The sequence below is a fragment of the Oryza brachyantha genome, chromosome 7, assembly GCF_000231095.2.
Source record: "Oryza brachyantha chromosome 7, ObraRS2, whole genome shotgun sequence".
In the NCBI taxonomy this organism is placed as follows: Eukaryota; Viridiplantae; Streptophyta; class Magnoliopsida; order Poales; family Poaceae; genus Oryza; species Oryza brachyantha.
The window spans coordinates 6,500,880-6,572,968 of NC_023169.2; the positions used below are offsets into that span (position 1 = coordinate 6,500,880).

Below are 72,089 nucleotides of genomic sequence, written 5' to 3' on the forward strand. Positions count from 1 at the left end.
GATGGCAATGAAGCTGCAACAGGAGGTGATGGTGCCGGTGTGGGCAATTTGATTTCTACACTCATAAGGGGTGCAATACATGGAGAGATCATAGGTACTGAGAACGAAGAACAAAATGAAAGTGCTAAGAAATTCTATAAATTATTAACAGAAGCACAAAAGAAATTATATCTAGGTGGAAAGGAGGCTAGTAAGGTATCTTTCATAGTGAGGCTCTTCCAGATTAAGTCCATGTTTGGTATTAGTAACAATGCATTAGAGGCCATTATGCATTTGTTCTCATTGGTTCTCCCTGAAGGCGACTGTGTGCAAGACACATTGGACAAAGTGCAAAAGGTAGTTCGTGATCTTGGTCTAGACTATGAAAAGATACATGCATGTATCAATGATTGTGTTTTATTTTGAAAGAAATACGCTTCCCTGGATTCGTGCCCAACATGTGGTGAGTCGAGATGGAAAATGGATGATTCTAGTGAAAATGATGTAGGTAGTGATACTGCAACCAAGAAGCGTTTTCCACGGAAAATCCTAAGGTATTTCCTAGTTACACCTCGACTGCAAAGGTTATACATGAGAGAGACCACATCTGAATTTATGTGTTGCCATAAGGACGGCCTGGTCCAAGATGGTAAATTGCGACACCCTACCGACTCCAACGCATGGAAGCACATGGATAAAGAGTTTCCAGGGTTTGCATTGGATCCTCGCCATGTTAGGATGGGTCTTGCCTCTGATGGCTTCAATCCATTTGGGATGTTGAACATCACATACACTACATGGCCTGTGATCCTAATCCCTTATAATTTGCCACCTTGGTTATGTTTGAAACAACTATTTTGGATGATGTCAATGTTGATACCAGGGCCAAAGTCACCAGGAAATAACATCGATGTATATTTGCAGCCCCTAATTGATGAGTTAAAATATCTTTGGGAAAATGGTGTTCAGACATGGGATGCAAAGGTAAAGAGGAATTTCACTCTGCGTGCAATTCTACTTTGGACAATTTATGACTTCCCAGCATATGGCATGCTATCAGGTTGGAGCACAAAAGGAAAGTTTGCTTGTCCATACTGTAACGAGGATACTGAATATTTATGGTTTAAATTTGGGTCAAAGCATTGCTACATGGGTCATCGATGATTTTTGCTTATGGACCACAGGTGGCACTGCAACAAGGTTACCTTCAACAACAAAGTGGAAACCAGGGGCACTTCGGTGCCACTAACTGGTGAACAGGTGTTCAAGCAGTATGAAAGCTTTGAGCAAGTGTCATTTGGGAACACAACAAGAAAAAGGAAGCAGCGTGAAGAAGAAAGTAGATGGTACAACTGGAGGAAGAGGAGCATTTTTTTTTGAATTGTCGTACTAGGAAAAGTTGCTTGTAAGGCATAATTTGGATGTGATGCACATTGAAAAAAATATTTGTGAGAGCATATTAGGAACTTTGCTTAACACTACAGGTAAATCAAAGGATAGCGAGAAGGCCAAGCTTGACATGGAACATTTGGGCATGAGGAAGGATCAACATCCTTTGGTGAAGAATGGCAAGTACACTTTGCCATCAGCATTATACTCTTTAGATGACGATGACAAGACATATTTATGTAGTTTTCTAGAAGAAGTCAAGATGCCTGATGGGTACGCCTCCAATATCAAGTGATGTGTGGACGTGAAGGTGAGCAAGCTTTCTGGACTCAAAACTCATGACTATCATGTTATATTCCAAAAACTATTTCCCATAACAGTACGTAGCATATTGCTAGAAGATGTTGTGATCCCATTGATTGAGCTTAGTAGGTTCTTTAGTGCAATATGTTCAAAAGAGTTGAGTAATGATGAGTTAGAGAAATTGAGCATTTCAATTAGAGAAACTCTTTGTCGTCTTGAGATGACCTTCCCACCATCTTTTGTTGACATCATGGTGCATTTGCTGGTTCATCTTGCTGAAGAGGCTAAACTAGGAGGACCTGTGTGCTATAGATGGATGTATCCAATAGAGAGATATCTACGTACACTTAAAGGATATGTCTGGAATAAAGCCCACCCTGAAGGTTCAATAGCTGAGGGGTATATATCAGAGGAATGCATGACATTCTGTGCTCGCTTCTTGGATGACATTAATCCCAAGCTTAATCGTGCAGAGCGCCATGAAAGTGCCACGGTGAATGAACCACCTTCTGGTCTAAGCATATTTGGGAACATTGATTATACTAAGAAAGGATTCACAATCGAACCAATTTCTAGGCTAGAAATGCAGCGAATCAGACACTATATAATAACAAACACTAACGAGGCCATCCCATGGGTCAAGTAAGCTGCAATTTAAATTTGCTTATCTTTTCAATGTGCTTTGACTCTATATTTTTAATTTACTACAACCATGCTTGACCTTTACTGTAGTGAGCATATGGATGAAGTCAAAAGAATTAGTCCACGGAATGTCGAGAAACGTCACAACGACCAGTTTGTAGGGTGGTTCGAACATACGGTGAGTTGCAAACTATATTTCTCCTTGAATTGCATATCGTTCACATGTATTTTTTTACGAGTATAATTTTCTGGCATTTTGAATTTTTTGCTTGATGATCAACAAACTCTATGCTAAAGGAAGCACAAGTGATGTCATATATGCACTTTCTCAAGGTCCAAACCATCGGGCACGTGTTTTCAATAGATGTATAATCAATGGATTTCTATTTCCAACATCACAGATAGAGAAGAATCTTAATACACAAAACAGTGGTGTTGTTGTGAAAGGTGATCATACTACTGGCAACATCGAATGGTATGGCGTTATTAAAAAAAATTATGCACTTTATTTTGCTATACAAAAGGAGGTCGTCTTATTTCATTGTGACTGGTATGACATACCTGCTGCCAGTAGGAGTAGAAGTAGAGGCTACAAAAAGGATCAATATGGAATTATTGATGTCAATACAACTCATTTGCGATATTTAAATAATCCTTATATTTTGGGGACACAAGCTGAACCAGTGTGTTATGTGAAAAGCCCAAACAAACCCAACTGGTGCACTGTGCTCAAAATAAATCCTAGAAATTTGTTTGCCATGCCCGAATCAGGAGATATAGAAATTGATGTTGACTCACTAGACGTGGGACTGGAAGACATGATCAATTCACAAAGACAGGATGAGTTGGTAAGTTGGACAAGGTCTGACATGGAAGGTGTTACTAGTGATGCTTCTGTCATTGAAAAGGCACTTGCAGATTTTGTACCTGAGCCTAATGATATTGGCTTAGCATGTGAAGAAGACGATGAGAATGACATCTACATTGATGATGGCTATGTAGCACCTGTGAATTCTACTAGTGAAGACGAAGTTTTTTTGTATAAATTTTGCAACTGTTTAATGAGTCGATGAATTTCACTTATGTTCCCGTTTTCAATTGTTTTTTGACTTTGAGTTGGACTTATCAGTTTCTTATCTGGAAGAAATGCCAAATATTGAGAGGGTCATTTTCTGGTTTTGCTTCAGAACATTAACAAAAATATATATTCTTGTACACGATCATTTCACATGGTCTCAAGTTCTGGGAGTTGGGCTGCCAAAAATTTGTTAAATGACCCTTTTATAAAACTAACAGTACAGTCAATTAGTTTGAAAGATGGAACATAATTAGTTCGATCCATTATTAAAATCATCAAGATATTTAACTGTGGTATTAGAATTATAGGATGAGCCAATGTTTATTGTTGTACGTTTAGAATAAACTGCACCAAAAACTAATTCCGAAATAGACAACAACTAGCACTGATCTCTTTTTATATTAAAAAATATGAATGTAACATCCCAGCCCAAGCCTTAATAGGATTTGATAGATACTCATACCAACAAGTTGCAACTTCTTTTCCGGAAGCTTATCTCGAGAGAACTTCAAGGTTAAGTGTGCTTGGCCTGGAGTAATCTTGGGATGGGTGACCGACCGGGAAGTCATTTCTCGGGTGCGCATGAGTGAGGACAAAGTGCGCAGAAAAGACATGTGTGTTGGTTGTGTGAGGGAAAGGGAAGTCTTGGGGAACGTTCCTGGTTGTTTGCCCAAGTGTGGGTATGTTGGACCGACGGGGACGTCGGGTCCTTTGAGGGTGGGTGTATGTAACATCCCAGCCCAAGCCTTAATAGGATTTGATAGATACTCATACCAACAAGTTGCAACTTCTTTTCCGGAAGCTTATCTCGAGAGAACTTCAAGGTTAAGTGTGCTTGGCCTGGAGTAATCTTGGGATGGGTGACCGACCGGGAAGTCATTTCTCGGGTGCGCATGAGTGAGGACAAAGTGCGCAGAAAAGACATGTGTGTTGGTTGTGTGAGGGAAAGGGAAGTCTTGATATCCTAGAGCACAGGCCTGACCTAGGGGGGTTCCTAGGGTTGGGGCGTGATAATGAAAGTCAATACTAATAACTAGTGAAGCTAGCCTAGTGTTAAATGCTTTGTAAATTCAATTTATTAAACATGGAGGCAACAAATTTTGAAAATTATTTTACAAATAAACTTATGAAATTTGCTATGCCCAAGTATATAATATATGTTTTACCATGCCAATGCCACCTTTAATTTTAATTTTACTAGCCATGGTAAAAGTGAAACTAAAGTTGGAATAGACATGATATTTACTAGGCATGGTAAATTTGAAATTATTTTCACGGCAATAAACCAGGCTAACATAAGCACCTGCCTAGGGCTGTATGTGAAAGGCCCACAAAACAATTCGTTCAACAAAATTGATTTATTGCGATGACAATACTAGCTGCAACGCAAATTATCCTTAAGACAACGCAATCAAATTTGTGGCAATACAATCTTCAATCTTGCAATTACTTAGGTTTTCGTTGCAATATGGAGAAAACTATTGCAACACAAGGCATGGTTATGACAACAGAATCAAATTGGTGGCAATATTAACAAGTAATCGCAACAATTCTATATTTGGTGGAAATAACATGTGCATATCGCAATGAAAATCAGGTTATCACGACAGAAAAATATCATGGCGATGTTCTCAACTACTTGCAACCATTTTAAAAATACTTGCGATAACACCTACCTCTTGCAACAATATTACAAAACCATGGCAATAAGACCTACCTATTGCAATGAGCTCCGTGGTAACAGGGTCAAAATCTAGTAGTGCAATGTCATCTAATAATCCAAAAAAAAGCTCCTCTTACTGAGCTTATTAGATTATAATAATCTATCCTCCATATTATAATAAGCTATATAAATAATCTACTTGTTTCTTTCACCTTACTAATAATAAGCTAGATTATGGGTCTGCCTATACAGAATATGACAGAAAATATGTATCAAAATCTGTCAAATTCTGATACCACATGATCGCCATCTAACAGTTAAGATTAAATGGTTCTAAAATAATAAAACAAATAAATAGTGGGCTAACAGATCCAAAAAGGCCCATATATATTAAACTAACAGATCCGAAAAAGCCCAAATCGAGGCCCATAAAAATTCAACACACTGAACACAAAAAGCCCATACGTAACACCACTCTGTGTCAAACAATAGTACATATGAAGAAATCATAAAAACCCAAGAAGTAGGCCCAAAAAAATAAAGAATATGGCCCAAAAAAGCACAGACCAAGCTTGGATTACAAGGAACGTTGATTAAAAAGCAAAGAGAAGTCACGTGATGGAAGATGCCAGATAAAACAGGGAGATAGAGAAAAAGAGGAGCAATTTTGAGAGAAAAGGAAGGGCAATTTTGAGATGCAATGAGTGGGTGATGATAGCAAGAAGAGGCAAAATATTGGAGAAAAAGAAACCAATAGCTAGATTCAATTGAATGTAGAATCAACAGGATAAGAAGAATTTCAACCCAACTCAAAATCTTTCGATTCAGTAAAGAGAACAATTGAAGATTCTAGCAAAACTCCAGGTACAAAATACTCTAAAAAATATGTACGTTCATCCTCTTTTGTCCTAACTTTGATTCCCCGTTGATCTTTCTGCAACAATTCTGCAAAAGAAAACACGTAGAGAAGTAAATAAACAATTCACATTCTGAATCTTGTGCTTGTATGTCATGTTTTATAGCTGCTTCCCCTTTTACCTAACTTGGTGTCAATTTTTAACTATGTTGTCAAACACAATTAGGAACAGGTTGTCAGCAAATCACAAAGACTATACAAAAATATAAATATTACATTATCAAAGGGAAATATCTATAGTGATGTCTCAGTATTTGGAGAATCAACAGGACGAGAAGAAAGTCAATCCAACTCAAAATCTTCAGATTTAGAAAAGAGAACAATGAAAGATTCCAGCAAAACTCCAGGTGCAAAATACGTACCTGCATTCTCTTTTGCACTAACTTTGATTCCCAATTGATCTAAGTTTCTACAACAATTATGCAAAAGAAAACATGTACAGAAGTAAATAAACAATGTAGATTTGAACCTTGTGTTTGTATGTCGTGTTTTATAGATGCTTCCTCTTTGACCTAGCTTTATTATCAGAATGACATAATTTGTCATGATTTGTAATTTTCGTATGCCTTATAAAACTCTAGATCAAAGAATAATACAAGAAATTTATAAAACTCCATATCAGACATACATATTTGACAACATTATGCTTTAATCATAAGGTTCTATGACCGTTAATATTTAACAACTATGTGCTCTCAAAGTGCTTCTCAGTCATAAGCCATTGATAGGTAAAATCCGAGATTTGAACAAGTAATATTAAAACACATCATATCTCTAAAGAAATAAGATCAGAGCTTTAAATGTGTCATTAAAATTCATTATAGAAAAGTATTAGATGAGAGATTTAAAGCTATAAACAATTATAGATGAGTTAAAGTAGTTACAGTCAAGAATTATTGCATTTTCATAAATTTTATAATTGTATTTTTTCAATGGAATTTATGTACGTACATAAAAAAATATCACACCTTTGCAGTTATTCTGAGCTGATTTTTAATCATCTAATTTTTCAGTCAACCTACTATTAAAGTTCAGCCCAAATGACCTGCAGAACTACAATGTGCTCTAGTTCAAATCATGAATAAAGTCATCATTTGGTTAAAAAACATTTAAATAAAAAATATTCGAAGAGAAATATTAAATCAATATCAAAGACAATAAAAAATTTCTCTCCTACAAAGTTGCTTGATACAAGCCATCAGTGATTAATATTGTACGATTTCATTAAGCAAAGAAAACAACATTATAATTCCGAAGATCATCACCAGAGAATTTTTATTATTTGTTTTTATTCAAAAAATAAATAAATTTTCTCTGCTAATGATCCCCGGAACTGCAATGTACTTTTATAGAAATCTTGAATGTATCTTTATTTGGCCATCAGAAATTTAAACAATGAACATATGTTAATCGACAAGATAAACACATTATAGCTTCAAACACAATTAACCCAAAGTTTGATTATCTGTTTATGTATCAAAAAATTAAATTTCTTAGTAGATGATTTACAGAGTATCATGTATTTTACTACAAAATCTTGAGTTTCTTTTCATTTGGCAAATATCAACATAATAAAAACAAAATATTTAAATAAAATTTATTATAAAATTTAATAGGATTCAAAGTTATAAACAATTATATATAACTTAAAGTAGTTACAATTGAAAATTACTACATTTACATAAAAAATTCCAATATGACAATATGTAAAGTAATTATGTTATATCTATTTATAAACTACTTGTAACTATTTTACAAGTTCATTTATATTGAATTATCAGGGGTGTTTACACAGCAAGATTTGCTGGAATCATCAACAGTGATTTTCATATAAGAAATTCAATTATTAATTCAAGTTCAGGTAAGTTTCAAATCCAATTATCATAATTGTGATTATATTACATTTATTACTAGCAATATAATTGGGGAGCACAAATATGTAGAAATGATATAAATATATGAAAGATTAAATGTTTTGAAAATTGTACCTTTTTTGTCTTCGAGATATTTATTAGTTGATGTTTATCTTTAGTTATCAACAATACTGGCAATTTGAAGATAAAAAGAGACGTCAATAATATATATTTCTACGATACGTGAATTCACTAGATATAACAAATCATTTCTACCAAAAACCATATAGAATAGCCATCAATATAAATTAAAATATTTGTTTAAAAGAATACAAAACACATGAAACCTCTGCAAGAATCGGGCAAGAAGATTAATAGTTTTAAAATGTTGAAAACTTTTAATTTTCTCACCGGAAGACCTGCAGAACAGTTATGTGTTTAATATTATTAAATCTTTCATCCTCATGATGTAGCTAAATTATAAACCTAGAAAGGCAAAAACAATTCTAAATTTAACCATCAAGTTTTATATTCAAAAGATTTCAACAAGCATAGAAAAACAAATCACAACTCTTGACATCTTTGAGCTGAATTTTAATCATCTATTTTTCAGTCAAACAATTATTAAGGTTAAGCCCAGATGACCTACAGAACTACAATGTGCTTTAGCTCAAATCGTGAATAAAGCATTTTTAAAAAAATGGAGAGAATTATTAAATCAATATTAAAGAACTATAGATGAGTTAAAATAGTTATAGTTGAGAACTATTGCATTCACATAAATTTAATAGTATTTTTTTGAATGAAAAAATGTACATACATTAAAGCTTTGGAAGTCTCAAGCAAGATGATTTGTTTATTTTAACAAAAAGCACATTAAACACATCAACTAGTTAAAAAGTCACAACATATTGAAATATACATTTATATAACAACAAACACATCAAAAATTTATAAAATCTAAACTATAGAAGATTAATTGGATTGATTATTCCAAACTTTTAAATATCTTACTTGAAAACATGCACAACAATTGTGTTTTGAAAATAGAAAATGTTCATTTTCATCATATAGAAAAGTTATATATATAAATTCTAGTTCTATACTTCAGATTATTAATAGTTACAGTGGAGAATTATAGTAATTACGTAATTCAGAAAGTTGTAATTTTTTCAAAAATATAATGTAATTATGTAAATTCGTTGAATTACATAAAAACTAAAAATAAAGTCACATCACTAAAATTGGATATTGTATAACAAAAAATTAAAAAAAACAAGATAAATGGGACATTGATGAAAAGGTATGATTTTGTATATCTTAAATAACAATTGACATTAATGAATATTACATAAATGAAATTATTGTAATTTCAAAAAAAATTATGTAATTTCATATTATAAGATAAATATCTTACATGTTATAAAGTAGAAACAATCTGATTCAAGCAATGAAGGCTAAGAAAACCAATAAATCAATGCCAAGTTATATTATAGTTGTCAAGTAGAACCAGTCTGATTGAACATTGATAAATAACCACAAATTTTAGATAAGATAATTAAATAACAAGTACTAAGGTACTATATATATACAACAACAATAATTATTAAATTTTACCTCTAATTGATTGAAATTTTACCTTTTCATTATATTGATTTTACCTGAATACTTAATAATCAACCAAAGTAGTAATTCGATATTGTTTACTAAATACATCATATATCTGAATAAAGTTCAGCAATAATTTATATTCTATGTTTTATACTAATGTGAAAGTTTTATTTAATTCAGGTCAGACAATTGTTAATCCTAGTTGTGCATACAGAAAACAAGATTTGCTACAACTACTAGATCAGGATAATATACCAGTAAGTATTGCAAAATTTCTATATTTTGAATTTGATTTAGTTCATCATTGTATAAAAAATTTATGATTACTAATTACCTTAACTGATTTTTTAAGGTCCATTTACATCATACACAAGTCTAATGGAACAAATTATATCTTCACAGGTATGAAGAAACATTATCAAAAAATTTTTTGTATTACACTGATTTTAAATATGCAAAGTTGTATTTTTGCATAATTCAATGCTTCATGATACTGATGATATACCACGCAAGGATACAGCAAAAATAAAAAACAACATTATTCAAGTAATTAATTTAAATCTTTAATGTAATTTTAGAATTAGTAATATATGTGTTCTTAATAAGTTAATAAATGCAGACCGAAGTAAATACATCAGAAAATTCAAACTATGTGTTCCAAGAACCTAAAAATGAATATATTACAAAGAAAATACATCAGAAACATATGCACTTGATTGCATCTTAAAAATAACAGATCTGAAACAATATTAAGTAAAATTTCTTAATTATAATGAAAAACAAGGGACAATATAACATCATCTAATCAAATCAAAGCATGCGGCCATGTTTCCTTTCCTAACCATGTAGCTTAACAAGTTACATCTCATGTTTCTCGTTTGCGCTATCTCCAGTTTGTGCAAAGAGTTTAATGCCACAACACTTCTGTTGTATGTGTAAGATCAAGGAGTGATCTACATGTTTTTGTGATGAACAAATTGGTGGTTTGCGAGTTAAATGTTTTTGTGAAATTTGACTGGGCGGTCAGACCGTACGTATATGGGCGGTCAAACCTTTCAGATAACTGCGGTCAGACCACAGGTATCTGGGCGGTCAGCCCCGAAAGTTTCAGCTTTCGGTTTTCTTTTTGGTTTCGGATTTGTTCTTCGTGAATTCGACTTCTAGATGGTTTCTATACATATGGGTACTGTTGTTTTGCTAATCATGAGTCAAGTTAGAGATAGCTTGGTCTCGGAATATGATTTCTTTGTTTGATTCATGTGTAGGTGACTTGATGCCTCGGGAGAGTATTGCCGGTGATGGATCGGGAGTCAACTTGGAGATAAGGTGACGTCCGCGGTCGAGATATTATGCAGGATACTTAGGCTAGAGTTCAATGCACGTGGTTGGTGAAGATTCCATGTGGCATACAATGGAGATATTGTGTGCGTATGGGATATGGAAGTTGAGTTCGGATAGAGTCCGAATTTGAAAAGATTTGTTATATTAAAGATAGAGATATGATTAGTTACGGATAAGGATTGGTTTCCCACGAGATTGGGAGTCCTAATTCATGCTAGATACGTGGGCCTTGCATACCCACGTTGAGGTTATAAATAGGTACCGAGGGGTATGCCCCCGGTGACCCTTTTTTGTGTTGTTTGAGAGAAAAAGTTAGGGTTTCGACTCTATTTCGATATTAGATCGAAAGTTTTGGTTAGGAGTGTTTTCTATGCATTTTGTAAATACTGGTTGATCAATAAAAGTCGAGAGATTCAATCTACATCTTGAAGCTTTGTTGATCGGTGTTTTTCCAGGATCCCAACGGTCTAACCGCAGGTAGGTTGGTGGTCCGACCGGCCACTCAACGTCACCGAGGTTATGCCAGCGGGGTCATAACGGCGGTCTGACCGGTAGTACATTCGCAGTGCGACCGGATGCTTCGGTAAGGCTTTTGTGAAGGTAATCTTTTGTTTCCGCGAAAAAACTTGGTTTTTTGATCTACCTACCATTCAACCCCTCTGGTAGTTCTTTTACTCTATTTTGATCCTACAGTATGTAATCTATGCCTTGCACTGCAGGATATGGCATGCGATATTTTTCTGAAAATTGTCCAGAAATGCAAACGCAAATTTGTCACACAGCAGGTAAATTCAATCACATTGCCTAATATCCTGAGCTCTGTATGAACAACTATGATGCTATTTGGTTTCAAATATGTGCTATTTAACTCATGCGCTTAATTTAATTTAAAGCACATGGATCTAATTTATGCTAATATGCACCGGTCACACACCAACTTTCATGTTTCTTTGTTATCTAGGTGGGCGAGAACGACCATTTGTTTCTGAACTGTTATCCAGCCTTGCTATGACAATTGCTGATCTTGAGCCACACTAGATTCATACTTATTATGAATCAGTATGTTCAAACCAAATGAATAAATCATAGCTTTGATAAAAATTATTTGTTGCTAATAGCTATTTTGTGCTATCTATTTTTGCTGCTCAGGTTGGCCACATGATTTAAGCTGAATCTGATAACACTAAGAGAGATGAATACAATGAAAAACTAGTGCCTAACTAAATACCTACTAGCTTTTTTTCGCAAAACTAAGTATAGGACTCAACTATGAAACTACAATAACTGTTTCATGAAAAATAACCCAGACCAAAATTAATTAATATATTAGTAGGCTACCAAATAAACAAAACTATTAGTTAATATATTAATACCGAGCAGAACTAACAGATGAAGCACAACAATACTGAACAGAACTAACAGATGAAGCACAAGGTACGCAAGCCTGCCAAAATCATACGATAGCTATGAAGGGGGTATGATCTTCTCCAGCCGTTGGAGCTGATCCGTCTTGAACTAGTGGACGCCACGGCCAACGAAGTTCTAATCCAGTTGGTGCACCTTCTCAAATGCGTAAAACCAACCTACATTCTGACCAGAAGGTCAGAAACAGATCGCCTAAAACCCTAATAATAATTGTGGAAAAAAAAAATCAAACATGCACATCTATTATGCATTGTCATTTGTGGTCACCTCGCGGATGAAATCATCAACGAAAACGCCGGGAGGAAAGGAAGGGAGGCGAGAGGAAGAGTGAAAAGACAGAGATTAAAAATGTGACGGTGCTGAGAGAAGAGGCAAAAATGAGCTCGAGAAATTGAGAAGCAACCATGGAAATCGAGAAGCCACCGCCGCTCGGTAAAAACAAAAAAATATCTCCCTCCCAAGCGCGGTCTTCAAAAATTCAAAAGGCTGAAAAAAAGATGGGCCCATGATGTGACGGCTCACTACCTCTCTATACACTCGGTAGATTCAACATAGAGAAGCTCAAAAGCTGAAAACTGGTGGGGCCATGATTAGATGGCTCACTGCCTCTCTACCCTCTCTACCGCAGATTGAACAGAGAGAAGCTCAAAAGCTGAAAATTGGTGGGGCCCATCATTAGATGGCTGACTGCCTCAAAAAATAGAGAGAAGTGGTGGAGTAATTTTCGGTGACATTGGTAACACTAGCGAACAAAGAGAACATAGATCTCTCCATCCTATAGGTAACAGTGAAACTAACTATGCAAATGCAGATGTGAATTGAATAATTATATAAAATTTTAAGTGAAATGAAAATATCAAATTATTGAAAAAGTTAAATAAGTCAAATAAAATAAATATAAAAAGAAAAACTGAGGAAATACCATGCAAGAGATAAAGCTAGGCCTAGCATAATTGCAGTAGCTCTCCCTCCCATGTGTAGCAACATGCAAAATTCAAAACAATAATAAGACACCGGCCACGTTAGTAAATGGCACAATCCACAAAATCAAGCTACATCCTACAGGTTTCAAAACCCAAGCAAAAAAAAATTAGGCCCGTATAAAGTTTTGATGCACTAAAAAATATACAACCCAACCCGAAAAATAAGCCCAAAAGAAGCCCAAATAATAACCCACTATAGATAAGTAGATGGGCTAGGGAGTCCAAACAACTTTTAGCATAAATCTTCAAGCATATCCAAAGGTCATGAATTTGAAAGAAAACATCCTGAAAATTCTATCACATGACAGATAGCAATTCCGTTTTTAAAATTTAAAAGCTCTTTTGTTTTGTGCACTGGCGCGTATAAAGGAAAGCAAAAGGAAAAAAGGAAAAAATAAAGTAAAAAAATGATCGAGAAGGAGCCGGAAGCACCGGCCCACGGGCCTACAACTAAGCCCAAGTGGCGCACCACCCGAAAACTCTCCCCAAACCCCTCCTCCTCGCCGCCGTCTTCCCCGCCGGCCGCCGCTCGCCACCGCCCACCGCCATGCCTTCCCATTTCCAACTCCCATGGCTACCCAAGAACCCCAACTCCCCCACCACCACCACGACCACGAACCCGAGCCCTACAATCCCCAACCCCTTCCTCCCCATCCAGGCAGGCCTCACCTCCTTCCTCTCCTCCCTCCCGCTCCCGCGCGCGGCCGCCCCGCCGCCGTGGGCCCGCATCTCCTCCCCCGCCTCGGTGTCGGTGGCCTCGGCTCTCCCCGTCGCGGAGATCGAGGAGCGGCTCGCGGGGGTCCCCGTCTACGCGCTCGCTAACTCCTCGCAGGAGTTCGTGCTCGTGTCGTCCGCGCGCGAGGGAGGGGAAGGGGGGCGTCGTGCCCCGGCCACGGTGCCGCCGCCGGCGCTCGGGCTCCTGTGCTTCCGGAGGCAGGACGCCGACGCCCTCCTGGCGCAGATGGACGGGGACATGGCGGCCGGCTCCACCGTCGTGCCCGTCGCTCTAAACAAGGTTGGTTGCTTTAGGTTTTGCTCGATCGGATTCTAAAGACGCCAACTCAAAGCAGATCATTCTTCTACTTTAGGTTACGTCATTGAAAATAGTTTGATCAGTTTCCTGGTTCACATACAATTGATCCTGCCCACTCATATTGCCAAGGCTCGCAGACGGTGATTAGGCTTAGAAGAGTAATGGACAAAAAACCTAAAAATAAACATTTTAATTTTACTCCTTGAACTATTTCGTAGAAACACTAGTTCTGAAACTATTTCTTAGCTCTCTTTAGTGCCTGAACTACAGCCACTTAATTAACATTATATCTTTTTTGTTTCTCCATAGAAAATAAGTTTCAATTTACAATTTGGTAGAACCATAGATGGCAATGTGACCTGTATTAGAAAAGTTTTTCATCTGGATTTTTAAATCCTTCTTAGGTTCTTCCAATCTATTAGTTATTAAAAATTTTTAAAAAGAAAAGACAAACATAATTTGCATAAATGTCTTTCATAATAAGAGAAAAAATTACAACCTAAATATGATGTTCAGGAAATCAGCGAAATGTCATTAGAGAGTAAACTGAGCCATTCCCATTGGCTCAGGGAGGTGGATGATTTTGGCAAAAAATAGTTAGGGAGTAAAATATAATTTTTCCAAAAGAAAAAATCATGAGCAGCAAACTTTAGACAAGACAGCCGAAAGAGTGGTAAGAGATCTATTAGTATGTAAGGACTAAGGAGTAGTAAATGGTAGAGTAGCATTGTCAGTAGTGGCACATGATCAATTCGCCCTTGTTACTTACATATGATCTTTTTTCCCAGGTTATCCAACTTAAGTCTGATGGTGTGGCATTTAGATTTGTTCCTGATTCTTCTCAGGTGGCTAATGCAATGAAGGTAACAACCTTTTTCAAGTAGATCCCACATCATGTGATTTTTGACCTAACACCATATCTTTGTAGTTCTTTTCCCAATTGCGTGATTTCCTGCATTGTAAATTTGTAAAGTAATATTTTTTTGTGAATATTATAATTCTTAGCCTCTGCTTCACTTGTTTGTGAGTGGTGCTAAATAATAGGTTCTTTTAACGTTCGTAAATAGCAGATATGTTTAACTCAAAATCTTTCTTTGAGGCACAATATCAAAATACTACAAGAATTAATTTGGATTCCTGCTACTAACCAGGTCCCATAGCAAATACACAATGTCCGTTAGTTGGAGTTCAGTATTTTACACTTTAGTTAGGCCATCGATTGTTGTCCATAAGGACCATAACACAGTAAAAAACTATGGCCATCTGAAATACTTGGGTGATCTTTTTTTTCCTTGTTTTCAATCTGTAAAGATTGCATGGTTCATAAGTTTATCAATCAAAATGATATTCTACACTGCTTTCCTGGATTTTCAAATTTAGCTAGTTTTACAAGTACAGAAAGAAGCAAATTGCACTTATTTTCATAGTTTTGATGGAAAATATTGAGAGCAATACTGTCTCATAATTTCTGTAAGCTATTGAAATTATGTAATACCTGTATAAAAGAAAGGAAATCTTCTTGCTAATAACAACTGTTATGCTAGCAGGGAATCATATTATAGAATCAAAATATCTCTTGCAGTCAGTGCTAAATTGATCTTTTTTACCTCTCATTGGTGACACAATAAATAGACGCACCATTTGAAGACATATTAGTGCGTAATACATTATCATCACAGTCTTATTATGTCTCCTTATGTGACATAACTATATGTATCTTTGCAGTTACTGGAAGATGAAGGGCAGAATGTGAACGATGGATTCCCAGGGGTTCCTGTTTTTCAGGTTTGAAATTATTGTGACCTCTGCATTGTACAAGATGATGGAAGTAATATTAAGATAAGATGTACAGGCCATATGTTGTTATTATATTCCTTAAGTTTATTGAAGTGAAAGGTGTACCACATATAAATGTTTAAAGCATATTTTATTTACAAATTATACTTTAAGTGCTGATTGAAAATTTACGTTTCAGTTAAAAGATGTACCAATTGAAAACATGTAAAAGGTTTCAGTTCTTTTTGTAATGATGAGCACCATTAATGTCAATGTCACCATTGACACCTTACTACTCCATTTTACCACTTTATCGCACAACCTTGCTATATTTAACTGTTTCCCCCAATCTAACAAAAAAGGTCCATCCTTATATAGCATTGCATACTGGCTAGGTACTGTTCTCTTAGAATTTTGGCAATGAGGTAGAAGATTTGATGTTGACTAATTCTAGGTAGGCATTCCATTGTGGATTGGATGGCTCCATCAAAGACACCCATGGGATTTCTCCTTTTGTTCCAAGGTCCAATGCTTGTGCTTAGCAAGACAATGACTATGGAGGTATCGATGACCGGTTCTGCCACCACATCCTAGAGTAGTTGTAGATGAGCAAGCTCATGAGTTGGGCAATTGTCCAAGACAACAATTCAACTACCTCATCTATGGAATATACCATGAAGTGGAACTATGACCCATGGCATCATGGCCCAGGAACCAAACATGAAGATGCCTCCCCTCTTCTGAACCTTACCATAATCTCAACCCATTCCACCTCATATCAACCAAATGCTATTTAGGTTTGGGGACAGGTTAACTTGTCTTGGTCTTGTGTCCTGCCCCTTGTTAGTCGCAGTTGTGCTGTGGCCATTGTTTATATCCTGATGTCAATATATGTATCGTCCTTATATAGCATATCTTGTATTCTTCCTGTGTTGATCATGGCAATAACCTATCACACTGATGACTAATTATCTCATATTCTTCATATTTCAGTCAAGGAGCTTGGTGCTGATGAGTGATAACAAGAGATATCGTCCAGTTTTCTTCAGAAAGGTCAGGGATATTTTCTCAATGTTTCCCTTGTCAACATGGTTATTATTCTTTCTTGCTTTAAAGTTCTATGCATGTTTAGGAGGACTTGGATAACTCACTACATCGAGCCTCTCGTGACCAGCAAAAGCCTAACCCTGCTGTAAAGATGGGTGACATTCAGGTACATATTTCATATTTACTTCTGATTTACAGACTGAGTGACAATACTTTTGGATTTATTTGCTTTTTTTCCAGGTTTCTTCTTTGGAGAATATCATCAAGTCCATGAAGGTAAATATTAACTGCATTTCAGTAAAACTTTTTTCCTGGTTCAGAATATATACTATCTCCGTTTTATATTGTAAGACTTTCTAGTCTTGCATAAATTCATCCATTAATGAATATACATAATTTATATACGTGTCTAGATTCATTAGCATCCATATGAATCTTACAATGCTAAAAAGTCTTACATTGCGAAACAGAGGGAGTATATTGTCATGCTGACTACTGTGAACAAAACTCTTGCATATAATATATTAATAGTTAGCATTCTGTGCTGTATGAATGTGAACAGCATTTCATGAATTTAATGAATTATAATCTTACCAAATTAATATGCACTTGCAGGATAGCTCCTCTTCAAATTGGGATGATGCTGTTTTTATTCCACCAGGATTTGATTTAGCTACTAGTTCAAAGCAGTCAAATCGCAACAAGTAGATCTTTATTTATATAGCTGCTTAAGTGCTCTTGTTATGAAAAATGCTTACATGAACATATTGAAAGAAATAGAGTACATGTTCATACCGTGCTAACAACCTGATAATCCTCATATGCGTTTTTCACTCCTTATCTGAACTGTGCAAGGTCAATTAGCGAAACTGTAAGGAAAACTGTAGTTTGAAGTGCCCTCTAGTAAACCCATTCCTGCATCTTTGTCTTCTACGGATAAAAAATGATGCTGCATGATTTCAGGATTTTACAATATAGGGATATTGTATCCTGTAATTTGTACTTCTGCAAACTTTTTTTATCCCAGTTTGATCTAATGTAGAAATATTTTGGTAGTCAAATACTCGAATTTGCTTCTTGATTCTCCTTTCTCATTTCATTTTCTAGGACTTCTTTGCAAGATGATGTCTATGCCTTGATAAAAAAAATAGTAATTAAATCATGAATTATATTGTTCTCATTTAAAACAGTAAGCTATAGGATGAAAAATCCATCTGCAAGCAATATTATTATAATTATAGTAGCACATAACAATGGAACACAGCACACAAAGTATAACACAGATATTCCCACACATAAGAATCAACAGTCAACAGACTTAAACATCGCTCTTTACTGAAGAGCTGTAGTTATCTTGGTCATCGTAGTACTTCGACCAAAGCATGATCCCTCCATATTTCGCTGAGCCCTTGATCATTGGAAGAACATTTGACTTGAGATCATCAGTTGGGATGAAACCGCTCCCAGCCGCCTGTGGAGATGCAGGGAGGCCAAGAAAAATCTGCTTTGCTGGGACTGAAAGCCACTGCTTCCATGCATCACCAAGATTCGAAGTGCTTCCTGAACTGTACTGGCAGGGAGGGTTGTTGTAGAATTGCACCCAAACATAGTCAAAGAGGCCAGTGTTGAGGGCGCCACCAATCCAGGCATCAGGGAATGGGCACTGCGGTGCAGCAGTCAGGTATACTCTCCTTCCAAAGTTACTGTATCCTTTCAGGTACCTGGCAAGATCATCCCAGTGCTGGTTTGTGCCACCCTCAATGTCAAAGTCAATGCCGTCGAGGACCGCATCACCTAGAGGGCGAGAAGACGACTGGCCTCCCAAGAAGTTGTTCCACAGGTATGTCGCGACATTCTTGGCATCCTCCGACGAAGAAAGGTAGTAGCTTCCTGCCCCACCTCCAATGGAGAGCATGACCTTGACTCCACGACTCTGGCACGACTTGATGCCAGAGCTCTGGCTGGCACAACCGCCATTAGTTGGGTCACAATGGCCAGCCAGGTTGAGGACTGGTGGCTGGCCATTGCCAAAGGCCGCGAGGAAGGCAATGTTGACAAACTTGTAGTTGCCAGTGGCGCAGGTGTCTGCCAGCGTGCCCTCGCCGTTGTTCTGTCCCCAGTAGATCGCAATGCTACCCGCGTGTGAGCTGACGAAGTGTGAGGCTACTGCTGCGATGAGCAGCAGTTGCACCAGCGATGCTTTGGTTGCCATTTGTGTAGAGGCAATGTTGCTTCCAATTCTTCTGCCCGTCTGCTGATGGTACTTTGGTGGTTTGCTTTGCTGTTTGATGAGACTGGTTGCTAATATAAGGGACCGGGAGCATGAAACTGTTTGCTAGCTGTTACTTTCGTTGTTAGACAATGTTATGCATGTTCTGTTGAGCAGATGAACCTGCGTGTAGTTTCTGGCGATTGAGATTGGTGAACACATATGAATGTGTTCAGTTAGCAACATCGAATTAACAGCAACGGTGGTTCGTTATCTTTTTTTTCGTCGTACTTGAACGAGAAGAACTTGCAAGGCTTGGGATATTCTTGCAATGGGATATTAATTATTTGCACTTCTGCTGTAGCTCTTTATGATGCAGGTCGCATTGAGCTCACATACCGTACGGGCTGTCTCTTCTTTTTTTTATGTATATAACATGTCAATTCATGTAAGATTAGCAGAACATCCACGTTCTGTTAAACTCAACATCTAAGACGAAGATAGCAGGAAGCACAGATGAATTGATTAAAGGCCCTGTTTAGTTTGCAAAAAGCTTTTGCAAAAACATTAAATCAAGTTTTTGACACCCATTTAAAGTATTAAACGTACTCTAATTATAAAACAAATTTTAGATTATGTCTGTAAACCGCGTGAATCTTTTGAGTCTAATTAATCTCTCATTAGTACATGTTGGTGACTGTAGTACTTAAGGCTAATCACGTCCTAATTAGGCTTAAAAGATTCGTCTCATGATTTCTCGCATAACTGTGTAATTAGTTTTAATATTCATGTATATTTAATGTTTTATTTAGGTATCCAAAGATTCGATGCGATGTTTTTCAAACTAAACAGGACCAAAGTTGCTCTAGATTTCAGTGAAACGTCATGGGCAAGCAAGGGATTGCACGGAAATTGCCAGTGACCAGAAATTTACCCTGGTCAGGGTATACGGTATACGATTGGCAGTGGGTCACCCCTCTTTGGTACTCCCTCCAATATCCTTTCCTGTCCTACTACCTCTATCCTAAAATAAGATTATTCGGTTTTTATCCATTCTAAAATAAGATTATTTTTAGTTTTTAGATACCATGTTTTGATTTTTCGTCTTATTTAAAAAATTTGCAATTAATATTTTTGTTTTTACTAGATGATAAAAATATGAATAGTACTTTATGCTTGACTAATTTTTTAAGTTTTTGTATAAATTTTTCAAAAAAGACGAATGGTCAGAGCATTGGACTCAAAATCGAAAAATGATTTTATCATGAACCGAGGTAGTATTATGAAAATTAAACCTTCTCCCGTCGTTCGCCACAAAATTGTACCGTTGCTGAGCATACGCAGCTGCCTCATGTCTCCGGTCACGTTCGGCACCACGGCTAGTTAAGGGCAGGTACAGCCAACTCTAAATATATTTTAAAGAGATAAAAGAGAGGAGAGAATAGTACTCTAAATATATTTTAAAGAGATAAAAGAGAGGAGAGAATAGTAGTGGACTACTAATTTATAGCTACCTATCGCACGGACTTCAAGACATAATATGTGTATGACATGTAGGACCATGTATTAAGGTTTTGTAGGTAACTATTGTATGAATTGGCTATTAGATTGGCTATAGCTGATTTAGAGTTAGTAGTTAGCTATACTACTAAACTTGCTCTTAACTAAGTCCCCTCGTTTTCCGTGTGCATACTGTCCGAACTACTAAACGGTGTATTTTTTGCAAAAAATGTTTATAGGAAAGTTGTTTTAAAAATCATATTAATCTATTTCATATTTTTTTTATAATTAATAATTAATTAATCATATATTAATCTACTACTACATTTTTCGTGTCCATTTATAGAATGCGGACTTGGTCTTTTACATCGTCTGATTCCCAGCGCTTCCACTATGTCCAATTCTCTCGTGATGAGATGCACGAAAAATAATTTATAAATAAAAATTTTATATATGTATTCTTAGCTATTCAAAGATAAGGCTAAAAAATAAACTTTAGTAAAGAATCTTAAAATCAAGTTTAAACTAAGTTTAAAAAATTAAATTTTGACTTATCTTATAAGCGAAAAATGGGCCGATAACACCGTCGCATCTGAAGATCTCATGCTCATCGCGTTCGTTCGTGCTGTTGTCGTTGTCTCCTACTTCGATTCTGTCAAGGACTGATGATCGATCTAGCTAGCTAACTTGCTACTAGCATAGTTGCATATGGATCACACATCTCCTGATCCTGACATTAGGCGTGTGTATATGCGTAGTAGAGTAATACTGTGACGAGATGAGATCCATTAGCGTTTACAAAACTAAGGCCATTTTTAGTGGCTCGTTACATTTCACGGTTTTCAAGTGTGATACGTCAGCGTTCTAGTTTTGTTCTCTGAATAAAAGAACATATTTCAGTGATCTCTTTTAGTTTACAGTTTCATAGATTGAGAGTATGATCAAATATGTCATACAAATTGTTGTATGAGAGGAAAATAGGAGGTGGACCCAACACGGGATCCAGATGAAAGAAAAGTTTGACCTCAATGGATTTTCATTTGGCTTCCATTTGCTTGAAAACAACGTCATGAGCCTTTCACTAGGATAAAATATTTCTTTTCTTTTTTCTAATTAAATTCTTATCATGTCATAAAAAAAATCTGACGTGGCACCTAATTAATGCCAAATGAAAAGACCACTGAGAATGACCTAATTAAACTTTTTCTGCACATGTAAGAGTGTTTTTTTTCGAAGCATGGAAAGAGTATTTAGTGCAACGACGTTGTCTTAATTTAATTTACGGTGAGTATATGCTTTAATACTGATGAAGGCCTAAAGTAGTTTGTAATTGAGTATTACTATTTAGCGGTTGAATTTCTTTCATCTAGGACACATAGCTTTGGATGAATACTGATGGGGACTATGCCATGTCAGAAAGCAACCAAAAATATAATGAATTATGGATTATCTATTTAGTTGGACAATTATGTTAGTTTGGAGAATTTGCTCTCAATCTACGTTCTGTTAAACTGTAGAGACTTGTTTGGGTTAAAGTTTTTCTTGCAAGACATGTCATGAATATATTAACTTTAATATGATAATGAATGATTAATGTTTGCAACAATTTGGATTTAGTCATGTCTATGGTTGAATTTTGTGTTCATGTGTTTATGGAGTAAGTTGCTTTTATAAGAATAATTCATAATGTGTAATTAAAATTTTATATTCTCTTTTTAGAAAATCTCAAAATTCTGATGGTTGCATTTACTTTTCCATGTATCTGAAATAACCTCTAGGCTATATTATTTCCAAGGGTAACGATTTATAAAAACATATAGGAAATACCATTTCCTTTCCAGCAAAATTTACTACAGGGCATCGAAAGAACACGTAATTAGCCGGTGGACACCGTAAGATCAAGAATTTGCTATAGGCCACCACAAAAATGTGATAATTAGCTACTGGGCACTCCGGCCAATTTTTTATTATTTCCAGAGTCAAAAATTTTTAAAATGATAAGATTGCCCTCAGTGACCAACCAGTTATGTGCCCTCGTCACCGCTGGGTCGCCACTGTCACTGCCTGCTTACTCGCCCTGTAAGCTAGGGTTCGGGTGTGGTGCGGTGCCAATACCAACTGGGTCTGGTTCGACTGGATCCAGTCGACATAACGGGTTGACCACCAAGGACAATCTTATCATTTTTAGAATTTTTGACTCCAAAAATAATAAAAAATTGGCTAAAGTGCCCTATAGCTAATTACCATACTTTTATGGTGCCTGCAGCAAATTCATGAACTTGCGGTATCCACTGGCTAATTAAGCATTTTTTCGATGCCTTGTAACAAATTTTGCCTTTTAGAAGGGTCCTAGAACCATTGGTCATTACATAGCCAAAGGTTCTCACAATTTGATGGCAAAACAAACTTCGAGGTAAGAATAAAGCCGACGTTAAATTATATCGTCATGCAATGAATACCGAACATTCAACAAGGGTAGAATCATGCCTGGTCTATGATGAAGAAACCTGACCATATAACCTCCTCGGCTACATAGTTACTAAGGGTACCATCGGCAATATTGTGAATTATCGACAACATCAGACCAAGGGGAGGTGGCCGATGTTTATGGTCAACAATATATATGGGCGATAGTATAAACCCCCTTTGTAAAAGTTGAAATATCTTTGTAGTCAACTGCTATGTTCCGCTTCATTTTTATTGGTAGAACTTTAGATGATTGACACGTAAGAAACCACAAGTGTCGGGGTCAACTATGCAGTGTTACTTATTTAGAGTTCTAGTAAGATTGTATCTATTATTCTATTATATTATATGTAAATGTGCTAAATATTGAATTGTCGAACAAAACCACATCGATGAGAAGTTGCATGAGTCTATGTTGGAATCTCGGGTGGCGAGTTTCTCATTGCAAAAAGCACTGAATCGGGTCCCTTAACCCCGACGGCCATCTCTGATGGTCCAATAGCGGTCCACCACAACATGCTCACCTCTAATAGGACTAAATACGGGTTATCACAGGTGGTGCTAGTCAAGCTCAAAAAGGGCTAGGATGTGCCTTACCTCCGACGGACTTAGACTAGGGCCCATCAGAGGCCCACCACTGATGGTAGTGCATAAGGGGCCATCAGTTTGAACTATTTAATTATGATGGCTATGGATTTAAGAGTAGCCAGAGGTGAGTCAGGGCCACCTCTCATAGCCTTTTGTCTAAGACCATCAGAGATGTTGCTACTCTATATATACCTTGTAGTAAACGCTTTCCTTCCATCCCACCTAGTGCACTATCCGTAGTTGTGGTGATAGGGCTGGGGCGAGTTTTTGTCTAGAATTTGAGGTTGTATTTTATAAACAATAAATTGTTGCATTGGAATAAATTTCTTAAACCAATAATCAATACATTTGCTACGAATTGTAGATGGAGCATAGTTGGACGTACAAGATAACTCTTCTTAGCCACGAGTTTGGAGCGGAGTTGATGAATTTTTGAAGGCTACCGAGTATGACAAGGCGACTAAGAACAATCAGTGCATCTTATGTCTATGCCTGAACTATAGAAATGAGAATGAGTTTTCATAAAAAGAGCAGATTCATTCTCATTTGATTCGTAGAGGATTGATCAAAGATTACACATGTTGGAGCAAGCACAGTGAGTAGGGCCTAATCATGGACGAAGAAGAAGATGGAGATAACATGTTTGTTCGTTGTCTGACTAGAGGTGACACCATTGAAATCGAGCCTGATTTATATGAGATGCTCCATAACGCCGAGGAGCCTGAATATGACAAGAGGGATCATGAGAGGTTCTCAACTTTGTGGCAGACTCAGAAACACCCATTTATTTATGTAGGGTGCAAGTTGAAGCATACAAAGCTAACTGTTGTCCTGGATGTGATGAGCCTAAAGACAAGTAATGGTTGATTAGGTAAGACTTTTATTGAGCTTCTAATTTTTCTAAAGGACCTGCTCTCTATGAAAAATAAGTTGTCGAAGAGAGAAATCTATAAAGTGAAGCAAGTATTATGTCCCTTGGTGCAAGTAGTGCTTATTAATACATCAGTAAGTCAAATTTCCACACTATAATGCATAATATTCTATCATTTCCTGATATTTAGCTTAAGTTGATAAATTAGGTAGACAATCATGCATTAGTTGTAGAGAAACTGTGAATAAATTACTTGTAAATAAACTGTGAATGTGCATATAATGTATATTTGCCGGTTGGTTATGTTCTGCTGATATATATGTCATTGTAGGGAGATATAATTTTGATGTGCTAGGTTCTACTGTGCTCTAGTATTTTGGGGAGGGCATGACTAGTGATTCCTATAAGGCTACTCAGTACCCTGAATGGGGATATTTGTATATATGTGGTGAATGATTTACTTGTGAACAAACTAAGAATGTGATTGTGGGGTGATATAGATTTGATGTGCAGTGTTTTGGGATTTTGCAGAGCGAATAGCTAGGGATTTCTAAGGCTAGCCAATACATTGATGTTATTTATTTATTTTTGGAACAACGTGACACTGACAATTAAGCTCAAAGCTATGAGAGGTAAACCCTAATAGTGATGGCTTTTGATCCATGCCATCAGATTTGACGATCATAAGCACAAAACTATCAAAGGTAGCTTCTTGGTGCTAACCTTTTCAACGCGACCAAGTTATCTATGATGTCTTGCTAACTATAGACGTCCGTGGTATTGTCAACTATGATGGATTGGGAGTATACCGCTGACGTGTTTTGGATCTATGTCCGTAAGAGGTGATGATTACCTCCGACAAACTTTGGCTCGTTAGAGATAACTCCATGTGTAAGTGACCACCTAACTATGACGAGACGAATACCTAATAGAGACGGGGTTTTTGGCCCGTACAGGTAAGCTAGATTCTGTCCCGCGTTTCAATGGAACTCCCTGGTGGTATGGTGCTGAATTCTTTGGCTTTTCTAACACCCACAACCTTTTTTACAACACATTTTCATATAACACCAGGATAATTATGACTTTTCATAATATCATATGAAGCTAATACTTTTCATAAGTATTAGAACGGGTGAACCTAATACTTTCTTTGCTCTGCTATCTCAAAAGTTTAGCTTTGAGAGTTGGAAATGAAATAGGGTGGTGCTGCGTACAAATGGCTTAATAGCCTAGTGATTACAAAGGGCTTACGCTGAGTTCGTTCATGAGGTAGGGAAGTTAACTTATCCAGCACGAAAAACGTAGTAATAGATTAGTACATGATTAATTAATTATTAATTATTAAAAAATATAACATAGATTAATATGATTTTTTAAAACAACTTTTCTATAGAAAATTTTTGCAAAAGCTACACCTTTAACAGTTCGGGAAGCATGCACGCGGAAAACGAGGGGGTTAAGTTATCTTAGCCTCTCGCCGAACGTGGCCTTAGTAGCACTTAAGGTACTAGGTTCGACTCTTGTTGAAGCGAATATTCTGGAATTCTAACGGCTTCGTGCTTTCAGGGGTAGACCCCGTGCCCTACCAACCAGGCTTTAGAGGTGCTCATAGGGGTAGGGTTTACGTGCGTTCGTTCTTAGGGGAGAGTGTGTGTGCGTTTGTGAGCGTCTGTGTTATCTGCGTTCTAAAAAAAAGTCCTATTTCAGAAATTTTTTAGGCGTAGTGAAAAAAAAGTCCTATTACAGAAATTTGTTAGGCGTAGTGAAGATAGAATGGTAGATGAATCGAACAGTTTATTTGTTTCTATTTTCTAGAAGGTGGAATTAATTAACGTGTTTGAGCTAACCTGCCTTGAACTGACGAATCTAAGCCACTAGCTTCCAACATTTAATTTATCTCAGTTAGTTAGCTAATTAATCTCTTACGTACCCTCATGTACATAAACAAACATTGTCACTTGCCAGCCTGTCTGCAGCTACGAACTGCAGTTACCTGCAGCAAGTTTTCGAAGGTCGATAAAACAGACGTCTTAGTACACACACACAGGTCAACTTCGATCTGTCAAGCAACAAAAGCTAGCTGAGCAGCCAAGAGCAATAAGGATCCTAGCAGGAGCCAGGCTCTCGATCTACTTTTGCAAGGGTTAGTTCCATTCTTAATTTCAGTTCAACTCTTTGGTTGGCTGATCATGATCTCTCCTAGTTCTTTGCATTTCAATTTTAGTTCATTCTGCGCTGTTAGTTTGGAATCTGGATGAACATCTAATCAGACGCAACAAATTAATCTGTATACGTACGCCACTTGGTTCTTTGAATTCTGGGAGCTCGAAGAGAATTCGGTGTGGCATGTCTCCTTGAAGGAAAGCACGTCGGTCCTTTATTTTGTTCTGGAGTACTACTGTACTCGTCGTATCCTTCCAGATCTGGTCATCTGAACAAGATGAGACTATCGGATAGATCTGCGATAGCCGTTATATACTTGCGTTCACTCTTCAGTAACAGCTCAAGTTTCAGACGATTGTTGCAATATACCCATATATTTCAGCTCTTAAAGCCTTGACTTCTTCCTCTTTTATTTCTTTTCCTGGCCACCTCCAGCATCCCAAACTCCGCCACTGATTCTTCTTTTCGCGATTATCCGTCATTAAGTCCTTAATTATCAAAATTCCGATGTTTATAATATTTCTACTCATCTCCTATCCCACTCTAAACCTATTGTACGTACCAATTAATTATGTTCGGAATAGTCCCGCGTTAAAATTTTAGGAGGGAGTTGAACCAACTTAAAAGTGGGGAGAGACTCTTACCTCTCGAGCTAGGGGTGTCCTCCTGATTGGTCCGACGTCTCCTGGTTTGGAACTTGCACGGATAGAGTCGTTTCATTCGTGTAACTAAGGCCGCGTTCGACAGAAGCGCAAAAAACCTACTAATAGGTTAGTACATAATTAAAATAAATTAATATGGCATTTTAAAGCATCTTTTCTATAGAAATTTTTTTCATTCATCTAACTAAGACCACGTTCGGCAGAAGCGCAGAAAACCTACTAGTAGATTAGTACATGATAAAAAATAAATTAATATGGTATTTTAAAGCATCTTTTCTATAGAAATTTTTTTTCATTCGTCTAACTAAGGCTGTGTTCGGCAGAAGAGCAAAAAACCTACTAAATAGGTTAGTACATGATTAAAAATCAATTAATATGGTATTTTAAAGCATCTTTTCTATAGAAAATCTTTTCATTCGTCTAACTAATGCCGTGTTCGGTAGAAGCGCAGAAAATCTACTAATAGGTTACTACATGATTAAAAATAAATTAATATGATATTTTAAAGTATCTTTTCTATAGAAAATTTTTATAAAAATACATATGCTGAAAAATTTAGGTGATTCGCAAAAATGGGTCTCTCGTAGGGATGAAAACGGTTCAGAATCTTTCCGGATTCCGGACCAGTTTTCGGAAACGGAAATCGTTGGTCGGAATTTTTTTTGGAATTTATCGAAAACGGAAACGGATTCGGAATTTTTTCTCGGAGACAGAAACGGATACGGTAAGGGTAGTATCCGTCGGAAATCGGAATCGGTCGGAATATTTCCGAAATTTTTCTCAGAAACTTTCCGAAATTTCTTTTGGAATTTTTCTGCAGGCCTATATGACATAAATTCAGAATATCAACCAAAATGGCCCAGCCCACTTCAACAAGTTAGCCTTAAGTCCTTAATAAAAAACATATAAAATCACTTTACTTTGTATCAACTTGTATGACACATATTTTATTTTATAATATATTATGTGAATTTTTATAATAATCTACATGATTTGTATTTACTATAATAATTTGTAAATTATAGCTTTTATTTGGTATTTAGACAATCATTACAAGGTGACTTATGAACTTGGTAAAAAATATTGTGGCTAGTTGCTAATGTTTGAAATTTAATCTACTGTTTTAGAAAAAAATTGAAACCTCGGTTTAAAAGTTTTCCAATACGATAAATATCCGTTACCGTATCTGCTTCGATTCAAATTCGAGCCGTTTTCATATTTAATAATATTCGATTCCGTTTTTGTATCTAAGGTTTCTGATTTCGATTCGATTAAAAAAATATGAAAACAAAAGCGGTAAAGATGATTTCCGACCGTTTGCTGTCGTTTTTGATCCCTTTTGGCCCAGCCAGCCAACTTTCTCCCTCCCTACCTCTCACCGTGCACGCGCCGACGCCGGCCAACAGCAGCAACTGCTCTCCTCGCCACGCCCGCGTCCACGCGTCGCCGTCGCGCGACGGCATCACAACCGTTGCCGGATTCGATCCCACCGACGGCGTGTCGCCGTCGACCTTCGTTCGGCCGCCGACGTCGTTTCTTCCAAAATTCGTCGCCGTCGATGGCTCTTCTCCAAAATTGAGGTCGCAATCACCATCCTTATGCCACCCTTTCCCTCTTTCCCCTGTCCTCCCTGCGCCGCCGGAGCCCGCCGCACCCTGTTCGGCCGCCGAAGGCCGCACCCCGCACCGCCACTCTAGGCAGTATCGGTCCCAGCCGACCACGCCAACGGCTTTGCCCCTCCCTCCTGGTGCTCCCAAGCCGCCGCCCTCCGCTAGACCTCGCCGGAGCTGCCGTCTCCATGGCCGCCGCCGCCGGCCTCCTTCCCGATTATCCCGCCGCCGCCACCGCCACCGATTGGGAATGGAACCCCCTCGTCCTCCCGGTCCAGGAGCCGGCCTCCCTCACCGCTCCGTCACTTCCCCGGCCACCGGCGTCGTCCACCCATCGCCGGTCAGGAAGAACGAAGAGAAAAGAAAGAAGGTGAAGGAAAGGAAAAGAAAATAAAAAGAAAAGAAAAATGAGACAAACCCAAGGTTATTTTTCCTATATATCTCAGTAATGATTTCATACCATTTTCTTTTTACCAGAGCTGGTTGTGATATTATTAAGAAGGTATATATCAAGGCAGATATAGCACATATATATTGTGAAAGCATCTAATGATAGTTAACTTACGCCTTATCGTCATATGAATCATCATTGTTACAGGAAACTGTGGGGGAAACCAGAGAACATACATGGAGTTCACCACTGCGGCAATTGCCACGTTCCTCCCCAAGCTGAGCAGGCTGCTAATGGAAGAGTATAGCCTACAAAAGAGTGTGAAGGAGGAGATCACATTCCTCAAGGCTGAGCTCGAGAGTTTGCAAGTGGAGCTTGACATGATCTCAAAGGTGCCAATAGATCAACTTGACAAGCAAATCATGATTTGTGCTAGGGACTTTAGGGATCTCTCTTATGACATTGAGGACAATGTTGACAACTTCATGGTATGTGGCGGTGGCCTTGAGCCAACCAAGAAACACATCTTCACAAGGTTAATTGACACATATCATCAGTCATTGTACAAGCTAAAGACCCATTGCAAAATTGCCAATAATGATATCAAATATGTCAAAAAGCAAGTCAAGGAGGTTATGACAGAAAATGTTAGGCACAAGACTGGAGATGTTGCTTCTAAGCTTCCAGTGATCATCAACACTCCCATCTTGAAATTGTATGATAGGGTCACCAAGCCTGTTGGCATTGACAAGGCAAGTGGTGATCTAATGAAAATATTGTCCATGGAGGATGATGAGTTGTCCAAGAAGCTGAAGATGGCATCCATTGTTGGGTTTGGAGGATTGGGCAAGACAACTCTTGCGAAAGAAGTTTTTAACATTCTAAGAGTGCAGTTTGGCTTTGCCTGTTTCGTTTCGGTGGGTCGAAAACCTGATATCAAGAAGGTTCTCAAGACTATCCTTATTGAACTTGATAATGACAGAAACATGTATGATCTAGCAGGATTAAGTGAAAGGAATCTTACTGATGAGCTCCGAGAATTTCTTGGCAATATGAGGTATGTATGTAGATGCTGCAAAATTAACTTTTTTGAATTATGTGCATATGCTGATGAGTGTTCTATTTGATACTAATTAGTGTTTTGCTCAGCTTCTATTTGCTAGTTTTCTATGCTGACTAAATCTGTATTGGTGTGCATCTTTATCTATTTGTTATCTGATTTTCTAATTGGAGGCTTCCACATTCTAGAAACTATCATTTTAATTGGAAAAATAAAGAGGATTCAGCACTAGATGAGGAAATGTGAAAAATGCTAGGAATTATGATGTTAATCAGAGAAAAAATCTACTCGGGTAGATCACTAGATGTGTTGTACATATCTAACTTATTGTCTTGTGAGGGACTAACTAGATTTAAAATGTATGTATGCATGCTGCCTGCATCATCAGTCCAAAACAGAGTCAAGTGCCATAACATTACTACAGAATTGGCCATGACCATCATTTCAGAAACAACCATCACTGCTTGTTTTGAAGAACCAGCAGTGCTAATTAATCGTTTCCAGCCCAAAATAGTATCCATAACGATCATTGTCCCCCATTACCTGCTCTCTGCAGCTTGCCTATCCCAGTGTTGGTCATGCTTAATTATCACTGAATCTGCCAATGGACAAGGTGGTGATGATGACAATGGACATGGATCATCCTCGATCGGGGCTTCAGAGGTAGGAGTAGAATTAAGGAGGAAAAAGGAATGCCAGCCAAGTAATGATGTTGGTGACAACATGCATCCGTCAATGACATTGACAATCTGCGGCTATTTTTCAGTAGGCAAAAGGCAAAATCATTATTTTCCTTGTTTTTGGGGGGGAGGGGGTGGGGAATTCCACCAAAATTAAGACCCGATATTCAAGAATGTCTTAATTAAATAGATACATGCAAGTGAATTGTTGACACCAACATTCAGGAAACCGACGGTTTCTCCACTGGGGTTATCACGATAACTGTGATTATCACGGTGAGAAACCGCCCAAAACCACAGAAAAACCATGATAATCATGCTCCACCGGCGGTGGCTTCGGAGTTCTTCACGGCAAGGTAAACCCTGGTTGACACTGACAGTGCTAGATAGGTTAGGATTGGTGGTTTTGTACTAATGTAAGGATATATTTACCGGTTTGCATGATTAAGTATATACTCGCTGATGACTAATATTGTTACCACTAACCTTAATCCATGGCAAATTGAAAATGATACTATGACTAATATTGTTACCACTAACCTTAATCCATGGCAAATTGAAAATAATACTATCATACATTTTTAAGTGTTTTTCAAATGAAAATAACAACACTTAATGAAATGTATATATATCTTCAACAAATGAAGGGAATCAGCTATTGGTTGGTGCCATGGTGGCCTTGTGAGACTAACGTGTAAACGTGGATGTGTCGGTTCAGCAATTGAATTTTTTTTCCTGTTTATTCACATAAAAAACTTTTGGCTCAAAGTCTTGTGTCAATTTTTGTTAAAAATCGACATTGATTTTAAACGAATCACCAGTCATAGCGGAATTAGGTGAGGTGATTCTGTAGTAATTCTAGGAAACAATACAATTTAATGAAAATATTTACTTCCTGGAGACTATTACGGCCCAATTCCGTGACTGTAAATGCATTCATGCAAAATATATTACTATCAACAGCAAATGGCGATAGTGGTAACACCGTGTAGGTTCTAGATAATATATCATACTACTATTTGCCTACTTTTTCCTAGTGATTGGTTATCAAAATTCTTAGAAGGATTGGAGTTATTTTCAAATAGTTAATTTGGGAATAAGTATTTTGGTGAGTGATTCAATTCGAATCAGAAAATTATATGTTACGAGGGCACACAGATGATGATTAACTAACATGTTGATAATTGCTTATATCATTTTGGATCCTCTATTCTCACATTTACAAATACTATACTACTATAGAAAGGTACTTGCTGGCTGCGAAGCCGGCATAGGCACCAGATTTGCAGCTTGTACCAATTATCCGATACCAAGTCATTGCTTCCAGTAGTAGAAGTGGCACCTTTGTGCTCATAATGCTTAAAAATGTGCCGCCAGCTCAAAGCATCGGCTCGAGAGAAGATGCTCCAACCAGCCCGAATTTATGTTCCCCAACCTCAGATCAATAATGGACATCCACTGCCCTAATCCACAATATCAAATCAAGAACACACAGGATCAATAATCTACCAAATCAACCCCCACTATTCCCATAGTCCACAAATTTGAACAACCAAAAAAGAAAGATCAACCCAGGTGAGCGAGCGAGTGGCGGCAAGGCGTGGAGGTTGGTGTTGAGGTTCTTGTGCACACGGTGGGTTCGTGTAGCTGGTGTAGCGGTGCAGCCATGGAGGAAGTTGATTTCATTGCTGACATCAAACCTGCTTCCAACAAAGGACGCTGATGCAACCTACATCTCCATCAAGCCCATTGTAGGTGTCGTCGGCTACCAGCTTCACTGCCGTGCACCGCCGTGTGGATGGATCTGAGGGGCGGGCCGAGATCTCATGGGAAGATGAGGCATGGGCCAGATGCGGCCATGCTGACAGGGAGAGAGGAGTAGGAGGGTAACGCGTGCCGTCGGGGACAGAGAAGCTCAAGGGGGTAAGATATGACTTGGCTTGGGGCTTGGAGTGAGGACAGGAGAGGATAAGGTTGGCTTACCTCGGTGATTTGTGGTTTGGTTTGTCGGTCGGTTGGTTGTTGTCGGTTTTATAAATGACACCTACAATATATTATTTGTGCCCTTTTATTTTAAGAAAAAAGCAATACTAATACTAATAGTTTCGCTTTCTAAAACAAGTCCATATAATATGTTATAGGTGCTATCTAAATTCTAGTCTTTTGCTACAGATAAATATGAATTATACATACCTAGTAATGTTTTGAACAAATCAACTATGAGGTTTTTAGAACATTCAACCTCTCGATGTGTAATTTTGTTTGCATAATAAACATGTATTTAGAGATAAAATAAGATAGAGTTAACATGTAAGACTATTTTGTCATATTAACGTACATTAAGTAGCTGGCAAAAAAACACATACAACAAAGTTTATGGGCGGTGGATTCATTGTCACCACTGCCTTCTTTAGAAGATTTAGATATAGCTAGTGTAGATAATTTTATTAACTGTTCTATTCCCATCCTGGCAGGTATTTGATTATTTTGGATGATATATGGGAGATATCCACATGGGAGATTATTAAGTGTGCTCTGGTGGATACCAATTCTGGAAGTAGAGTTGTTGCAACAACTCGTATTTCCCAAGTTGCCATCGAAGTTGGTGATGTTTACAACATGGAGCCACTTTCTGAAGATAACTCAAAAAGGTTATTCCACCAAAGATTATTTGGTGTTGACTGCATAGATCCAACTAGTAATGAATCAATTGAGGTAATCGAAAAGGTCTTAAATAAATGTGGTGGTGCTCCATTGTCTATTATTACAATAGCTAGTGTTTTTGTTAATAAACCGATGGAGGATTGGTCTAACAAGTATAATTCTATTGGTTTTGGGCCTGAAGATAATGAACCAGTTCATAACATGAGAAAGATACTATGTTTTAGCTACTATGATATGCCATTATACCTAAAGAATTGTCTGCTGCACCTAAGCATATATCCAGAGGATTGCTGGATTGAGAAAGAGTCCTTGATATGGAAATGGATAGCAGAAGGATTTGTTCACGTGGAACAAGGGAAGGGTCTATTTGAGGTCGGCGAGAAATACTTCACTGAGCTTATCAACAAAAGCATGATACAACCTGTGGATTTTGACAGCATTGATGGGGGCACCTTAGATGGTTGCTACATCCATGACATGGTGTTGGATCTCATCCGCATTTTTGCAACTGATGAAACCTTTACATTAGTGTTGGATAGAATGTACGAGGGTCACAACTCAACTTTACACAACAGAAATGTCCGGAGGCTAGCACTGCACAAGAGTTGGAATCAAGACATAGAAAACAATCTGGGTGTGGACATGGCACGGCTGAGGTCGTTCAATGTCTTTGAGTGCCCCACAAGTATGATACCCCCACTTGTGAACTTCCTTGCTTTACGTGTGCTAGCTCTGGAAGACTGTTCCATCGCCGACTTCGATCTCAAGCATCTTGGTAAGCTACGTCAGCTAAGGTACTTAGGAATGAGGAACACACGTTCTGATCTCCCACCCAACATAGGCGATCTCATGCACCTGCAAACATTGGACGTCAGGGACAGTGGCGTTGGCCCATTGCCAGTGGCTGTCTATAAGCTAAGCAAGCTGCTCCGTCTATGCCTTGACGAATTCACCGAAGTTCCTGCTGGGCTTGGGAGTCTGATGTCCCTGCAAGAGCTCTGGGTGTATGTATCTGACGACAGCTGCCCAAACTTTGCTATGGAACTGCGTAAGCTGACGGAGCTGAGGATCCTCCACATCAACTGGTACTGGGAGGTAGACGAGGTCTCCTTGAAGGCCCTGGTGGAGTCCCTGCGTGGTCTAAGCAGACTTGAGGACCTGGACTTCTTCTCCTGTTCGGATGCCTGGATGAACGGCTGGGAAGGATGGGATCCCCCTAGGCAGCTCCGCAAGTTCTGCATCGACAGCGTCCGGGTGGTACTCCCATGCCTGCCATCGTGGTTGAACTGCAACCATGTCCCGCACCTCTCGAGGCTAGACCTTCGAGTGCAAGCCATCGAGGGGTGTGATCTTGAGCGCCTCTCTAGGATGCCAATGCTTCGCTTCCTCTCTGTGCACGTCGAGGGGGAGGAGGGGTACTCGTGGACCGTCAGAGGTGGTAGCGGACTGTTCCCTAACCTAAGGTGCTTCCACACGAACATCTCTCTCACGTTTCTACAGGGGGCGGTGCCAGCGTTGACGACGGTTGAGCTATGCGTGCTTGCATCCCGGTGCGGTGGTGGTGCCGCCTGCGAGGTTGGCTTGGGGAACGTCCTGCTGCTGAAGACCGTGGAGGTTTGGATCGCGTGTCAGGGTGCAACGGACGACCAGGTTGAGGAAGCAGATATGGTGCTAAGGCGTGCCGTTGACATTCACCCCAACCGTCCAACCATTGAGGTGCACAAATTTTGTCAACAGGTATATGATTGGACTTAAATCCCTAATAGATGCATTCTTGTTTTAGTGTTTGTTACTATAAAAGATTTTATAATTAAGTACTGGTAACTCATCATATATGCTTCTCTCAACTTTAACTTCAGCGGCTGATGGATGAAGAAGACGGTGATAACAAGGAGGAGAATTCAGGCAAGGACCAATTGGTGAGTACATCACTTACATGTTGTGCCCATAAATATACAGTATAGGGATGGCAATGGGTCGGGTCGGGTACAGGTGGAGCAAGAACATGCCCAACCTGACACCCGCCCATAAATACCCGACCCGTACCCTAATTGCTTAGCGGGCAAAATATTGTACCCATACCCATACCCATACCCGGCGGGCGCTCGAGTACCCACCCGGTACCCAGTGGGTATTTTAGAATAAAACATATCATTAATGTTTTATCCAATATGCATACAAAAAATAGTAAAAGAAACAATGAACTCAAAATTATAAATAAAAAGAAGAATGATATCAAAATCATAGTATCACACTTAAAAAATAGTGAACTACGAACCAACCATAGTATCCCAATGAAATATATATGGTTTTTATGTGGGCCAATTGGAGAAAATATATATATTCGGGTCGAGCGCGGTTTACCCGCGGGTAAAAATTAAAACCCAGCTGCTATCCGTTAGGTAGTCGGGTAGTGGGCGGGTATGCCACGGCCAAAAAATTAGGGTCGGGTACCCACGGGTATCCATACCCATGGGTAAAATTGCCATCTCTATTTACATGTAAACCTGAATGTGTTATTAACCAATTCTAATGTTTAACTCTACTTTATTACCTTTGAGATTTTACACTTGTTTATATGAATTGAAACTTGTGTTTGTGCCTATTGTGTTACCTTCTCTTGAAGGTATTAAAATCCATATCAAGACAAGGGCAAAATTATTGTCAAAACAAGCTAGGGTAGAATCACAATTGTCAAAAAGTAGAGGCAAATTTGCAAATGGCATACATTTAACTTTTTTTATGCTTAGGCATATATTTCTTGAAAAAATGTTCATATGAATATACAAAATGGTACTAAACCCAAGCTTCAGTTGGAAATAACGATGAAAGAAATAGAAAGTTGAAAATTGTACTGCAAAATCACAATTGAAGTTGAAAACAGAGATAACAAATGCAGTTACCTAAAATAACTACTATCTACTGTTTTGTTTCCCACGTTCCAGCAGGACAGTTGTGTAGCGAACGAGGCAAAGAGGACAAAGTTTTCGGACCAATCATGATTCCTGAACCCAACACTCTAGGTGCACTCGAAAGAACATGCGGCATTTGGATCAATATTGAACCTAAATCTCTCTGTAGTTCCACTATATATGTTCTACCTATACCTGTGTACTAGATAACCAGTGTGTACATTACAATATCTGCAATATGAGCTGTTGATTTGTGAGGGCAAGGTATGGAAACAAATTACTGCAATGCAATCGATGACAGTGATGTAATTATAAAGTTACTTAGATGGCAAATGTATTTTGTGTGAATGCATTCCACGTTTAAAATGTTTGTAGATGTATTTATCTTATTACGGTTGCATGCGTGTGTTTAAGGTGTTCATTGGTAGAGAAGGCCGTTCTTATATATCGCCTGCTTTACATGGTCCTCGCCGGAGGAAGGTGGCAGCATAGGGTATTTGAGTTCTTGTATTTGTATTATTTGTTACATATGCAAATCTTCCTTGTTGATCGGGGGTCGGTTGGCGTTGATTTCTTTTGTATGTAAGTCTTCTCTATTTATTGATTGTTGGTTTATTGCTTACGCAAGGACACATCGCACGGCATAGCCCCCACCTAGTGTGTTCAGTCAACTGGATTCCATCGGTTAGGAATGTTATTGATCTATATTGCGTTGTTTGATGTTAATATGTGCATGCACACTTATGTAGTAGTGTCTATTGAAAAGGATCATATTTTGAAAGAAGTTATCTTATAAACTACAGTGTGCTATTAGTTGTTTATTCCATGAGCTATTTGTTATTTGTTGATAGAGGTTATTCGTACAACAGTTTGCTGATGATAATATAAGGAGTAAAAATTTAATAAGGTTTTAAAATTTTTCCATATATTATTAAAAGTTGTTTATTTGGGTACTGTGAATGTCCCTAATTTTTGCACTAATCATATTTGTTAGATCAAAAATAAATATATATTAATCATGTATTATATAGAAGAATTGTTTTACTAGCGTACATTTACTGTGGTTTATGTGTTTGATGTTTGGTAATTGGAATAGAAGAATTTATTTCTTTTGGAAAAACTTAATTTTATGAAGTCAATGATGAAAGGCCCGTCGTTTATTAAATCCATGCATTATTATTTGCTAGAAATAAGTCACGGTGTCTGATCGTGGGATATCGTTTGAGTGCATGTTGCAGTAGAGACAAATTCTAGGGAAGACGTTCAAGATTGCAGATGAATTTCACTTCTACATAACTACGCATAGGATAAAGGATTTAGCAGAAGAAGATTTTATGCTTAAAGATGGAATAATAAAAAAGAGGTCACACAGAGAGTTATGGTTTGTAGCAGACAGTGGTTTTTGGAATATTAGTATTTAGAGATGGAAAATATGATAATAAAGCCAAGGAATATTACTGGTTGTGGTTGTGTGGCCAAGATGGTAACATAGGTTAACACCGCACGCGGGATTTTGGTTTATTTAGGACTTTCGTGATGAACATAATCCATTAGTGACTCCTAATAAAAATGCTTTCTTGGGTCGTATAGGGTTATTAGCTATATAATGTGAAGAAGAAGGAAATACTTGAGATAGAGATTGCCGGAGTAAGGAGGCACTATATATGAACATTATGGAAAAGCAATATGGTGGCTATGAGAATGTCGGTTTTATTGACACTAATCTATATAACTATTGTCATAAACACAAGATTGAGACCATAGTTGGAGATGTTGAAACTGTGTTGCGATGCCTAATGGACAAAGAGGATAAAGAAGTTGATTCTTTTCTTAGATTTGAGGTGGATGAGTATAGCCACATGAAATGATTATTTTGTGTAGACGGTCAGTCTCGTTTGATCATGAAGCATCTTGAGATGTGTTTGTATTTGACTATACATATTGGACCAATAAACATAAATTATTATTTATTCCCTTTGTTGGCTTCAATCACCATCGAAGCACACTTGTCTTTGGATGTGCTATAATTGCAGAGAAAACAGTGAAAGGGTATTGTGACCGTTGATAATATTTTTAACTTCCATGTCACTGAAGCATACTATATCAGTTATAACTATGACATTGTGATGCAGTGTGTTATAAGGATAGTATAGCCAATGTACAACCACAAGCTATGCATTTGGCATATTGAGCAGAACATAATAAAACATTTCCATGGATCTAAAATGGGAGACTAATTCAGATGGTTTTTTATATAACACATGCTTCATTGAGGAGTTTATGTAGAAATGACTAGACCTCAAAATAAGAAACAAGATTTAAAGCGAACATGCATGATTTAACATGACTTTTGAGTTGCTACATTTATAGGTTGCTACATATCAAGTTGGTCATTGTTTCCTAAGTTTGCTCACTGGAGTGAGAGCATGAACTCTAGATTACATAATCATCTTGATAGTTAGATGACATAGTTTAGGATGTTAGAGTATTACGAACCATGCCTATCAAATCTTTGATGAAAGGGGCGAAACTAGACTGTGTTGCATTGTAGTCGATACCATTTACTGAACCTTTCTATGATTACTTTGAGAAAGATGCTGCAAATTATTTATGTCCAATATTTTTGCAAAGGTGTAGAAAAAGAGTTATCAGTCCAGAATTCTTATCATTGGTGAAACATTAGATGATTCGTGGGCCTGGTATTCACCTATGTGCCTACGACACCGAGATAGAGATCTGTTTGTGTTATAATTTGGCTAATATATATTTCCATTTGAGTTGGCCAAATTATTTAGATGTCTTATTTTCAGTTTATTGAGTGATGTGCTTGATAGATCAATTAATTTGTGGTGCAGGATTTTGGTATTGATGTCCTAGGAAGTCAAGGTGTGCATATATTGGGTGGCTGTAGTATTTGATTTGGCTCGTGCTGGAGGTTGTGGTGTGGACCATGGAGACATGGCTTGTGTAGTGGTTGTTGTACCCTATGTAATACTTTATTACTGTTGCTCTTGCTGACATTGGTACAACCATGAAGACTTGTAAAAACCAGCTATGGGAGACTTGCACAGTGGTGGATTGTTCATTGGTCAGTTGCCTCGCTAGCTGAGAGGTTTGCTTTTGCTTGATGGATCAGATAGGGTTGCATGCAGAGTCAGATCAAAGATAACCCGGATCCGCGTTGGATTATTCCATATTTAATTTGCTAGGATTGAGTCGGTTACCAAGTTTAGAAATAAATACTTTGGCAGTTATGTTAGTGTCGAGTCCTAGTTGTGTTTGGCAGTAGATATATATATATAGATACATCTGCTATATTTTTGTGTTTACGCTACACCCTATATATATGAGGTTATGAATTTAAATTGAATCCCCGAACAAATTATCAATCTACTATTTTTTTGCTGTTGTTTTTCTTCATAGTCAGGAATTTTAGCTATTCTTCGATCGATCCTAGGTGCAATTTATCTTTACCGTTTTGCGCTGAAAAGCGGTCGTTTCCTACACGAAAGAGGGGAATTCTTTGTTGCTTTGCTAGGAAAGCATCCATTCTTCGTCAGGAAAGTACGACGTCTATCTTGTGGTCGCATAGATCAATTTTACGTGGCAACAAAATTGGCGACTCTGCTGAGGACGAGAATTTCAGTCAATTTATTTGACCGAAATCAATCCAGTACGTATTCATCATCATCAACAAACAGCGGGCAACTCTTGTCCAAGGCGCATGGAGATCAAGGAGGAATAGCTAGCTTGCACATCACATGAAGCCAAGGTGAGAACGAATCTTTTTCTCTGTGCAGGGCCATCATGGCCGGAGAAAAAGCTGATCCAACCAAAGAAAAGGTAGATGCTACTACTATTGACCCCAAGAACATCATAGAAGTCAAGTTAGATGATTTATCTAAAGAGGATCCACGGCAATTGGATCAAGAGCTGGAGAAGGAAAAGTCGGATTAGATGAAACATACTGACCTGCTTCCAGAAAACCAGAAACGACATGGTAAAAAAAAGGTAATAACAGAGGTAAATAAATCATCATGCTCTAATAAGATTGCTAATTTAATAGATGCTTTAGTACCTAGTAAATTTGATACAAATATGTCACACATGGCATACACAATTACTGAAACAGTGCGTAATGATCTAGCTATATTTAAGGAGCGGTTTAGTAGGGATATTCAGAATAGTTTACCTCGTCAAATTCGTGCAGGAGTTTTACATATTAATGATGAGCGTAATAGAAAACAGCCAGTGTCGGGTGATAATACCAATTCGGCTTCATTGCCGAATTCATATCATGCAATTAGTACATGGCTTTCGGCTAGTACCTTGCCATTGCCTGCTTTTCCAAATACAAACCAAACCAGCCGAAATTACAGTGGTGTTTCGGCCAGTAGTTCTGTGCCTACTGCTACTGATTCCATAGTACCTAGCACTAGCAATAGGAGTGTTGGCTACAATTATAATTTTCCACAACCATAATATCAAACAGTGGCATATAGTACTCCACCAGTGCCACCTTTGGGTACCGGGGTTCCTTACGGGCCGATACCCCCATGATTATTTTGGTGCAGCTCCACAATATACACCAGCCGCCATCGCAGCCATATGTAGCGCCTGTGCCTTGGAATAATTTGTCGCAGCCCAATGAGAATTTCAGAGATCAACTTGCTAATATGCTTAGGGAGTTTGGGCTAGAGCCTAAGGGAAGAGCACATGTATATCAAAAACCATACCCTGAGAGTTTTGATTTAACTCCTTATCCTAGGCCGCGTTCGTTTGCTCCCCCCAACTTAACTTACCTTCTCGTTTTTCGTACGCACGTTTTTTGAACTGCTAAACAGTGTATTTTTTGCAAAAAATTTCTATAGGAAAGTTGTTTTAAAAAATCATATTAATCTATTCTACATTTTTTTAATAATTAATACTTAATTAGTCATGTACTAATCTATTACAACGTTTTTCGTGCCGGGGTAAGTTAACTTACCTTGCTTCAATCGAACGTGGCCCTAGAGGTTTTAGAATTCCAGATTTTGTTAAATTTACAGGAGAGGATAGTAGGTCTACTTTTGAGCACATAGGGCATTTTTTGGCACAGTGCAGTGAGGTTGGGCAGTCAGATGTTTACAGAGTTAAATTATTTCCTATATCTCTATCTGGCAATGCATTTACATGGTTTACATCATTGTCTCCTAATTCTTTTTTTACATGGGCTCAGTTAGAACAGAAGTTTCATGAGTATTTTTACAATGGTTAAACTGAGCTCAGGCTATCAGACTTGGCTTTGGTAAAACAAAAATATAATGAATCTATGTCTGATTACATTAGGATGTTTCGGGATGTAAAATATCGGTGTTTTAGCTTAACCATAGCCCAAAAAGACCTGGCTGATCTTGCTTTTTCAGGTTTACTTGCACATATTAGAGATAGGTTGGAAGGTCAGGAGTTTTCAGATGTTAACCAAGTTTTGCAGAAAGCTTTAGTGCAAGAAAGTCGTGCTAAGGAAGTTAGGCAATACAACCGATTTAGAGACAATAAAAGTGGAGATAAAGAAAAGTCTCAAATTAATATGACAGAGCCCAGTGATGATGATTTGGCTAGCGAGGATGATGTTGATGTGTGAGTGGCAGAATGGGTGTCATCATCTAAGTCTAAACCTTTTGTATGTCCTATCTTAAAACCTACATCTACTAGGAGGGAGGAAGTTAAGTATACACTTTTGATGTTAGTAAGTGCGATAAAATTTTTTACATGCTTTTGCAAGGCAAGCAAATTAGGTTGAGAGAAGAACATGTAGTTCATTCTCCGGAGGAGTTTGGGAGAAAGGCTTGTTAGAAATTAATCTTGTTGTTTATTAGTTTCAGCATGTTTATTTGTGTTGGGTCGCATAGGAGCTGAGTTAGACATACATGCATGTGTGTTCAAGGTGTGAAGAGCTAATTAGATGGATGAGCTGCATGGCTTAGTGAGTAGAGTGATTGGCAGTGAGTAGTGTGCCAATCATAGTGCCAGTAGATGAGAGCACATATTGCTAGATAGTTAGCCATGCATGTACGTGCTGCACACCTCCGGAGTAGTAGGTGATTAGTTTGCATGCATGCACTAATTATTGACTAAGTTGTGTGCACGTGTGTGTGCATGCATTAGTAGTTGAGTTAGTGGTTAGCTAGTTGCTAGTTAGTGGTTAGCTGCCAGATGATGAGGACATCACTCCTTTCGATGCACACAATACACCTTCGTTGGATATTCAAGATTCAATCACTAGAGCTCGAGCGCGACAATTACATTTAGAGGTGAGCTCGTTCCTATGTTATTCTTTTTATGATTTGGACAATAGATTGCTACCTAATGATTGTATTATGATTAGAAATCATGGAGAGGATCATGAAGAACATCCAAGTCAAGGTGGAGGCGCAAACCAATTCGATTTCGATCACGGTTCGGAGTCCACGACCAGTTTGCAGTAAAACGGACGCCCAGGTCGCATACGTGCTCGGATTGGGGCGTTCTTTATATGAATGGAAAGCTAAGAAGATAATCTTTCCAATGGATCTAGTCCCACGTCCAAATTCATTCCGAGTCAACGGAAATCGACCGAACAAGTTGGTGTCCAGAAAATCTGTCCCGGTGCTGCGTCACCGTCTTTGGGCCTTTTGGGCCATGTATCGTGTCTGAGTTCATTAGGGGCGCATCTAAGGGGGTCTTGCATGACTCTAGCCTATATATATCAGTAGCCGTTGCCTAGGTTAGGTTGGGTTTTTCTTAGATAAATCTGTCAAGAACAGTTTCGCCGCTAGATCGGTTTGTAAGACCCTACTCGTGAGTTTAATCATTCATCTGCAATTTTGGTTGCTTTCTTTCTTGTTCTTGTTTGTGTTCTTCGATTCGCAAACAGGGATTAGCCTTCTCAGCGAGGCCATCTATGTTCCGGCACTGTGGTAACCAGAGGAGACGTGGTGCTGCGATTGCAGGGCTCAAGAAGCAGGATCCACGTGTGTCGTGACTTCACCCAAATCGATTATTTATCAGAACCTTTCGGAAGATCGGGAACCCTAGTCCACATCACCAGGCATGCTGGCCGGTAGTGTAGTTAGTGGAACACGAGGCTAGCTTGTGACTGCATTGGTTCGTTATAAATACCCATGTAATTGTGTTGAGTTTAGTGAGTGAAAAACAGAAGACGGCACACGCTGGTCCGGTGCCACAAAGTTTCTGTGTTGAGTGATTCTTTTCTTGATTAAGTTGCTTTGGTTCCTAACAAGGCTTACTGTAAATGGCATAATACTTTTTCTCATGCAACTAAAGATTGCAATATGTTTCGTCGACAGGTACAATCAACGATCAATGATGGCCAAATTGGCTTTCAAGGAGGGGGCAAAAATGAAGCTTGACAGTGACCCATTCTCTGTTAATATGATTGAGTTTGGGAACAAAGAAGTGTTTACTGGGTCCCATCAGACTGAATCCACTAAAGGGAAGAACGTTATTGTCGATGATAGTCAATGAGGGGAAGAGACGTACTCCAGAACTGAAGCCGAAGTTTCACCGGTTGCTAGAAAAATATTTTGAAAAAAACGGTGATTTGTTTAGTTGGCTTGGCGGTGTTAAACGGCCTCGGTCACCTCCTAGACATGATGGTGGTGGTAATGGTTGGTATCCAAATTATCCTCTTATGCAAAGTCCTTATTTTTTGTTCCCACCACGATTTTCAATGGAGTCGATATGTTGGGGTTATCCACCTACAATGTATCCATAGGTTCCACTATGGCAATTGAATCAATTTATGCCATGCCCCTTGATGGCACCTTTTCGACTGGAGTGGCATGCACCAGAACTGAGGGGTCCTGTTTACCGGAAATCTAAATCGCATCACGGGAAGGAGGAAGCTCAGCGTAAGAGAACAAAGATATGGGTACCGATTAAGCCTAAAAATCATTCCACGGATTTAGGATCATGTAAGGCTAATTTTAGTGGTGTTGTTTTGAGTCATGCTGTAGCAGAGGAGGATGAGATTGAAGGTGCTTACGGCCTGAAAATTGGTGATATTGTGCTTGATAAATCTATGGTTGCTGCGGTACAAGGTTCAGAGATACAACAAGATGTGTGGCGGCAGCATGGCGTGCAGCACGAAGGCATCATGAGCAGCAGATCTACAAGCGGACAGTTATATCCCGAGAGCAGCACTCCATCTGTAATTTTGATATTTTGGTCTTTTTGAAAAACTTATTTTATGAATAGATCCCTAAAAAACTTATTGTGTAAATAGACATTTTTAACCGCGCAAATGTCATTGGTGCCGTCCTATACAACGATGGCTCCAAAGATGTTAGCGCGGTCCAAAAGATCCATTTGTACAATAAGTTTTTTTAGAGATCTATTTGTAAAATAAGTTTTTTAAAAAAACCAAAATGTCAAAATTCCAGGCAATCCATCCCCAACGTACAACAATGCAAAACCATGCAGCGGTACAGGGTGCTGTTGTACAGGACCTTAGGCATACAAGCAGGGGTGTCCCATAATCAACAACAACAAGAATCAGACAAGGACAAGTCAATCAGGTGGCATAGAAAATTGAACTCAGCGAGTAGGCATGCATCAACGCCTTGGTTATGGGCTCGCCAGCGGTTGCAGTACTGCACACAAGAATTTTGGCGCTAGAGAGGTATATTAACGTTCGAGCTCAGCAAGTACAAGCAATGGCGACAATATTCTCCCACCAGGAACACAGCCAAAACAGTAGTGGTGTGTATCAGGACTCCCCCGTACACAAAAGCGACGAGTGCAGAAGGAGCGCACACAGGAACTCAAAAAAAACAAGAAGAAAAAGAATTTGATGATTGGTACAATCAAATTAAGCCAATAGTGCCCACCAAGAAAACATGGAAGCAGAACCACATAGAGAAAGAAGCTGACGATGATCTTGAAGATAAACCGGATACTCCTAGTGATATGGATGTGAACATGGTATTCAAGTTACCGGTGGATTTCTGAGCACCTAAGTCGGATGCTGCAAACTCACTCTTGGTCCAAAGAGTGCAATATTTCAAATGCCTTAAAAATCAGGCGAGCATCTTAAGCCTTTGTTTATCAAAGGGCATCTTGATGGTAAACCAGTTGCTCGTATGCTAGTTGATGGAGGAGCAGGGGTCAATATTTTACCACTTTCGGTCTTTTCTAAATTAGACCAAAAGATAGCGAGTTGATGCAAACTAATATGGGCCTTAGTGCTTTTTCTGGGGAATTAGCTGAGGCTAAGGGTGTTATGTCCATGGAGCTCACTATAGGAAGTAAACCCGTGCCTACCGCGTTCTTTGTCATTGATGTTAAGGGTAGGTATAATATTTTATTAGGTCGAGACTGGATTCATGCAAATTGTTGTATGCCGTCTACTTTACATCAGTGTTTGATACGGTGGGTGACCGATGACGTGGAAGTGCTTGAGGCTGATAATTCAGCTTGCATCGCTTTGACAGGCACACCAATGTATTGGCAACACATGACATGCGGTGCTTGACGAGCAGTGTGGGATACTTATACTAGGGGTATCCGTAGACTATATAAATACATACAGCCGTAGGGGTGCCGAATCGGAAGGAAATTATATCTGTATTGCCGAGTAGGGGTGCCGAACAGTTACTAAACCGTAGTTTGATAACTGTCGGATTGCATGCCGCACATACCGGATTCGAGTTATAACCGAATTAGGATATATCTTACTCTTATCAGATTAGGACTCTACCATATCTGTAAGCCATATCCCCTACTATATAAGGGGGTACGGGGCACCTCATACGGGAGACGGTCATACACATCCAATACAATCGCCAAGCAGGATTAGGGTATTATCTTGCCTACCCGAGAGACTGAACCTGGGTAATTGTCTTTTTCTTCATCCTAACCATCGAGTTTCGAGCCCAATAGCCACCCTATAAGTTTATTGCCGACATCAATCATCGACAGTTGGCGTGTCAGGTAGGGGTTGTGCTATTCATTTTTCTCTAAGGCTCTTTTCAGCAAAGCTCGATTGGCGTCAACTCCGACATCATGAAGAGGAAGTTTCCACTGGGTTCAACCTTCAAGTTCAGTGACATTTGGCTCCAAACTGGCCAGTTCGATGCGCTCTCCTACACTGACATAAGCTCCTCCGAATCTGGCGAAGAGGTTTGTCGGTTCGAGCCTAACACGAAGGCACTAGTCCAATCTGGGTCGCACGATACTGAAATGCCATCTCCAAAGTCAGCCGACCAGCAGGCTAATCATGGTATCATCCCAATGGAAATGGATATGAACCCCGAGTTGGCGCTGACCGCCCCGGTCAATGCCTCTGACACTCGCAGTAGCACAGGAAGTTTCGTGCCACCAAGGGAGATCTTCGCTACTGTTAAGCCGACCTCAAAAACCTCCAAGAGCCGACGACAGGAGGAAGAAGCGGCCCGACTGGCTAAGGAGCGCCGACTCCAGGATGAGCGCGAACACCTAGAATGAGAAGAGAAGGATCGACGTGCGACACAATCGCATGTCGAGCTGCAAAACCAATCTCGGAAGATGCAGCGAAACCTACTTCAAACTCAAGTAGAGGGGCACAATTTCTTTAAACGCCCCAGCAGAACGTCCGAGTGGCTGCAGATCTACTCAGCGATGTGATCCAGCAGCTTTCCCAACAAGACCTATCGGTGGTCGACACCATCAAGAGGATCAAGGTCATAGTAACCACTGCTACGATCCAGCATTCTATTCAACGCACTTCGGGAAAACCGGCGGCTCGTTTGGAGGCTCAGTCATCTAGATCGCCTAGATATAGGCTGAACGTTTCCAGGCAACCGACTTGTTCGTGGCAACCTACTAAAAATAGGTCGCGCAGCGGATCTCCCTACTCAACACAAAGGAGAGACATCACTGATAGACAACGCCGCCTCGACGACTAAATCCGCTGATTGGACCTTAAGGCAAAGGAGAGGGCCTCCACCAAGAGGACTCCTCCGATCTTCGCTGCATGATCGAACAACAATGCAAAGCCTGTCAGGATAGCCGCCATCAGGATCGGGATCACTACAGCCATAGTCAGGCGTCTAGGCATCAATCACTTGAGAGCTCTGACACTGACAAGACTGACGGCTTCCTGGCCTTCACCAAAAATCTAAGCCAGCTGACTTGGCCGACTGGTTTCAAGCCGACTAGCATAAAAAAAATATGATGGCTCCACTGACCCGAAACCTTGGATGACGGTGTACACCATGGCTATTTGGGCCACAGGAGGCGACACCAAAGCAATGGCCAATTACCTACCAGTCGCTCTGAATGACTCGGATGAACACTGGTTGTCGGGGCTCCCCAAGCAATCCATCGATTTATCAGTAGAGCTCCGCGATCGTTTCATCGCCAACTTCTGGGGCACGTATGAGAGGCCAAGGACGAAGTACAACCCATACCAAGTCCAACAAAGAAAGAGTGAGTCTCTGCGGGCCTACATCAAACGGTTCTCAGAGGTGCGCAACTCCATCCCGGACATTAAGGATAACGTGGTCATTGCCGCCTTCCGCAAAGGCGTGAAAGATGAGCCATTCATCACTAAGTTCACGAGGAAGGAGCCGACCACTGTCAAATACCTCTTTGACATGGCCAATTCCTACGCGGCAGTTGCTGGCGCTATGTCAGCTTCGTGGGAAGACAAGCAGGAGGAGAAGTCGCAACCCTCTAGCAAATGGAAGGAGAAGGAGAGCCAGAAGGACTCGGACAAGCGAAAACATAAGCCAGAAGAGCAGGTCGCTGTGGCCGACCGACAACCGATTCAACGTCCCAAGCTGAGTGACTATGATAAAGTCATAAATAGCAAGTGCCCCTATAACCCGAAGTCTTCCCACATAGCCAAAGACTACTTCGTCATTTGTCACTACTCAGAATAGCTCGCCAAGGGCCAAATGAGAGTGGTCGGGTCAAGCAAAACCAATCCCGCTGAAAAGAAGGATGACGACTTCCAAGACCCACAAGACGAGCTCAACCATATCTTTGGTGGCCCACTCGCATATGAGTCAAAACGGAAGCAGAAGCTGACTTCGAGGGAGATAAACACTACAACGGTGGACATTCCCTAATACTTGCGTTGGTCGGAGGTCCTGATCACGTTCGACTGCTCGGATCATCCTGACCGAGTGGCTCACTTAGGGATTTACCCACTAGTATTAGCCCCAGTCATCAAGAACGTCAAGCTGAAGTGGGTGCTCATAGACAGTGGCATCGCTCTCAACATCCACTTCACCAAGACACTAGATGACATGAAGATCCCGAGGTCTGAGCTATGCCCGAGTAATGCACCCTTCCACGGGGTCATCCCTGGGCTATCGGCAACACTACTCGGGCAAATTACCCTTCTAGTAACCTTCGGAACGAAGGATAATTATCGAATGGAGAACATCAGCTTTGCTGTCGCAGACTTCGAAACAGCGTACCACACCATCATTGCTAGGCCCGCATTGGCGAAGTTCATGGGGATCCTGAACTATACCTACCTTATGGTCAAGATGCCCAGACCCCAGGGAGTTATCACTCTACGTAGCAACATCAAGCAGGCCTTCAGCTGCGAAGCCAAAACCTATGATATCGCCCAACATGCCGAGGAGAAGGCCAGCCAAGAGCAGATACACGAAGACTCAACTCGGAAGCCGGAGGATGAAGACTTGCCGTTCAAAAAGACGGCCAAGATCTCCTCCAACGAGAAGAAGCAAATCCCTCTTGACCCAGCCGACCACTCCAAGTTTACATTCATAGAAACAAAATTAGATCCTAAATAGGAACTCATGCTCATCACTTTCCTACAAGATAATAAAGATATTTTTGCTTGGAAACCATCTGACATGCTAGGGGTTCCTAGGGAAGTGATTGAGCACTCCTTGAATGTTAAACGACACTAAGCCGATCAAACAATGACTTCGATGCTTCGCATAGGATAGGAAAGACGCGATCAAGGAGGAGCTGACAAAGCTGCTCATGGCCGGCTTCATCAAAGAAGTCAAGTACCCCGACTAGTTGGCAAATCCGATCTTGTTCAGAAAGAAAAAACAACAAGTGGCGAATGTGTGTGAATTACACGGACCTCAAAAAGGCATGTCCTAAAGATCCGTTTGGTCTTCCGTGCATCGACCAAGTTGTAGACTCGACGGCTGGCTGCGAACTCCTCAACTTCCTCAATTGCTACTCGGACTATCACCAGATCGGCCTAAGGAAGTCGGATCAAATGAAAACCGCCTTCATTACACTATTTGACGCGTACTGTTATATCACTATGCCGTTCGTCTAAAAAACATAGGAGCAACCTATCAACGAATGATTCGAGGCTGCCTCCACGATCAGATCGGGCGCAATGTGAAAGCGTACGTCGACGATGTGGTCATCAAGTCAAGGAAGAAGGGCGATCTCTTAGACGATCTACAGGAAACCTTCAATAACCTTCGACGATACATGATGAAGTTAAATCCTGAAAAGTGTGTGTTCGTCGTTCCCTCCGAAATGCTTCTCGGTTTTGTCGTCTCCCAACGAAGCATCGAGGCAAAACCCAGAGAAGGTCCCGGCCATACTCAACATGAAGCCACCGAGCGAGATCTGGCACATCCAAAAGCTGGTCGGGTGCATGGCCATCCTCAGCCAATTCGTTTCACGACTCGGCATATGTGGAATGCCCTTCTCCAAACTGTTGAAGAAGACCGACCAATTCACTTGGACCCCTGAAGCCCAACAAGCCTTCGACGACTTCAAAAAATACTTGACCTCTCCACCCGTACTAGCTTCGCCAAACCCATGTGAGCTACTCCTTTACGTCTCAGCCACCGAACAAGTCGTCATTATGGTTCTAGTGGTTGAACGTGAAGAGGAAGAGCACATTCAAACGATACAATGTCCGGTCTACTTTGTCAACGAAGTACTCGAGGAATCCAAGTTGAAATATCCCCAAGTCTAGAAGCTACTTTACGGCGTCCTGATCATGATAAGGAAGCTAGTTGTTGACGTCAAAAGTTGACCGCTGACGTGTCACACACGAAGGTCTAGGAGTCATTTCTCAGAATGCTCTAGTGCAGAACCTGAATTCTTAGAAGGTGTGCGGGCGTGCCAGTCAGTTTTATCCTGCAACTGACAAGATAAACAGTGAAACAAGTCGATCGGCTACCGAGCCGATAGGTAACTAAAAATCCAGCCGATCGGATGTTGATGTAGCGACACTTAGTCGATAACCTGAACAATCGGCTATTGAGAGCTAGGATCAGCTAAGGATTCGATAAAGATATACTTGGATAATTAAATGAGCAATGAATCATGTGTTACGATTGACCAAAACCAATTAGCATGCAATCCTCATAAGCCGATGCAACATAAATAGCTACAGATCTAAATAAATCAAGTCGATTGGTGCACAAATAATTCAGTAAGGCAATCAACTACTCTATTGATGTAAATATGACAAGCATGCAGACCGGCAAAGATCATGACTATAAACGACCGACAAACGACCAGGATCTATAAAATATCTAGCCTACATTGCTAAGAATAATCATAGAAGATCGGACCCAATCGAGACAGTTCAAGATTACGCCTAGCAATGTCAGGATAGGTACTAAACATATCTAGGTTGCTATCAAGCTAATGAACCGATGACTGATAACTTATCGGCTGGTACTCCGATAAAACAATGAGCAAAAGACATTGATCTGATATAAACCATCTGACAAACACAAACTACTAGATTGGACCGAACCGAGACAGTATTAGATTGAATATGTCAAATAGCGAATATCAAACCAACGTAGATCACCCAAAGTAGTTGACCAGATCAACTCAAGATACCGAAGTAACTCAAGCTAAAACTGATACGGTAACTAGCAATCACACAACCAGATTAGAAGATCGAACTGAACCAAGACAACTCTAATCTAGTCGATATGATTACCTTGGATGGCGGAACATAGGACTTACCCCTCTTGCTGAAGATCGATACGATGCAGCCCCGCGTCAGGTGCCAAGTTCCACCGGTCCTAAAACCTCGGTAAAGAGGGTGGCGATGTGCCGAAAGTAGTTGATCTAATTGATAGGTAGATCATTTACAATGACTCCGGGCATATATATTTATACGCTCGGGTAGATGCCAGTCCGTGTCGGACACGACACACGACTCCTAATAGATAAAAAGAAATAACAAACTCTATTTGGACTCTACTTCTAATTCCTATTGAATACGACACGATTTCTAATAGATAAAAAGAAAACAAACAAGTCATGATCGGACTCTAACTCTCTTAGAGATAAAACAAAAATCCTAACTAACTCTAATTAATAGATAAATTTATGCCACCATGCTTTGGTCTTCACGATTCCTGTTGAATTCGAACTCTTTCGGATAAAATTTCTATCGGTGATTGCACCTTTCCTTATCCGAATCCAATAAGGAAATTTACCAAATTTTGGTGTTAACACTAGTCCACTACTTCCAAGCTCATCTGGTCTCAGTTATCACGTCGTACCCACTTGGCGACATCCTAAACTACAAGGAGGTACAGGGCCGCATTGCAAAGTGGGCACTGGAGATGATGTCATACGACATCACCTTCAAGCCCCGCGCCACAATCAAGTCACAAGCACTGGCTGACTTACAACGGAGACCGCGCTGGAGGAACTACCCCACTCAACAATGTACTTCGATGGATCCCTCCATATGTCAGGGGCTGGGGCTGGAGTAGTGCTCATATCGCCTCGCAGCGAAAAATTCAAATACGTGCTTCCAATCCACTTCCCGGCATCACACAGCATCGCCGAGTACGAAGCACTCCTCCAAGGGCTCCGGTTGGCAATATCCCATGGGATTAGACGGCAGCTTGTTCGTGGAGATTCCCAGCTCGTAGTCAAGCAGGTCATGAACGAGTGGACCTGCATTGACGAAAACATGCAAGCCTATCGATAGGAGGTGCGCAAGCTAGAAAACAAATTCAATGGACTCGAGCTAGTTCTTGTCTTACGACACAACAACGAAGCCACAGACGAATTAGCCAACCTCGGGTCCAAACGCCTACAGGTACCGACTAACATATTCGTGGAGCATCTTATGGAGCCGACAGTCAAGAAAAAGGCCAAGCCCGAGCCAAATCTGAGTGATAAAACCGATGAAGGGGAAGATAGTAGGCCAACCGAGGAACTCGGCCCCAGCGACCGCATGGTCGCTATCTTCACGGAAGACTAGAGAACACCGTTCATAAAATTCCTAATAGAGGAAGAACTCCTGGCCGAAAGAGTGGAAGCCGAGCGCGTCAAACGATGAAGCTACTGCTACCTCATGTCGGACGGTGATCTCCTACATCAGAGCATGACTCGAATCTTCATGCGTTGCGTACTCGTGGACGAAGGCAAGAAAATCCTACAATCGGTCCACTCAGGCCTCTGCGGCAACCACGCCTTCGCCAAGACGCTAGTCGGGAAAGTGTACAGGCAGGGTTTTTCTGGCCAACCACCATCTCGGATGCACCAGAGCTAGTCAGAAAATGCGAAGGGTGCCAATTCTTCACAAGGCAGACACATGTGCTGGCTCAAGAGATGCAAACGATCCCAATCTCATGGTCGTTCGCTGTTTGGGGACTTGACATTGTCGGGCCCTTCAAGCGAGCCCCATGGAGTTTCACCCACCTATTCACTACCATCGACTAATTCACCAAGTAGATAGAAGCTAGGCCAGTCGCCACAATTGACTCGGCGCATGCGAGAGACTTCATACAGAATATTATCTACCGTTTTGGCATCACGAACCGTATCATCACGGACAATGGTAGACAGTTTATCTCTAGTGTTTTTTATGATTTCTAGGAGGAACGAGGAATCAAGATATATTATGCATCAGTAGCACACCCAAGAGTAGCGGACAAGTCGAGAGGGCTAACGGAATGATTATTCAGGGAATCAAAGCCAGAGTCTTTGATCAACTGTAGCCTTATGCCGAACGATGCGTGCAAGAACTGCCTCTAGCACTCTAGGCACTCCGTACATCCGTCAGTTGGGCAACAGGTCAGTTTGCCTTTCTTCTTGATCTACGGAGCAAAAGCGGTTCTACCCACCGAAATCAAGCACGACTCTACTACAATAAGTCTATGGTGGACCAGGCAAGAGCAGACAACCTAAACAGGCTGGAAGAATCCCAAGATATTGCAACTATCTAGTCAGCACGGTACCTGCAAGGATTACACCGATACCACAACTAAAACGTTCGTGGATGGGCGTTCCTGGTCGGTGATCAGGTCCTACGCAAAGTGCAGACCATAAAAGACAGACACAAGCTCTTTGCCATCTGGGAAGGGCCATACATCATAGCCGAGGTCACTCGGCCCGGCTCATCCCGACTAAAGATGGAACATCGAATAGCTACGTCCCTTTTACACATAGTCGATTTTTCGTATTTTTTTCTTTTCAACCATCGACTGTCCTCGCCGAGCGGCATTACCCACGAGAGACCAGTCGAGGGCTACAATGTACTTTACCTTCAGATTCTTTATCAATGAAGTCTACCGCTTACGAGCTACTCATCTGTTAATTGGATCAATGTCTGGAGGCGGTTGTACGACCTCATAGCTACACCCTACTTACTCTACTTACCCCCGGCCACCGTCCCTCCTCCTGGCACTTCCTCGCCACCACTGCCCTGGCCCGGCGCCACCCTCGGCCACCGCCTGCCTCCGCTAGCGCCACCCTTTCCCGTCGGCTACGCCACCACCTCTCTCCTGCCGGTGCCCCCTTCCGGCCGGCTGCGCCCCATCTCCCCCTGCCAGGCGCTCCCTGTGAGAAAGAGAAAAGACAGAGATAGAGAGGAAGAAGAAAGAGAAGAGAAAGAGAGCAAATGCAGCTATGGGAGAGAAAAAGAAAAGAGAGAAGGAGAAGAGAGAGAAAAAGAGAAGAAAGAGAGAAAAGAGAGTGAACCCCACTAGTAGAACCCACCCATGTGTTCCATTTTACTACCCATTTTACTTGTTCACTTTTATTGATATATGTTTTTAAATTTTATAATGCCTTCTTTTTTTATTTGTATTCAGTTTTTTAGAAAAAATAACCAAAGATCAACTACTCTCACTTAATGATATTTTTAAAATCTAAAATATCGGTGCAACGGACGGGTAATTTGCTAGTATTATAAAGCCTCTATGGTACTCCAATTGTATTTTTATAATTTACCACCTTAATTTCGTAATATTAAAAATTAATCAAATCTAGATGGATATCTACATAAAGTCAAATTGATATGGATATTTTCTATATAAGAAAGATGATCACATATTTCATAATTTTTTTCTTTTTATTTTAAAAATAACATATTATGTTTTTATCCTTCGCAGACATTCGGTTAGAAAAAAAAAAAAGCAAGAACTTTGTGCTCTCATTGTAAACTACTGAGCCAAGCGAAAGCTTTGCTTCATCCCCCACCCTCTCACCTTCTCTTCGCCGCCCTCCACCTCTCCCCTCTCCTCCCCACAGATTCGCTCGATTGGTGTTCTTCGCGTGCTGAGCCCCGCCTAATCATCTCGTCAAAAGGTTGGTTGGTTGGGCACTCCATGCGCTTTAATTTCTTCCCCCGTTTGTTCCAGTTTTTTTAGTCGAAAAAGATATCCCTCTTTTCCTGAATCTTTCTGCCCACAATCTTTCTGATTCTGATTGCTGCTTCAATTCTTCCTCCACCAGGACGGCATAGCCTCTGCACATCTTCTTGCCGCAAGAATCGCGGCGAGCGACCAATTTGGTGGGAGATCCTTGGAAGGAAGGAGTCTCCACTTCTCCAAGATTTCAAGCGCCGGTGGGGCGGGGTGGGCGGAGAGGAAGGGGGAATGATTCAGCTGCTGTTCCTGGTGCTGTTCGCGGAGGGCGCGGCGGCGCTGCTGCTGATGGTGAAGATCGGGCCGCTGCGGGAGCTGGCGATGCGGGGCGTCGAGCAGGCCAAGGACGGCAAGGGCCCCGCCGCGGTGAAGACGCTCGCATGCACGCTGCTCGTCATCTTCATGTCCAGCGTCACCAGCATCCTCAGGATCCAGAACCGCGGCGCCAAGCTCGGCACCGTCAGCCCCATGGACCAGGTGCTCTGGCGGACGCACCTCCTCGAGGCCTCCCTCATCGGTATGCCACATCTCGCCATTCTTGTGCCCTCCACTTGTGCTGTAGGTGGTGGCAATTGGGGGGGTGGTTTAGGCCTGGGGTTTAGGGGCTGGTTAATTTCTTGATAATTAAGACAGCAGTTCATCATCTGGCAGAATGTTTGTTGGGTATCTCTGCTTCGCTGCTTGTTACTAGTCTGAATTCGTTTAGAATAGATATGTGTTTTTTAATTGCATCTAGATCTGCCTGGTCAACGTGTTAAGAATAGGTACAGTGGTGGTTTCAGGTTATTATTATATGATTGATTGCTTACTAAGTTACTAGTGGTAGCAACTTGCTTTGCTTGGTCACCAGATGAACACATAAGTACTCTTCTTGCGTCTAAATGGGATTGGCTATGTTATGAGCAAGTAGTAGCTCCTGTTTTGTAGTGTGCTTAGCTGAGAAACTGGGTGCTGCTTTGAGTTTTAGCAATCAGTCTCCAAGAGGGAGGACTTGTTTTGCTCATCTTTGATGCTATTGTGTGGTGTGTGTTGCATCTTCAAGATTAAAACCGTCGTTTCGAAAGAACCGATTCAAGCCATCTGCTATCAAATGCCATGACTTATTTATCTGTTTTTTAAATCAGAAAAATATTGTCTAAATACATGCCATCTTAATGAAGCATCACAGCACTAGGTTTCAATAGCTCCAGTTAACAAGACTCCAACATGCCCTGCACTTGTAACCTTCAATCAGAAAGATCTATTACTAAGGAACTGAAACATAGGTCTCAACATGCTCAAGGTCAGAACTTCTGGTCACAATTTGAACTCACCTGCTCTATACTTTGGCAGTTTCTAGTGAAAAAGAAGCTTTTGGGTCTATTCCTAATTTCTTATATGCATATTCATTCAGGAACACAACGTTTCAGATGCAGGAAATGTATGCTTTAGCAAACTAACATTTCATGAAATAAATATGTATGTTGCTTGTCTTACTTTCTACTTTAGGAAGTCTTAGAACTGATGCAATTTTTACTGTTCATCCGATGACCAAACTCACAAATATTGAGTTGCACTTACATACATGCAGTACTCTCTGGGAAACTCCACTCTCCTGGCATCAACTAAGAACTTTGGTGTTGTAACAAACTAGCATGCTAGTTATTCAAATTGGTATATCACTATGTCTATTTTGATGAGATAACTAGTATGCGTCCATACCATAGGACTGATGACTTAGGATGTGTTTGGTTCCCTGATCCTGATTGGTTGGTTGGGTGGAATAGGTTGGATCGAGGAGAGGAATATTCCTCCTTAATCCAGATCCAACTCATCCCACCAAAACGGTGAGACGGATCCGTCCTAGGACGACCACGACGCACAGAGGGGTGCCCATTTTATTTATTAAATTTATTTAAAATATATTACTTGTATAAATATACATTCAATTACTTTAGGTTATTCATATATTAATCCTAGTATTTAATATTTTATTTTGGATATGAGTGGTAACATTTATCCCATCTCATCCCTTCAACCAAACAAAAAACAGGTCCAACCCATCCCATTTTATCTCTTCCACCAAACAAAAAATAGAGTTCAATCCATCTATCCAACCAAATAGAAAAATGAAACCAACCCATCCTAAAATATAGGAATGGAGCCAACCCAACCCACCTCGTCTATAAACCAAACGTATCCTTAAGGTATCAAAAAAATTGAACTTGGTCAAAGTGGGCCGCTTAGTATGGTTTTAATGTTCTTTTGGCATAATACTTGTGACTATTCTAGTAAACAATGACTTTTAGTCATCTTGTTGATTATGCAATACCTAGATTTGCTTATGCATTGTTCCTCGCAGTTAAGATTTTCATCTAAGAAATTTAGGGAACAGGCTACTGAAGTTAGCTTCTAGAGCAATAAACTAAAAATGCTCGCGCTAAAATAAACAAGGACAGTAGTTAATATTTCTAATTGATATAGGGTCTACAGACATACTGGTTAAATTATGAGCAGCTTTGATGCTCTTCTAAGATGCACAAATACCAAAGCAGTACTGTTATGTGAAACTGTATTGTTGGCTGGCTGTCTAATGACATGGCTGCGAATGTATAATACATTTCCATTATCTAAAAAAATGTAAATTTATATTATGCTTTGAATTGTATAATGCTATTCAAGATTTTGTGCAATTTGGTTCTAACCATACCATTTATAGTCACTCAAGACACTCTTTCAACACGAGGTTCAAATTATAGAACCAGATCAAGATATTATGTCTAGATAGAGTTTGTCAAGGAAATCCTTTTTATCTAGTCTATTTCAGATCCTGTTCTGCGGTGGGTACCTGGTGTCTGACAATAATCCTTGCCAACAAGATCTGAATTTATTTTCTTCGTTCAACTAGACAGATAGTGACTGAGTGTGGGCAGCTTGGTAACCAGCTAAATTCATATTTGAGGATTGAAACCACCTGAGGCTAGAAATCCTGCATCAGCCATTCATATCAAGTTATTAACCTTTAAACTTATATGCTTTCAATTGTATCTGTTGATGGTAGTAGTGCTTTTTCCCTTGGAAATCACAAGCAGTAATGTGGATTGGGGAAAAATGCCTGATATGGTTAAATAGATATTTAGATATAATGACATTCACCGTGAAGAGGCGCTGCATTCTGTAAATTATATACTCTGAGAACCATTATAACTGATAGAACTACAAATACTTGTAGTCTGTGAATAATATTCTCTGGTGTCACCCTTTAAAGAAGTACTGATAATAGGATACATAATGCAGTAGTACACAAGCAAATTTGGTTCTTTTGTTCAGTAACATGGTTTCTGAGCATACATATTTTGTCTGATAAACATGTTTCTTATCTACAGACCAGTTTTTTACCCTCTTTTTTTCCCACAAAATTTATTCTATACTCAAAAGGTAAGAAAAACCAGGAGGCTAGGAGTATCTCTAGTGTATAGACTTTGCATTTGACTAGAATAATCAGGAAACTGTTAGCTATCTGGGTACACTGGATATTTTAACCGTGCTGCACATATTTTTTCTTCATTTGATTCGCTATTAGTGACTTGGGATGAGATTGATGGTTTACTTCTTGTTCCAGGGTACATACTATTCCTCGCATTTGTCATTGACCGGTTGCACCACTACCACCGGAAGCTGACCATACTCAAGAAAACCGCAAACACCTCCAGGGAAGAGGTTGAGAAACTACAAAATGAGCTCCAAGGCAAGGAAGATAACTCCAAGGAAATTAAGAAGCTTCGTGGGGAATTAGCCACCCTTAGTGAAAAGATGAAGAAGCTAAAGTTTGAGTCAGAAGAGCATGAAAGGCGGAGATTGGAGGCCGAAGCGCATGTCAATGCCCTACAGAAGCAATCTGAGGAGCTTCTGCTAGAATATGACCGGTTGTTGGAAGATAACCAAATATTGCAGACACAGGTTCTTTCTCTCAGAAGCTGAGGCCTACAATGTACAACTGGTGTAACGTCCAAACTCTTACAAAGGGGCATTGGACTGCCATGATTTTGTTCTAGCTCAGATGTCTGTAACCTATAATGTGGCATGTGTTCGTTGCTCCAAGTTCTTTTTGCAACAGATTAGCCAGATCCGGTTTTGCGTGATATAGAGGGAAGCAAATTTGGTATCCTGAATTAGGAAATCAGGACACCAAAACTCTACAATTCAGGGTGTCGGTATAGAGGTGATTAATGATGAGAAGCTAGAGTCTCGATCTTACAAAAGGTATGTATAGGTTTATTACGAAGACTTGACGTTAATGATTCAAAGGTCCTGCCCAGAACAATTAAGCCCATCATTATTATGAAACAAAAAATCTCTCACCCAGCAACGCGAGCTCTGAAACCACATGTGAGGGTGTCCCGATCTTTCGATGAGAATAATAAGTCGATAGGATGGAATGATATTGTGCAATCTGACTACAACTATCTTGGGATATTGTGTCTTAGCAATTGGTACACTAGCTCGTCATCGAACTTGACAGATGCCTGATCAGCCTAACCACGAGGGTATTTGTCCTAGTAAGCAATCGAGAACGAGCAAGAATAAAATGAACAAGCAACTGAATTTGCGAATTAAAAATGATATATTGAATCAACATAAATTGAACAAGTGGGGTTTAGTAACAAGCGGTCCGATGATCTAACCGATCATAGGATTTACTCGGCAACGTAACGAAAAAATTAAAAAAATAGGCCTCCAATCATAGTGTTTCGCAGATTTGCCCCTAGGCGTACATTTCATAAGCATAGATGGACCCACATGTTATAACCTCCGAGTGTCAAATTTATAAACACCACGTGTTTGGAGACCCATTTTTGTAAATCTCCCGCAAAGTAACGACACTATACTTTTGATCTAAACAAAAACATAATTATTTTTGGTGTTGGCCAAAGCAATAAGAAGAGGGGGAGGATGACCACAAGGGGTCTGGGGTCGTTCTCTAACTTTAGGACGCGTCCCTAATGAACCCAACTTGATATACGGTCTATTTGGCATAAAGAAGGTGACACAACACTATGTATAGAAAAAGACACAGTAGTAACCAAAACTGATATGGATATAGGGCTGGATCTATTTGAAAGTAGACTTGTCAAGCTTTCTATGAAGTACTTGCGCACCCAAATCGAAGTTCTCATGAAGTCATTGCGGTCGTCAGAAGTTGGCACTGTGCTCTAGTCTGAATCCATCCCACGTGAATCCTCCCCCGTTAGATCTTCTCCATAAACAAGAGTGCACGTGTCTCCAGGGTATAAAACAGAAGCACATGAATTTAGTAATAAATGCACCTGATAGTTGAGTTGACGTGCATGAGCGTGGGTAATAGGATAATAAAGTTATACTTGTGAAGGCATGGATGTATCGTTGGTATTGATGTCTTTATCACCTGGTGCAAGGTTGAGTCGGGTCGGGCTTAGGCTTTTCCGGTATGGATTGGGCCAACTTGACCAAATTTACTTCCAGCCATGCATTACTCATCCGGCATATGGTTCTTGCACTATTGTGCAGCACAACAGATACCCAAAGACCAATCGTTCCGATGGTCAAGGTGTTTCTAGCAAAAACATGACCTTGCATCCACCAAATATAGGTTTGCGGAATTTTGAATTGAGGTTTCATCATATCCTGGCTATACTAGACATCTAAGCAAATCTTAGCTATTTTCATTAAAAAGGCAACAATTGTACATAAAAAGCACACAAAAAGGATTATTTACATTTTAACGCAACATTAGAGATTTGAATAGGTCAATACGAAGTTCGTATGGTCAAGATATGATCATTTAAAGTTGAAATGCAGATTGAATGAAGATTTATGAAATATGAAATATGTTTATATTATAAAATCATGGTTATAACATCAGCATCTAAAGAGGGAGATAACAACTAAGCTAACTAAAATGTCGGCTCCGCATGACAGTCATATAAACATGGTGGATCAAGTTCATTGAGATTATCCACGTACAGGTCTACGGAAGCGGACAGCACATATCAAACAAAAGAAATGCCCAACAAGCAAGCCCATGGGAAGTAAATGCAGAAAACGGGAGCTTACTGAAGCGGTCACAACAACAAGTAGACGACAGAGTTTGCTAGTAATGAGTATGAATAGGGAGATTCATAAGTCAACGGTTCATATAGTCTTCACATAGGAAGCAGCCAGCTTCATGATTTGACGAAGACGATTCGTAAAGGTTTGAACGAGCAGGAGATGATGAAAATGATGATAATTCACACGAGTTTTGAACGATGAGGAAGCAAGTCTGAATAGGATGAGTCTAGGATGACAATGAATTCCTATTGTTGAGCTACTTGCAGGAAATGGTGCCAAAATAGGTTGTAACAATGACAACCTGTAGTATGATGTTGATAACAGAGTTCTGTCAGGGTTCGACTAAAACGGAGTGGTGGCATCGAGGCCATGTATGACGGCCTGATGATGGAGAGGTGCTGATGCGCTTCGGCGACAACTGAAAGGACACTAACAGTTGGTTGTAGACTAGTCAAGGTAGGGAGCTTAGTCAAGGTAGGGAGCTTGGTGGAGATCGGCAACAGTGTTCCGAAGATGTATAGTAGTGATAGGTTGAGTGTTGAATCCTACTGTTTCATGGACATAACAATTTTTCAATATATGTCCACAAAATAAGACATGAATAGGTTAAAGGGAAAAGATTACCTTATGAGCTTGGTGCCAATTCTATTAGATTATGTTTTATGAGCTTGAACCATTAGAAAGGTGAGATTAATTTGAGTTATTACTTAAAGCATTGACTGAATTGAATTTGGTTTCTAGTCGTGTGTATATTTCGAAGCTGATTATCAGGCAGTTGTTACCTTTGCGGTGGTCTAGAAGGGTTGTCATACATGGTTATTTTGTAATAACCATAAGAACCATTACACTGTTGACATAAGTAGAAATATATTAACAACGAGATGGTGATAAGGCATTTTTTGGCTTCATTACTTACTATGACTGGCTAAGAAGTTACGGAAAAGTAAGGTTACAAATTCCTCTACTTTTAATGGCTAGTTTGTACTGTCTTATTAGAGCTATTGAGATATAGCAGCAATTTATACACTATGAATTAATTATTGATCATTGAAAATTATATTATTTTTTTTATATAAGGCCTCAACCTAGCTTTTACTGTGTCAGGCATGTTCTTGACATGTAGAGTTTAATTGTCAGCCATGCTCTAAACATTTTTTGAGAAAATAATTGTTAGCCATGCTCTAAATAAAGAGTTTAATCTTACACAAATCTAGACATGTAGAAAATAAAGTCGTCTTAATTAGGATTAAAAGTTGCAAAATTACTTTGTAAATGGCATTCCTATACCTCTATTCTATAATAGGAATTTAATTAGCTCAAAATTCATTTGTTTTAGATGTCATTGCAGCTATTTACATCACATGACTAGTAATCTAACCTGAATACTATGTTGTGACCTTGCGTCATGAACACAAAACGTATATGCAACTATGGCAAATATCAGCTGCACACACGAAAAGAACTCAAGAGTAGGAGATACTCAAAATGCGTCAGTACTGTTCATATCATTCACTCTCTAGTTTTACAGAATCGGGGTACGGGCTTTTATAGCCCTGAAACCCACTTGTATAATTACCAAACTACTCATGGGTAGTTACTAATAGAGCAATTGAGGAAGGAAGGGAGGGGTAGGGGAATACTAAATTTCTTAAGATGGTTTGTAGGTTTCTCATAGCAAATAGAGATACCGAGGCCCTCTCCACAACCTAGTAGTTGATTTGACGGGTATGGGGAGGGGAAAGAAGAGAGGGTCAGAGGGCTTCTTTCACTTGATTTTGGTTTGATTGCTGCAATGCAAGACAAACAATTGCTTGGGACCTTTCTTCCCTTCTTTGTATTTCCTTATTCAGTCTTACATAGAGAAGGAAAGGGGTAGTGAGTAGTCTATAAGGGTATTGGTGTAAAATCTCTAACTTTAGGGGACCACAATGCTAACTCTCTTTAGTACTCAAGTACACTTGAGTGCTGGTCCCTAGGCATCTTGGCAAGAATATTCCTTGGAGTCATGACGAGCAAGCCTCCCTTATGCTCCCCTTGGGTTTTCCACCGAGATGCACGGGTGGAGTGCTGAAGTATCTTGGTCGAATACCGAAGCATCTCGATCGAATACCAATGCATATTGGTCAAACATGCCACTGAGGCACATCTATCGAATACCAAGGCATCTTGATCAAACATGTCACTGAGGCACATCAGTCGAATACCAGGGCATCTTGGTCGAAACTGCCACTAAGGCACGTTTAGGGTGAATAGGATCAAAAGGAGGGGCCCGTACCAACAAGCCCCTCAAGGGTGAGGTTGAAAACTCGCTTCGGCCGAACTCGTTTCCCTTAGGAAAAGTACCGGGCTTGCCTTTCCCCTAGTCGGCCGAAGACGAGCCTCGAGTTGCTTTGAGGGAAGATGCCCAGTCCTTGGATCGGAAAGGAGAATTGAGTAATTCAAATTTTTTTTGGCATATATATGTTTTTATTTATATATTTTTTGCTTTTTATTGTTTTTATTATTGCCTCGGGAATGGAACCGTCGCACACCTTCATTGGGGTCCCCCTATAAAAAGGGGTTGTGCGCTCCGTTGAGGGCTCCTACCTCCTGCTCGTGCTCGCGCTCCTAAGTTTGTTGCCGTTGCTTCTGTATGAAGCACAAACACCCTAGTGGCTCCACTCTATGTTCTCTCGTGAAACACCTTCCATTTCTGTTCGAATATGAAGAGCACCAAACTTCTCGCTTCTCGAGGCAAGTCAAAAACTCTAGCTTATTCTCCTCGAGGTAGTAGTCGATTGCTTGGTTAGACCAGTATGGACTCGAATATTCTATCTCGGATGATCAGGCTAAAGCAGATTCGAAGTGTGGATGACGCTATTTTGCCTTGAAATGAGGAGTTCCCAATGACTACGCATGCTGGCTATACTGTTGTCTTCCAGTCTTATTTTGATGTCGGACTTCACTTTCCTTCCTCGAAGCTGATAGGTGAAGTGCTAGACATTTATCGGATCGAGTTGTGCCTGCTTGCACCTAGCTCTTTCGTTCGCCTAGGTGTTTTGGGGTGGATGATTCAAAGCTGCAGTGGGAAGCCTCATGGGATCGACTCTGCTTACATCCATAGCGTCCGGCACTACAAACAGTGCAATTCGTATTTTGGTGGGATGAACTTTGTTACTCGCATCGGGCTATCGCATCTCTAGCCTATTCCTCGAATCCGCACCAAGTGGGGTAAAGATTGGCTGTCCCGATGGTTTTATCACAAGACAGGGGCCGCCGCTGAATCTAGGGAAACCCACACGCTTCAGTTCCATGGCAACACTACCGATTTCGTGCCAGAGACCAAGGTTTCACAGTCCACTGACTTCAAGCAGGTCGAGAACCATATTACTGAGCTCTGCCTGCAGTACAACGTTTGAGATTTGATTGAAGAGTTTGCCACTTTGAAGGTATGGCCAACTTCCGCCAATTGGGGCATTCGACTTGCCAAGCCTAAACAGAACCAACTACTACCCCTTTTCGAGTCTGTCAAAAGTTTGAAAATTAAGTTTCTTCTTGCTTATCCTTAATCATTTCTTCCAGCTCTACCGATTGAGAAGGCTGAAAGGATTGGTGTCAACCTCCTCTGTCCATACACTAGCTCCGAGCACGATACTTTTATTGGCCCTCAAGGCAATCTTCAACGGAATCGGGTGCTGCTCTCTCAAGGAACTCTTGCCCCCGTTTGAGAACTTGCTTCCCGTGGTCGTGGAAGCGCTTCTAAAAAGCAAAAGGCGTCTCCAAGCCCTGACCGTGTTGGCCATAGCCGGAGTGACGGGGGGGAGTGACAACTCGACCTCTTCGAGCCCTCTTTACTTATCTCCTATTCCTGTTGAGCCGCTTCGGGCTGCTCGGGGCAAATATGTCGACGAGGATTCGAGGTCCCAAAGCTTGAAAAGAATTCGAGTTGCCCCTCCCAGTGTTTACCATGAAGATCGCTTTGACTTCACTCTTCCTCCTTGCTCCTCTCCTCTTCTTGTTCCTGCTAACCCTTTGAAGTTTTCTGAGGAAAGAGAGCAAGTGCCCCTTGTTGCTAGCCTTACTCGAGTCGAGTTGCCCAGTGCGCCTTCGGTCTCTGCTCAAGTTGGTGCTACAGCCACTTCCTCCCCTCTTGCTCCTGGCGCCCCAGACACCTTTGTTGGGGCTCGAGTTGAAGACACTGCTGCTCCGCGGGCTTCTGTTCTTGAGCCCAAGGCTCCTGGGCTGCAGCAAATTGTCGAGTTGTGTTTCGTTGAACTTGATACGGCTCATTTGCCGAGCCTCGAGTTTCGACTCCTTGTGAAGATCTTGCAAATCAAGGTCTGTGCTCTTTTGCCCGTTGATGCCACGGTGATGGTGCCCGACTTCTCGGCATACCAACTTTCCCGAAGGCAAGTTCATCTTCGATGGTAGCAGAGTCTTTCACTCTAGATGACTTGACAGATCGTTCTCCTCTGAGCCATGTTGCTAATCTCGCTGCCTCCAAGCTTGTCAGCCCTGATCTCAAAAAAGAGTTTTTGTCGAAGTATCCTATCGGTGTCGCCTTTGCCCTTGAGGTTGCTGCTGTTAAGGTTGGTTCATTATGCCCCCTCTCATTTTTGTTAGTTTTCGAACTGGTTTGTTTTTGAGCTGATTTGTTTTTGAACTACTTTGCTTGCAGAACTTGTGCATGGCTCGCCTCCAACCCGCTGTCTGAGAAAGTTCTTCGCAATATTTCGACCCATGGGCAAGCCAGTCGAGACTGAGTTAACCATCTCAAGTCGTCGCGATGTGATCTTTTTGCTCGGGATTGAAAGATTAATTGTCGAGCGGGATGACGTGTGGCGGTCCATGGCAACTACCCACTTGCAGCGCGATGCTCTCTTGCGAAAACTCCAAAGTCGGGAAGTTGAACTCGAGCGTCTTGCACTCAAGAACAGGGAGCTAAAAAAGTCAAATTCCCTACTTGCTACGGACCTCGATCGCCTGAAGAAGTAGACTGCCGTTGAGCTCGAGCAGTATGTTAATGTTTTGAGTGGAATGAAACAACAACTTCTTACATGTTGCCAAGGAGTCCACAAAACCCTTCAGGCCATTGGAGCCTACCTGACAGCGCCCAAGCTTTGCCAGAAGTTGCTAATTGGTTAGTCGAGGCTTCTGCAGGTTTGCAGGCTAGAGTCCCTTCTTTGGCTGCTAGGTGTTCGAGGGTTGGTTCCGAAGCTCTCCTTGCGGCCCAATATCTTCTGGCTGCGCCCACATTAACGACATCCCAACCGTAATGAACCGCCTCCTTGCTGACAACAACAAGTTCCGAGCTTAAAAAGAGGTTGTTGCTTCGGCTGTTCGGGCCTTTCAAGCATTGTATTGGCATCCTCGGGGACTCTTGGATGCACTCGAGGCCTTGAAGGCATCACTGACACAAGGGTCTACTTCTGCCTCCGCCTCTGGCTCAAAAACATCTGTTGGAGAGACTGATTCTTGGCGTCAAGTGTGATGTGTTTCTAGGTAGGGTGGATATATTCGAACCAAACCCCGCACGTTTTGTAATTAAATTGTTCTTTTTTGCTAATGTTCAAATTGTTAGTTGCAGGTAGAATATTGATGGAAACGTACTGTTGGGCGATGCCCTAATTTGGCTAAGTTTAATGTGAAGCACATTGCATCTCGTTCGATCGAGAAGCGTTACTCTGCCGACGATTGCACCCATGGTGTTGCTTGTGCGCAATATGACGAGAAACCACTATTCACCCTTCGATTTTTACGTTGGTCCCATGAACATGCATCCGGTAGTTTACGGGAATACGTTCTCAAGCGCTGTCGGCGTCAACTTTCACATGAAGATATTAGTGCTCATTTTTGGCGCACTTTCACAGCTTTGCTTAGGCAGTTAGGTATTAATGCTCGACGCTACTCGATTGTTTCTGTTGTATCAAATGTTTTCCCTCTGAATGTATTTTTTAAGCTTGATGATTAACTTGTATAATTGTAAGTGGAATAAGATCTCCTGGACTGGATTACAATCTTGTTGTGTTCATCTTCTATTGTCAGAACCAAACTCGAGTGCTTTGCGCATTTCACTTGCGCCGAGCACTTGGAAAAACTCTTTTCTTCGACGTTGGCCATAGTTCGAGCACGAGAACTCGAATTCAATCTAAGCGTCGGCCATGTTTCAACTACACTGATCACTTGGAATATATTTTCAGCGAGAGCATCTTGGTGCTCGAGCTCGCCTTTACCCTCACCCTTTCGATTAGGCGTAGGAGAGTAGTATTCGAATTCGACCACGAGAATTCAAATTCGATCTAAGCACCGACCATATTTCGACTACGCCGATGACGTAGAGCATATTTTTGATGAGAGCATCTTGGTGCTCGAGCTTGCCTTTCTCCTCACCCTTTTGAATAGGCGTAGGAGAGTAGTATTCGAATTTGACCACAAGAATTCGAATTCGATCTAAGAGCCGACCACATTTTGACTACGTCGATCACTTAGAGCATATTTTCGGCGAGAGCATCTTGGTTCTCGAGCTCGCCTTTCCCCTCACCTCTTCGAATAGGTGTAGGAGAGTAGTATTCGAATTCGACCACGAGAATTCAAATTCGATCTAAGCGCCGACCACATTTCGACTACGCCGATCACTTAGAGTATATTTTTAGCGAGACCACCTTGGTGCTCGAGTTCGCCTTTCCCCTCACCCTTTCGAATAGGCATAGGATAGTAGTATTCGAACTCGGGCATGAGAATTTGTATACGGCCTAAATTTTTCGCCTTTATGTTGCTGAATGAGTGTATTGTGTTCTGGATATTTGCAATTAATGTCATCTTGTTGAGGCAATATGTTGTAGTTGCATATTGTAGAATTTTCTCTCCCCATCTTGCTAGGGGAATGTGCTCTTGTGCATATTGGAGAATTTCCTAACCTCATCTTGTTGAGGGGATATGCTCCCTATGCATATTCGAAGAGGTTTTTTAGCTTCATTTTGTTGAGGCAATGTGCTTTAGCTGTACATTGTTGAACTCTTGCCCTCTTGTTAAGGGAGTATGCCTGTGCATATTGAATAATTTTTTAGCCTCATCTTGTTGAAGCAATGTGCTTTAGCTGCATATTTTGAGTTCCTACCCTCATCTTGTTGAGGAGATATGCTTGTGCATATTGAAGAATTTTTTAGCCTCATCTTGTTGAAGCAATGTGCTTTAGGTGCGCATTTTTGAATTCTTGCCCTCATCTTGTTGAGAGAATATGTTTCTTGCGCATCTTCAAGATTTTTTTAGTCTCATCTTGTTGAAGTAATGTGCTTTAGGTGCACATTTTTGAATTCCTGCCCTCATCTTGTTGAGGGAATATGCTTCTTGCGCATATTCAAGAATTTTGTAGCCTCATCTTGTTGAAGCAATGTGCTTTAGCTACACATTTTTGACTTCTTGCCCTCATCTTGTGCATATTTAAGAATTTTCTTAGCCTCATCTTGTTGAGGCAATGTGCTTTAGCTACACAATTATGCGTTGTTTTGACAATTGATTTTATACAGGTTTAGGCCTCTATTTTGGATAATAGATCTACGTCCTATGTTTCTTGCTATAATTTTGCGAGTATGTACATAGTGCCACTCCTATACAAGTAATCTACTCCCTTTTTTTACTCATAGTACTTCTTCAGTGACACCGCGTTCCAAGTATGGTCTACCTCTCTTCCATCGAGGGATGCCAACTTGAACGTTCCTACCCGCACTTGTTCCTTGACAAGGTATGGTCCTTCCCACTTAGACTCCAATTTTCCAACTGATACTTCATTGAGGACTTTCTTCGGCACCAAGTCAGCTTACTTGATGTTCCTCAGTTTTACTTTGCTATTATAATATTTTGTTGTCCAATCAACATAGCGGACCATTTTGTTCATCGCCTCAATGCGAACTTCATCTATTTTGTCTAGGGAAACTTCCCTTCCTTCAAAGGACCCTTGGTCGAAGATGATTCTGGGAGAAAGAGCTCCTATCTCACTTGGAGTCATTGCCTCATCTCCATATACTACTCTGAAAGGAGATGCTCCTATAGCCCTCACAGGTGTTGTCCTGAGTGCCCACAACACCGAAAGCAAGTCTTCTGGCCACTTGCCCTTTGCTTGGTCTTACAGCCTTTTCTTGATTGCCTCGATAACTTTGTCATTTGGTCTTTCTATTGCTCCGTTAGTTTGAGGGTGTCCAACTGAAGCAAAGTTGATTTCGAGGTTGAGCCCATGGCACATCTCCTTGAACTTGCTAGACTCGAATTGTTTCCCATTGTCACATACTATTTCCTTTGGGATGCCGAATCGGCACACTATGTTTTTCCACACAAATTTTTGTACTGCGGCAGAAGTGATCTTGGCCACTGGTTCTACTTCTATCTATCTTGAGAAAAACTCATTGCCACAATGACGAATCGAAGGTCTCCCTTTGCTCTTGGCAGGGGTCCTACAATGTCAATTCCCCATCTATAAAATGACCAGACGGGTGGTATGCTCTGCAACTCATTCGGGTTTGCTTTCACAACTGGCTCATGCATTTGGCATGCTTTGCACGTCTTGATGTATCTTTTTGTATCTTTGATTATTGTTGGCCAGTATACTCCCTGCCTTATCACCTTCGTAGCTACAGAGCGTGTTGCCTGATGGCCTCCACATGCACCTTTGTGTATTTCCTTAATCATGTCTATTCCATCCTCCTTTGTTACATATTTCAGCAATGGTGTTGTTACTCCACTCTTGTAAAGTTGCCCATTGATCACTTTGTACATATGGGCTACTGTTTGCATTCTTTTTGCTTCTACTTGGTTCTTTGGAAGTTCTCCACTTACCAAGTATTTGAGTATTGGCTCCCTCTAGTCTTTTTGGGCATATTCTATGCACGCGACTTGCTCTACTCTGAGCACACTTGAGCTTGTCAGCTTGTCAAAGAATGAATTTTCCGAGGGTTCTCCTAGTGATGTTGCACGTGCCAACTCATCAACTTCACTATTCTCTTCTCTTGGTATTGCTTTTACTATTATTACTGCAAACTACTTCTCATTGTTTCTCACTTCTTGCAAGTACCTCTGCATTGTTTCATCCTTAGCCTCAAATGTTTTGCTAAATTGACCTACCACTAACTTTGAATCTATCTTAATAAACAATCTTTTAGCCCCCATTGCTTTTGTCTTCCTCATGGCTAGCAATATTCCTTCATATTCTGCCATGTAGTTGATAGAGGGAAAAAGTTTGTGTACAGAATAGAGCAGTGTTTGCCTCATTGGCGTCTTGATCACTGCTGCATCCCCTTCACCTTTGTCATTCCAAGACCCATCCGAGTATATGACCCATGGTTTTTCCTCTTTGTCAGACTTTTTAGCTTCCGCTGAAGTCCATTCTGCCACGAAGTCAGCTAGTACTTGTGACTTGATGGAGGTTATTGCCACATACTTCAAGTAGAACGGGGCTAGTTCCATCGCCCATTTTGCGATTCTCCCCGGTGCTTTCTTGTTTCCTATGATTTGTCCCAAAGGGTGAGAAGATGGAATCTTGATCTCATGCTCCATGAAGTAATGCTTCAACTTTCTAGATGCCATGATGATGTCATATACAAATTTCTCCATCTCAGAATACCTCATTTTGGCAGCTTGCAGTGCTTCTGATACGAAGTATATTGGTATTTGCTTATCGTCTTGCTCTTGCACCAATACTGCACTAACTGTTTCCATTGTGGCTGCCACATACAACAACAATTTTTCTCCTGGCTTTGGACTTGCCAAAGTTGGCATTTTGTGTAGGTACCGCTTGATATTGTCATTTGCCACTCCCCTCAAGGTTTTGAAAAATGGTAGACCTTTTTTCTGCATATCTTGCCAAGAGTTGGCTTAGAGACTCCAATATGCCTGTGAGGCGTTGCACTTCGCTTGCATTTCTGGGTGGTTCCATTTGTTGAATTGATTCTATATTTTCTGGATTCGCTTCTATTCCTCTTTTGGTGACCAAGAACCCAAGCAACTTGCCAGCCTGGACATCAAATACACACTTTTCTGGATTCAACTTCATCTGTGTCGTCCTCAAGTTGCTTAAAGTTTCTTGTAGATCCTCTCCATGAGCCATGAGTTTTTGCTTTTACACTCTTCACCACTATGTCATCCACATATACTTCAACATTCCTTCCAAGCTAACTAGCTAGCACTTTGGCTACTAACCTTGCGAAAGTGGCACCTGCGTTCTTTAGCCCAAATGGCATCCTCACATAGCAGTATGTTCCAAATGGTGTGATGAATGACGTTTTCTCTTCATCTTCCTACACCTGAATACTTGATGATATCCTGAATATGCATCTAAGAAACTCATCAACTCGCACCCGGCAGTTGAATCGACTAGTTGGTCAACTCGAGTAAGTGGGAAATCATCCTTGGACACGCCTTGTTCAGGTCCGTGAAGTCGACGCGCATTCTCCATTTGCCATTTGCTTTCTTGACCAGCACTGGATTTGCCAGCCACTCTGGGTGTTTGACATGTGCCTTGAGCAATTTGTCTATTTCAACTTTCGTGGCTTCTTGCCTATCAATTGACATTTTTCTCAGCTTTTGCTTCTCCGGCTTGCACTCACCATTTACCGCAAGCTCATGTTGT

The 72,089-nt window shown here is 40.3% G+C and overlaps 4 protein-coding genes across 7 annotated transcripts; 3 read left to right on the forward strand and 1 right to left on the reverse strand.

Annotated features, from left to right (window-relative positions):
• The first annotated feature begins 13,655 nt into the window (after positions 1–13,655).
• Positions 13,656–17,835, forward strand: LOC102710513 (protein TIC 22-like, chloroplastic). The gene is made up of 7 exons (XM_006658419.2): positions 13,656–14,198; positions 15,005–15,079; positions 15,942–16,001; positions 16,986–17,045; positions 17,125–17,205; positions 17,280–17,315; positions 17,655–17,835. The coding sequence occupies exons 1-7, from the start codon at positions 13,731–13,733 to the stop codon at positions 17,745–17,747; spliced, it is 873 nt and encodes a 290-aa protein (XP_006658482.2). The 5' UTR covers positions 13,656–13,730; the 3' UTR covers positions 17,748–17,835.
• A 424-nt stretch (positions 17,836–18,259) lies between these two features.
• Positions 18,260–19,251, reverse strand: LOC102709096 (acidic endochitinase). Its single transcript, XM_006657555.3, has one exon. It carries the CDS (start codon positions 19,249–19,251, stop codon positions 18,358–18,360), a length of 894 nt encoding a protein of 297 aa, XP_006657618.1. The 3' UTR covers positions 18,260–18,357.
• A 10,079-nt stretch (positions 19,252–29,330) lies between these two features.
• LOC102709383 (disease resistance protein RGA5-like) lies at positions 29,331–37,164 on the forward strand. 4 transcript variants are annotated; one of them, XM_006657556.3, is made up of 5 exons: positions 29,331–29,531; positions 29,707–30,556; positions 33,714–35,640; positions 35,763–35,822; positions 36,849–37,164. In XM_006657556.3, the coding sequence occupies exons 1-5, from the start codon at positions 29,516–29,518 to the stop codon at positions 36,903–36,905; spliced, it is 2,910 nt and encodes a 969-aa protein (XP_006657619.2). In that variant the 5' UTR covers positions 29,331–29,515; the 3' UTR covers positions 36,906–37,164. The 4 variants fall into 4 exon arrangements, with proteins under 4 accessions (XP_006657619.2, XP_015695334.1, XP_015695336.1 ...); XM_015839848.2 differs by having other exon boundaries at positions 36,852–37,164; XM_015839849.1 differs by having other exon boundaries at positions 29,522–29,610.
• An 18,053-nt stretch (positions 37,165–55,217) lies between these two features.
• LOC102709662 (B-cell receptor-associated protein 31-like) lies at positions 55,218–59,738 on the forward strand. The gene is made up of 3 exons (XM_006657557.2): positions 55,218–55,364; positions 55,512–55,940; positions 59,025–59,738. The coding sequence occupies exons 2-3, from the start codon at positions 55,655–55,657 to the stop codon at positions 59,381–59,383; spliced, it is 645 nt and encodes a 214-aa protein (XP_006657620.1). The 5' UTR covers positions 55,218–55,364; positions 55,512–55,654; the 3' UTR covers positions 59,384–59,738.
• Positions 59,739–72,089: the final 12,351 nt, after the last annotated feature.

Excerpts from the sequence above, each read along its gene's own strand:
- LOC102710513 (XM_006658419.2), top strand. The coding sequence starts at position 13,731 with ATGCCTTCCCATTTCCAACTCCCATGGCTACCCAAGAACCCCAACTCC. Across the intron at positions 16,002-16,985 it reads CAGGGGTTCCTGTTTTTCAG|TCAAGGAGCTTGGTGCTGAT; the intron begins GTTTGAAATTAT and ends TTCATATTTCAG. Across the intron at positions 17,316-17,654 it reads ATATCATCAAGTCCATGAAG|GATAGCTCCTCTTCAAATTG; the intron begins GTAAATATTAAC and ends ATGCACTTGCAG.
- LOC102709096 (XM_006657555.3), bottom strand. The coding sequence starts at position 19,251 with ATGGCAACCAAAGCATCGCTGGTGCAACTGCTGCTCATCGCAGCAGTA.
- LOC102709383 (XM_006657556.3), top strand. Across the intron at positions 30,557-33,713 it reads GAATTTCTTGGCAATATGAG|GTATTTGATTATTTTGGATG; the intron begins GTATGTATGTAG and ends CCATCCTGGCAG. Across the intron at positions 35,641-35,762 it reads TGCACAAATTTTGTCAACAG|CGGCTGATGGATGAAGAAGA; the intron begins GTATATGATTGG and ends CTTTAACTTCAG.
- LOC102709662 (XM_006657557.2), top strand. The coding sequence starts at position 55,655 with ATGATTCAGCTGCTGTTCCTGGTGCTGTTCGCGGAGGGCGCGGCGGCG. Across the intron at positions 55,941-59,024 it reads CCTCGAGGCCTCCCTCATCG|GGTACATACTATTCCTCGCA; the intron begins GTATGCCACATC and ends TTCTTGTTCCAG.